This window comes from Aulonocara sp. 'chitande type north' Nkhata Bay, linkage group LG3, assembly GCF_057382095.1.
Source record: "Aulonocara sp. 'chitande type north' Nkhata Bay isolate Kocher_YH1m ecotype deep benthic linkage group LG3, A_spYH_male_GT1.1, whole genome shotgun sequence".
NCBI lineage: Eukaryota > Metazoa > Chordata > Actinopteri > Cichliformes > Cichlidae > Aulonocara > Aulonocara sp. 'chitande type north' Nkhata Bay.
The window spans coordinates 35138654-35210742 of record NC_141346.1 but is presented as its reverse complement, the minus strand read 5'-3'; the positions used below and the strand labels follow the sequence as shown (position 1 = coordinate 35210742).

The 72089-nt window shown below is 39.2% G+C and overlaps 8 protein-coding genes across 9 annotated transcripts in view; all 8 read left to right on the top strand.

Moving 5' to 3' along the window:
• Positions 1 to 2344, top strand: part of LOC147335338 (GTPase IMAP family member 8-like) — a 5248-nt gene extending 2904 nt beyond the window's left edge. For both annotated transcript variants that reach the window (XM_086278234.1, XM_086278225.1), the window contains exon 3: positions 1086 to 2344. In XM_086278234.1, the coding sequence (XP_086134360.1) occupies positions 1086 to 1783 (698 nt within the window). In that variant the 3' untranslated portion in view covers positions 1784 to 2344. The remainder of the gene's footprint in view (positions 1 to 1085) is intronic.
• Positions 2345 to 16058: 13714 nt separating this feature from the next.
• On the top strand, positions 16059 to 18120 carry LOC147335337 (GTPase IMAP family member 7-like). The gene is made up of 2 exons (XM_086286052.1): positions 16059 to 16065; positions 16614 to 18120. Exons 1-2 carry the CDS (start codon positions 16059 to 16061, stop codon positions 17558 to 17560), a joined length of 954 nt encoding a protein of 317 aa, XP_086142178.1. The 3' UTR covers positions 17561 to 18120.
• Positions 18121 to 27711: 9591 nt separating this feature from the next.
• Positions 27712 to 28880, top strand: LOC147335336 (GTPase IMAP family member 7-like). The gene has a single exon (XM_086287487.1). The coding sequence runs from the start codon at positions 27841 to 27843 to the stop codon at positions 28612 to 28614; it is 774 nt and encodes a 257-aa protein (XP_086143613.1). The 5' UTR covers positions 27712 to 27840; the 3' UTR covers positions 28615 to 28880.
• Positions 28881 to 33861: 4981 nt separating this feature from the next.
• LOC147335335 (GTPase IMAP family member 7-like) lies at positions 33862 to 36226 on the top strand. Its single transcript, XM_086287486.1, has 2 exons — positions 33862 to 33949; positions 34381 to 36226. The coding sequence occupies exons 1-2, from the start codon at positions 33943 to 33945 to the stop codon at positions 35325 to 35327; spliced, it is 954 nt and encodes a 317-aa protein (XP_086143612.1). The 5' UTR covers positions 33862 to 33942; the 3' UTR covers positions 35328 to 36226.
• Positions 36227 to 36741: 515 nt separating this feature from the next.
• LOC147335334 (GTPase IMAP family member 7-like) lies at positions 36742 to 39718 on the top strand. Its single transcript, XM_086287485.1, has 2 exons — positions 36742 to 36852; positions 38014 to 39718. The coding sequence occupies exons 1-2, from the start codon at positions 36846 to 36848 to the stop codon at positions 39327 to 39329; spliced, it is 1323 nt and encodes a 440-aa protein (XP_086143611.1). The 5' UTR covers positions 36742 to 36845; the 3' UTR covers positions 39330 to 39718.
• A 4441-nt stretch (positions 39719 to 44159) lies between these two features.
• On the top strand, positions 44160 to 47147 carry LOC147335333 (GTPase IMAP family member 7-like). The gene is made up of 2 exons (XM_086287484.1): positions 44160 to 44250; positions 44966 to 47147. The coding sequence occupies exons 1-2, from the start codon at positions 44244 to 44246 to the stop codon at positions 45910 to 45912; spliced, it is 954 nt and encodes a 317-aa protein (XP_086143610.1). The 5' UTR covers positions 44160 to 44243; the 3' UTR covers positions 45913 to 47147.
• A 9821-nt stretch (positions 47148 to 56968) lies between these two features.
• On the top strand, positions 56969 to 60992 carry LOC147335332 (GTPase IMAP family member 9-like). Its single transcript, XM_086278214.1, has 2 exons — positions 56969 to 57667; positions 59463 to 60992. Exons 1-2 carry the CDS (start codon positions 57661 to 57663, stop codon positions 60437 to 60439), a joined length of 984 nt encoding a protein of 327 aa, XP_086134340.1. The 5' UTR covers positions 56969 to 57660; the 3' UTR covers positions 60440 to 60992.
• A 2843-nt stretch (positions 60993 to 63835) lies between these two features.
• LOC147335331 (uncharacterized) lies at positions 63836 to 67569 on the top strand. Its single transcript, XM_086287483.1, has 2 exons — positions 63836 to 63973; positions 64973 to 67569. The coding sequence occupies exons 1-2, from the start codon at positions 63967 to 63969 to the stop codon at positions 66547 to 66549; spliced, it is 1584 nt and encodes a 527-aa protein (XP_086143609.1). The 5' UTR covers positions 63836 to 63966; the 3' UTR covers positions 66550 to 67569.
• The last annotated feature ends 4520 nt before the right edge of the window (positions 67570 to 72089 follow it).

Below are 72089 nucleotides of genomic sequence, written 5' to 3'. Positions count from 1 at the left end.
CTAAGTTTGGAATTTGACACCATGACGGTAAAAATTATTTCAGTAGTATCCAATCAAATCATGATGCCCTTAAACTGAAGGATTATTAAAAGCCATTATTAAAAGAAAAAAGAAACCCCAGCCTGTTCAGGAAACCTTCTATTCAGTGTGGAGAAAAAAAACAAAAACAAATCAAGCTATTATTGTTATCAAGATTGGGCTGTACAGGTGAACCCAAATGCAGGACAACATGACTTAAATAAAAGCAAGCTTTAATATAACAGTCCAAAATAGAGAGTCCAAATGTATTTTTAAAAAAGTCCAGAAAGAAGACGAAATAAACTAGATATGATATATATATATATATATATATATATATATATATATATATATAGAGAGAGAGAGAGAGAGAGAGAGAGCGATATATATATATAGATAGATAGATAGATAGATAGATAGATAGATAGATAGATAGATAGATAGATAGATAGATAGATAGATAGATAGATAGATAGATAGATAGATAGATAGATAGATAGATAGATAGATAACAGATATTATGAGAAACTAGAAATTAATTAGTCAAAAGATTTAACTCAGGACAGGACATGAGGGAGTTTACACAAACAGTTTGAGGAAACTGGGGAGGAGATGGGAGTATCTAAACAATGAGGGCAGACTGGGGATGAGACACAGGTGAAAACAAAAATGCCAAGTAAAAAAACTAACTCAAGGCTTGCAAAAATATTTCTTTTGTAACACAGAAGCTAACCAAAAGAAAAACACTAAGCAGAGAGGCAAAAATACTCGTGCATGGCAACTCAAATACAGGGAGAAAAATTTCAGGCAACTGTCAGGGAACCATGACTCCTGTAGACATGAAGAAAAACACACGATTTTGCGTGTATGTGTAGCAATGCTGTACTTCTAGTTTTTAGATTAGTTTTTTTTTTTTTAATCTTTATTCATACAGGAAATCCCATTGAGACCCAATGTCTCATTTGCATTGATTCTCCAAATGAGTATGACTGCTGTATGATTGATAAGATAATCCACTTATACAGAGCAAGACAAACAACTGACATTTAACCATTACTGTCTTATAGAGTCAGCAAGAAGGATTGTGGTCCTGGGAAAAACTGGAGCTAGAAAGAGAAGAATTGCCAACACCCTGTGTGGACAGCCTGTGTTTAAAGTAGATCATAGGGCCAAATTTGAATGTCAGTCAGAGTATATGAATATCAGTGGAAGAACCATATTATTTATTGACACTCCTGGATTTTTTGACACAGACAGGTCTGAGGAGGAGATGAAGTCTGAAATATTGAGGTGTATCACAGAATGTGCTCCTGGTCCTCATGTTTTTCTCATTGTGCTTAAAGTGGAGAAATACACAGAGCATGAAAAGGGTGTGATAGACAAAATGAACCACTATTTCTCAGATGAAGTATTTAGATTTGCCACAGTACTCTTTACTCATGGTGACCAGCTTCCTGAGGGAATGAAGATCGAAGAGTTTGTTAATGAAAGTAAAGCTCTGAGCGATCTGATCAAGAAGTGTGGGGGCCGCTGCCACGTCATTGATAACAAATACTGGAAGAACAACCAGGGAGATGAATACAGGAACAACCAGTATCAGGTGGCAGAATTACTCAAAACCATTGACAAGATTATTGAGGCAAACAGAGGAGGCTACTTCACCAACGACATGCTGCAAGAAGTGAAGAGAGATATTCAACAAGAGGAAGGTCGCATCAAACAGTCATCTCCAGACTTAACAGAAGTCAGGTGTCTGATTCTCTAACATTTGATTGGTTGCCGTGCAAAGTAAGGCAAGACAGGTCAACAAAGGCAAAACATAGTATGCTTGATAAAGCGTTTAAAGCTGTGGAAGTTACAACAGGAGCTCTGTGCGCATTTGTTAGTGGGTCAATAAAATTAATGAAAGCAGAATAAGTGTAGGTTTAGCAGTAGGAGCAGTTGCAGAAAAAGGATTAACGATAGATGCAGCAACAGTATCTGGCACAGTTTCTCCTGCATCTGCAGAGCCAGAATTTGAATAAAATAAGGAGTACCACACTTGATGAAGCTGATGCACAGTGAAGAAGCAAAGAAAGCAGACTACAATACTGCAGCACACTTTTTTAAAAATGTAAAAATGGGCTAGATTAAATATAAGATTTATGAGATCCTAGTAGGTTAACAGTCCACAAAAGTACACAATCAGCATATAATTGCTAGTTAATTTGGCACGACTACTGATACTCACCTTTGCAAATTGCCACCACAGATTCACTATTAAAATTATAGAACAGCAATAGTGAAAAGACTTTTTGTATCTATTTGTTCATCATGATTGGACTTAGTGCCCTATTTAAGAGTTTTTGTTTAATATTTATTGTAAATATGTAAATGAAGTAATGTATGCTTAATATATGTAAACATGTGATTCCCTCTCTGAATTTGTCATTAAAAGTCTTTATGTTGCAGTTTAGATTTCAATCTTTACCCATGAATAGGTCCATTACTCCAGCTTGTAAAATCTCTGGGTATGACAATAATAGATCTATAACTTTCAAATAACCCTTGGTTCTGCTTTGCAATGTTGTTTTTTTTGTTTTTTTACAAAAAATGTTGAATAAAAAATAGCAAACTTTTTCACATGCCAACATTTAACCAAGGGTCCTCATTTTATTCATAATTTTCATTTTTTAGCTGGATGGCCTCATGTTAATGATGAGCAGTAATTAACATTTTCAGTTACTTACATTTTGATTCATTAATTCAATTGAACCCGTTAAACCTCCTTAGCAATTTCAGCCAAACATGTTTAAGAGACCGTGGCATGTTACACAGTAACTTTCATTTTTACTTAATTTGGCTTCCACTGACTTCACTTCAGCTGAACCTGCTGATGAGGTTTAACAAGTTCAGTCAAAACAACCACAGCCATTTGCAAACCAGAACAGTAAGGGAAACTGCTGAAATGAGTGGATGATTTTAAGTTGTTCTTTTCTTTAAAAAAAGAAAAAACTGATTTGATCTTAAATTAATTTTATTATAAACCATCGTTAATGCTTTAAAGTGTTGCTCATGTTGCCAGATTGCTATCAAAGTTTCATTTATTAAGAAATGGAATGAGTGAGACAAAATGCAAAAACTAAAATGAAATATGAAGACTTTTGTATTCCGTAAATATAACTTTGAATAAATTATATGTAGTTCACAGAACAAGAGAATATATTAAGTCAGCAGTGTAAGGTTTCGGTGTGATGGCTTATATACAGTGGCGGTTTTTCATATGGGCGACATGGGCCATTGCCCAGGGCAGCATCGTGGTGCGGGTGGCATCATGGGCATGGGCATCGGCAAAAAAAGTTGCTTGCACCCATGCTGCCCCGACATCATGCCAGCGCATTTTGGGGATTTTTGCAAGGTGCGCCTGCTGCTTGCTGCTGGCCACACAGGGATAAGAGGAATGGGGTGGCAAGTGATTTTACGCTGCATGGCTGGAGCGGCAATTAATTACCAGCTTGCAAAATAAAACAAAATAAAAACAAACCAACAAACACAAAAAACACCAGACATTATGATATAGATTCAAAATTTGCACTGATGTGTTTTCTAAATTCTACTAAAAACATATACGTGAAAATAAGGACGAGGGCCCTCGGTGCGCCTGCTTGCTGCAGTCTCACACACAACCTGTCAAAAGGGGAGGGGGTGTGGGCTGCCTCCAAATACATTTAATTCATTATGTTTTAAATCCAAGCCCATTATGTATTAATTATGTTTTCCTGGGTTGTGCGAAATCCCCCAAAAAACCCTATTCAAACAGAGTCAGTGCTCTAAGGTGTATGTCTGTTAGTTTATGACCAACAATAAAGTACAGTAGTATAGGCCTATTTAACACTACATTCAGTTTACACAAGACAATTTTATTTCTTATATGAATGTTATTTATTTTAACCGTCATGAACAGGATGTTTATGGCTTCTGCTCCGTGGCTGCTGGCTGACCCCCACGTCTGGGGCTGTCTTCAGCTCTTTACAGGAAGGTGGCACAGTTGCCCCCCGATGGTCCTCCTTGGGCTCTTACACTCTGGGGGCCTCTGGATGCCTGGTGCCTGGATCTCGTCCATGCCTGCTTCATGCCCTGGGCGTTGGGGCTCCCCACACCCTCTAGCAGATCATTACATGGAAAAACCTTTTGAATACAAGTGCGCTCACGCAAACAGGTGTACACACGGATGTTCACTGACAGAAACTATATCTTTCTTGGCTGCTACCTCAAGGCATATTGTGCGCTGTCAGTCTTACGTGCTGCACAATAACATTCAATATTTAGTATTTATTGTTACTTATACTTATCTAGGTTATTGCTGTGGTGTTGTGTTTATTGAGTTACTCTGCTTTTTCTTATTTTCTTTTTTTTAACAGGTTGTTGGGTTTGTATTTTATTATTGTCATTTGTATTTAGAGACATATAATCATTTATGCTTAGAAATATATGGTTGATTGCATATTGAAAGAAAGTCTTGTCCTAGGAGGTCTGTAACAACTCTAAGTAGCCTGAAGAGGGGAGTGTGTTCACTCCTCTTCAGAGTGTTCTGGCATAGATCACACACCTCCTAGGGTCATGAGAGAGGTCGTATCTTCTCTTGCTGACATATGGTATAGCAAACACACATTTGTTTAAGTGAACTGCTGGACTCCCTGGCACCAGTAGGTGCGGGGAGTCTTCACAGGGTCACATCTTGACCCCACCCCACACACACACACATACACACATACACACATACATATACCTACATGACACACAGACAATGTATTCTTTGTTTAGATGTATATCTATGTAAGACGTCATATGTTAATGAACTTTCATGCATATTCATGTAACCTCAATAAAGAGCGGTGTTACGAGGGAGCAGGCGAGAGCGACTCGGGTGAGCGACTGGGGTGAGCGACAGGAACACGCTCGTCACAGTTCTCTCCCTCGTGCACGAGTAACACAAAGAACTTTGGTGACTTGCATCTTGCTTTTGCTGTTGTAGTAGAATTGTCTCGTTCCAGCTGTGGGTCTGTCTAGCATCACAGGTGATCCAGCTGATTTTTTTTAAGGTGTCTTCTCTCACTGTCCCTCTGTTTTTTCTTTCCCTCCCTTTTTTCTTTCTTTCGTTCTTTCTTTGTTTCTCGATGTCCTATACCCTGTCATGTCTGCCTTGTCTGTAAGAACTTAAAATAAAATAAAATAAAATAAATAATAATAATAATAACAAAGGTCAATCAAATGGACCAATATGGCAAGGTTGTGATGATCTATTTAGTAAAGTAAATCTGGTAGGCATAGTTCTTGGCCTTCAGAGAAAAATTCTGATTGCTAAATAACCAAACAGGACGGCTAATAAATAACTAAATAAATAAATAATCGACATGGGATTTATGCACGAAGTCTGTCAAGGCAGACTGAATGGACTCAGGCTCAGACTCAAGCTCTTGAGAATAAAAGTTCAAAAGTTTATTTACAATCACCAAAGTGCAAAATATATAAAATGTGCAGGGCAGGGGGTGAAGGGCTCTGAGGGAAAGAAGGGAAGGAAATCCACACACACCATGCTCCTCTTCTGCCACTCATTCTCACTCCACACCACTCAGCCAAACTTGGGAATCCATGAAAGGTTACAGGGACAGGTCCAGGGAATCTATGTACAGAGACAAGTAGTTAGAACAAGCTACAGATTTATGGGGAAAAAAGACAAGGAGACAAGAAATTTTCCGAGGCTACACAAACTCAGGTTGTACAATGATCCAGCGATGAGATGCTCTGAGTCACCAGAAAACCAGGTCAATAAGCGGAAGGCGCGGATAATCAGTCCAGGTGTGTGGGTGAGGAGCAGGAGCCCAGTGCTGAGCTTTGCTCAGGCATACAGGAGAGAAAAAAAAACAACAACAAATATGTGGCCAAGAGTGAGCCAGTCGGAGAGACACAGGGACCATGACAGATTAATTGTTTAATAACTACAGTTATGCATTAATGGCAAAGTATTACATGCACATGTGCCAGTAAACTGTCAAGAGGGAATGAATGCATCAGTTTTATCCCATTTTTCAAACTAAACTTAACTGAAAAACTGTTTTTAACTAGAAAGAGAAACAGAAACATTTTACCACTCCCTTTTTCAAACTCTACATTTTTCTGTTTTTCAAAGTACAGAGGTTTTACTGAGCTGTTCAACACTATGTCAAATTCAATGTGTCATAGTGATCAAATCATTTTTTATACATAGTTCTGACATATATGAGGCTTTTTGGTTTTCAGCCCTATTACCGTTTATAAAATAAACAAAATAGTGGATGATGACCAGCTCTAATATATAATATGTGAACAGTTATACAGCGACATGTTGTGGGTTTACATGGATTTCCAGTAAAATTAATTTTCTGAGTGTACTGCAGCCTGCAGCATGAGGTGTTGCTCATAGTTTTGTGTAGTTACAGTGTCAGTTAACAAGTTCAACCAGTGTTAAATTAAAGCACAGCCAAAGTGCAGCAAGTGAGCAAAAACATGCAGCACAAGGTCCTGGTTACAGCTGTGATTTCTATGAGTGCTTGTGTATAAATACACAAACAATACACACATGCTTTCAATTGTGTAATTTAAGTGATCTAGGTAGCTCTGTTTTGGAAGTTCAGTTAACGCTAGAAATGTGCTTTTGAGTTTGTACGTGTTTTGTCTCTAGGGGCCACCGCATATATTTATATATAAACATATATAAATAAAACCACTTTTTTTACATTAGTAATTCCCTTTGTGCATAATTTTATATTATTGTTAATAATAAATTGATTAAAGCACAAAACAACCTGAAGAGCCGGTTCGGCACCGAACGAGCCGGTTCTCTAAAAGGAGCCGGAAATCCCATCACTACTGGGAAGTGCCAGTGAGGCTCTCCTTCGTATCCTCAAGGTGAGAACAGCTGTTAGCAATACCAGCCACTGTAACTTGTTCTCCATTTACTTGTATTATCATTATTAATATTATTATTTTGCTTTTCATGCTTAATAAGATCGGGTCAAAGCTCAATTCAGCAGGGATTAAATTACTCCTTATTCAGGATTTCTTAATTGTTATTCAAAACCTACTCCAGAGAGGCAGCGCAGAGCAAAAGCACATTGCAGTTAGGATACAAGTAGAAGCAGTAAAATCATATATTTATAAAGGCCTTCAAGAACTAGAATATGTAACAAAGTTAAAAGAAATAGTTTTAAAAATCAAATGAGAAAAAAGCACAAATATACATGATAAAAATGCTGCAAACTAGAGAAAATTCATGCTCAGAATTAATACATTTCCAAAATTTCATATTTATGTAAGTCAGATATTTTATATTTATTTCTTCTATTCCAACAGTAAATCAGTTGGAGCATTCTAAACTCTTGATATTGCTGTTTGTGTCTTAAGCTGTTTGGATGCACAGCAACCCTTTCATTTAACATCTTGAAGAATTTGTCCTTTTTTTGTGCTTTTCTAGCCGGGTGAAGATGCTATGCTATACCTGGAGAAGCGGCCTCTGTCCTCCCCAGTGCTGCTTTTTGATGGGACAACCAGCATTGTTGCTGTAGGAAATATACCAGTGACCACTCTCCCCTTGGAGGATTTCTGGGAAGGAATGTTGGTGTTGATGGCATATTACTACACCTTGCACTTAACACACCCGAAATGTGTTGCAACGGTCCTCTCTGTCATACAAACCGAGGTAATCACTGATGCCATCCATGATCAAGATGCCACTAGTGCATATAAGAAAGCAATAGCTGAGTGGAAGTCATTCTTTGAAAAATAGGTGAATACCAAGCAGGATTTTATAAGGTCATTTGCAGTTTGTTTAGTTTTGTAGTACGTTTGTACAATTTGTTCCTAATTTGCCTAGCAATGTCCTGAGAAACGGCTCTACTTATAATGCTTTACAAATGAAAGTTGTTGTTTTTCTTTACTTAATGACACTTTACCTGAGGCATGTAAAGTTTTAAGTCAGTAAGGCCGTTATTTACAACATTGTGAGACTATGTGACTGTCACAAAAGTTTAAGGCCAAAAATGTAATTTTTTTTCTCTGTTTAGGCCTTTTAAAAGGTTGATTTAGACTTTTAGGGTTTGTGCAGCAGCCCTATATTGTTTACAAAAAGGGTTTTGTTCTCATGAGAGGAATAAATATATATTAGGAGGAGGCCCCGGGGCAGACCCAGGACACGCTGGAGAGATTATATCTCTCGGCTGGCCTGGGAACGCCTTGGTGTTCCTCCGGATAAGCTGGAGGAGGTGGCTGGGGAGAGGGAGGTCTGGGCATCTCTGCTTGGGCTGCTGCCCCCGCGACCCGGCCTCGGATAAAGCGGATGAAGATGGATGGATGGATGGATGGATGGATGGATGGATGGATGGAGATATATATATATATATAAGTTATTTTTTGCTTGGATTTAATATCGATTGGGCTATATTTTAAGATAAGCCAACCTGAATCAAGAAACAAATTAATTATACTTCAATAATACTGAGTAGTTTTTCATAGTATTAGAACTATTTTTCTCATTGCAGTGCATTCATTTGCTGCAAGTAAGAACTTCAAAACATAAAAAAGACTGTAATTTAGCATATTTAACTTAGGAGAAGTTCAATTCATCAACTCTTCCGAAGCTGCTGCTGTCACTTCTGTTCATTCAGAAATCAGCTCAGTCGTTATCGCTACCTTATCTGAAGTACTTAACAAGCTAAGCACCCCCTCTCCATCTTCTGCTCAAAGACAAGGTCACAAGCTTTTCGAGCCGCCAAGCCCTACCTCAAATCTCAAATCCAGCATTCCTGCCATTCCTTCCGAATTCTCTGAGCTCATCCACTCCACACCACGGAGCGACGTTTGCTCTCCGTGCGCTCGTCTTTGTTCTCTTCTCCTTCTCTCTCCCCAAACCGGCCGCGGCAGACGGCCGCCCCTCCCTGAGCCTGGTTCTGCCGGAGGTTTCTTCCTGTTAAAAGGGAGATTTTCCTTCCCATTGTTGCCAAAGTGCTTGCTCATAGGGGGTCATATGATTGTTGGGTTTTCCTCTAGACATCATTGCAGGGTCTCAAGGCATCTGCCACTGTGGCTTGGTGCTGTATAAATAAGTCAAATCAAGAATCAAATTATTCCGTTGACGTCTTCAACCTTCGTATCGCACACTACTGCTTCTAGGGGATGCCTTCTTTGGGGATCTGCCAGGCCCGGGAGCCATCGCCAGTCGCCTTCGAGGCCTTCCCCAATCCGCAGCTCAATTCATGTCCAAGCATTCACCTTTACCTACTAAAACGCTGTCAAACCTAAAATGAGGACGTGGGCCCAGCTAGTGAAGTTCAGCTTGTGCTTGTTTTCATTGTGCATGAGACAGCATGACCCTCTCACCAATCTCAGTCAAATGTAGTGTCTAGTCCACACTTGGACCACAGATATGACTTTTGATTGTGACACTTGGAGGGGGTGTAAAATTGACTTAGTTAATAGAGCTTATATGTGTTTTTCAGCCCTAAATATATGAAATATATTTTTAAATGTGAACAAAAAACTATTTTCCTATTCTATGTACTTACATACTCATATCAAACATACTACATTTATTTTAAAAAAGCAGCTGATTTCAAAGACACTGGATTTCATGCACTGATTGATTGTGTAATCTGCAGTTATGCATTAATGATGAAGCATTACATGTGCATGTACCAGTAAACTGTCAAGAGGGAATGAATGCATCAGTTTCTCCCATTTTTCAAACTTAACTTAATTAAAACTCCCTTCTTTGTTTAAAACTTGTTTCACTAGGATGAGAAACAGAAACATTTTACCAGTCCCTTATTCAAACTCTGAATTGTCCTGTTTTTAAAGCACTGAGGGGATTTACTGAGCAGTTCAACACTATGTCAGAATCAGAATACTTTAATAATCCCTAAAGAAATTATGTCTCAGTTCATTGTGCAGTCACAGTCATCAAAGTATCTGCTTCAAACTATTTTTTTTTCAACAATTGCTTTTATTTATAAACGATTTTGCTATTATATGTGGCTTTTGATTTTCAGTTCTGTTACCAATCATAAAATAAACAAAATAGTGGACTAAGATTAATGTGATAACCAGCTCTGATATATCAAATGTGAACAGTTATACACCATCGTGTTGTGGTTTCGCATGGATTTGCAGCAAAAAATATCTGTGAGTGTACTGCACCCTGCAGCATGAGGTGTTGCTCATTGTTTTGTGTAGTTACAGTGTCAGTTTAAAAGTCCAACCGGTGACAAATGAAAGCACAGCCAAAGTGCAGCAAGAGAGCAGGTGGAAAAACACGCAGCAAGGACATCGTGAGGTCCCGGTGACGAGTGTGATTTCTTTTGACAACATGGACGGTCAGTCGAGTTTACTTTATATCAAATACAATGAAACGAAACGAATATGAGTCTAAAGGAAATGTTTTGTTTGGACAAACTCTGAATTATTAGCTTCTGATAAACTGAAAAAGCTGAATGAATCATTTCATTGCTACAAATATTAGCGAGGGTCAGACTTGCTATTGGGAAGGCTGGAATGTTTGCAGTTGTCCAAGGGTCTTTTTGTCTGCTGTGAACAGTCAGTGTGATATGATGTAGAAACCATGCATATGTACTCTCTCTTCCTCTGTGCAGTCTCCATGATGCACAAGAGCACATTACAAAGACCCATGCATCTCTGGGCATCCAGCCTCTCTTTCTCTCTCGATGGTAACACACATTATAACTGTATCTGTACTTCTGTGCTCAGGTGCTCTCCTCCTTTCTACACTTTTATTTTAAGTGTAATTACCTTCTTCATTAGGTAGAATTAATCTGCAAAATCAACCATCGGGTGTTTTAGAGTGGCCAGTCTGGCAAAGATGTGATAGAAAATTAGCAAACCATCAAATTCAAGTCAGCTTAAAGAACTCAGACATGCACTGGAACCTCTGGATCTTAAAGTACTCAAACAACAGCAGAGGCAACAAAACTTAGTGCATCTCTTTAGTTTTTGGTGTTGGTGTCATTTCAACATAATGTGGCTTCTGTAGCAGCAATTTCACGTCCTGTGCAGTGAAGTTCAAAGCTAATATGTCTAAAGAACGGAGAAAACAGAGGGTGACTTTGACTTTGAAAGGCTCTCTTGTAGTGACCTTGGTTTTGAATATGAAAATGAATGTAACTACTGATCAAAGTCAGAAAAGGAAGCACTGAAAACAGGAACATGCTTTACATAACATAATGCAAAACAAGCTAAAAAGAGAACGAGAGGGGAAAAAGAAAAGGATTCATTCATCCAGTTTCTTCGGCTTATACAAATCAGGGGTGAGGCTGGAACCTATCCCAGCTGTCATAGGGCAACAGACGGGACAGGTCACCAAACTCTCATAGGGGTAAAAACAAATCAGCTATTTAACTACAAAGACATAATTTATTCATCAAGTTAATGATGCCAGCCGTAATTGAATCTGATTACAGTGTGTACATTTCAGTACATTTCAGTGTGATCTGTAGTGAGCGTAGGGAGCAGGTGAAAGACAGCCTGTTTAAGTGAGAGAAGAGGTGTATAGAATTATAAAATAACTGTGTGTCAATGTGACTGAACTGACTCACGTGCAGACATAGGAAAAAAGTGGAATGAATGTTTATTTAGAATCAGAATCAGAATCAGAATCAGAATACTTTATTGATCCCTGGGGGAAATTATTTTTTGTTACAGTGCTCCATTTTAAACCAACATTAAGACAAGACAGACAATACGCTAACTAAGAATAGTACAATATATACATATATATACATACATACATACATAAGTCACTTATAAATAAATATTTGGAAAAGAAACATGTGTAGTTGTAGCAGCAAACAGTGTGTTAAGTGGATGCGTTGTACAGGGAGATGGCCACAGGCAGGAATGATTTCCTGTGTCGTTCAGTGGTGCTTTTCGGTAATCTCAGTCTCTCACTGAACGTGCTCCTGTGACTGACCAACATGTCATGGAGTGGGTGGGAGGTGTTATCCAACATTGTCTTTATCTTGGACAGCATCCGCCTCTCCGACACCACCTTGAGGGAGTCCAGCTCCATCCCCACAACATTGCTGGCCTTACGGATTAGTTTATTAAGTCTGTTGGCATCTGCGACCCTCAGCCTGCTCCCCCAGCATGCAACAGCATAGAGGATCGCACTGGCCACAACAGACTCATAGAAAATCCTCAGCATTTTCTGGCAGATGTTGAAGGACCTCAGTCGCCTCAAAAAATAGAGACGACTCTGGCCCTTCCTGTAAAGTGCTGTGGTGTTTTTAGCCCAGTCCAGTTTATTGTCAATGTGTACTCCAAGGTATTTATAGTCCTCCACAATGTCAACACTGACCCCCTGGATTGAAACAGGGGTCAAGTGTTTCCTGGTCTTCCTGAAGTCCACGATCAGTTCCTTGGTCTTTGCCACGTTGAGCTGCAGATGATTCTGCTCACACCACGTGACAAAGGAGTCGACCACAGCCCGGTACTCTGTCTCATCATCCCTGCTGATGCATCCAACCACCGCAGAGTCATCAGAAAACTTCTGAAGATGGCAGGTCTCTGTGCAGTGGCTGAAGTCTGTGGTGTAGAGGGTGAAGAGGAAGGGGGAGAGGACAGTCCCCTGTGGTGCCCCTGTGTTGCTAATCACCTTGTCAGACACACACTGTGGGAGACGTACATATTGTGGTCTTCCTGTCAGGTAATCAACAATCCAGGACACCAGAGAAGCATCCACCTGCATCGCTGCTAACTTATCACCCAGGAGGGTCGGCCTGATGGTGTTGAAAGCACTGGAAAAGTCAAAAAACATGACCCTCACGGTGCTCGCCGGCTGGTCCAGATGGGTGTAGACACGATTGAGCAGGTAGATGATGGCGTCCTCTGTTCCGAGACGAGGCTGATAAGCGAACTGAAGGGGATCCAGATGTGGTCTTACTATGGGTCGCAGCTGGTCCAGGATGAGCCTTTCCAGGGTCTTCATGATGTGGGAGGTCAGTGCCACGGGCCTGTAATCCTGGGGGCCACTGGGACGAGGCGTCTTTGGTACAGGGACGAGGCATGATGTCTTCCACATCACCGGGACCCTCTGCAGACTCAGACTCAGCATAAACAGTTTATGAAAGACTCCACACAGCTGGGGGCACAGGCCTTGAGGACAAGGGGACTCACTCCGTCTGGTCCAGCAGACTTGCCTGAGTGAAGTCTCCTCATTTGCATCTCAACCTGGTATTGAGTGAAGGTGATGGGTGGGGGAGGGGTGTCAGGAATCTCACAGGAGGCAACATGTGAAGAGAGAGGCTGGCACAGTGGTGTGGCTCTGGATTCCAGGCTGACTGCAGGTGAGGTTGTGGGGGTGGGAGCAGACACTGTGGTGTCGAATCTATTGAAAAACAGATTCAACTCGTCGGCTCTATTCTCACCTCCCTCAGCTCCCCTGCTGTTGGTTGGCCTGAATCCAGTGATGGTCTTCATGCCCCTCCACACCTCTCTCATGCTGTTCTGCTGGAGTTTCCACTCCAGCTTCCTCCTGTAATTGTCCTTAGCCTCTCTGACCTTGTCCTTTAGTAACACCTGGACCTTCCTCACCTCCTCTTTGTTGCCCCCTCTGAAAGCCCTCTTCTTGTTGTTGAGGAGGGCTTTGATGTCCTTAGTCACCCACGGCTTGTTATTTGGGTAACAATGAACAGTCTGAGCTGGAACAATGGAGTCGGTGCAGAAAGTTATGTAGTCTGTGATACACTCAGTAAGCCCATTGATGTCCTCGGCGTGAGGCTCACAGAGTGTTTCCCAGTCGGTCACCTCGAAACAGCCCTGTAGTTCTGCTAAGGCCTCCTCTGACCACCTCCTAACAGTCCTGGTGGTCACAGGTTCCCTCCTCACAATTGGCACATAGCGGGGGGTGAGGTGAATCAGGTTATGATCTGACCTACCAAGTGGGGGGAGGGAGGAGGAGCTGTATGCATCCTTGACGTTAGCATACAGTAAGTCTAAAGTTTTCTCTCCCCTGGTGGGACAGTCCACATATTGTTTGAATGTTGGTAGTGTATTGTCCAGTGATACATGGTTGCAGTCACCCGAGATCACAATAAAGGCACTCGGGTGCTGAGTCTGTAGCCGAGCTATGGCAGAGTGGATAGTGTCACATGCAGCTGTGGGGTTAGCAGAGGGGGGAACATAAACAGCCACCAAGATGACGTGAGAGAATTCCCTGGGTAAATAATACGGCCTGAGTCCAACAGCACACAGTTCAGTGTCCGGGCAACAAATCCTTTCTTTGATTGTTATGTTGGCAGGGTTACACCACCGGTTGTTAACTAGAACAGCAAGCCCACCTCCTTTACGCTTACCGCTAGCGATGCTGTCCCTGTCCGCCCGAACAGTGTGGAAGCCTTCCACGGAAGCATTCTCATCGGGAATGACCTGGTGCAGCCATGATTCGGTGAAACACATCAGGCTACACTCTCGGTATTCCCTCTGTATAATATTTAGAAGCACCAGGTGAGCTATATACAAATGTGCGAAAGTCAGGGGTTCCAGTGATCCATGAGATGGAGAGGAGAGGGACACTCCACTTCTGACATCCCACACCACACTCCCAAACACTCATGCTCAGGAATCCAGGGAGGAGAAACAAGGACGTTTCCAGGGAATCTATATACAATAAACAGATGAAGAGTTCAGAACTGGGAAATCACAGGGAAACACGAGAGAGGGTTAGAGCCGGGGCTACACTAAAGTGAGTCGTACAAAAACCCAGCGAGGAGAAGCTCTTTTTCATTAGCAGTGACCAGGTCGCACAAAGATGGGGACAAAATTAGAGAGGCGTGGCTGAAATGGTTTGGACATGTGCAGAAGGATCACATCATCACATACAGGGTCTTAAATTTACAGGTCCAATCATATCTTAAAGACCACATAGTACATAGTAATGTATCAACTCAGACTGCTCAGATTAGGCTTAAAACTTTCCTTTTTGCTAAAGGATATAGTGAGGGCTGGATCAGGTGACTCTAAATTTTCCCTTAGTTACGCTACAATAGGTCTAGGGATTCCCATGATGCACTGTTTCTTCTACAGTCACCCTTTTCACTTACTGTGTGTTTATACACCTCTCTGCATTTAATCTTTAGTTATTATTAATCTCTGGATCTCTTCCACAGTATGTGGTTTTTCCTGTCTTCCTCTTCTTACCCCAAACTGGTCGTGCCAGATGGTTTCTTCCTGTTAAAAGGGAGTTTTTCCTTCCCACTGTTGCCAAAGCAGTTAAGCAAAGGGGGGGTCATGTGATTATTTTCGCTTCTTTCTTTACCTTACAATATAAAGTGCCTTGAGGAAAATGTTGTTTTGATTTGGAGCTTTATAAAAAAAATTGAATTGAATTGAGGGATAATAGACAAAGAATGTTGACCATGGAGTTGTTAGGCAAGAGAAAAGAGGATAACCACAGATAAGATCTGTGGCTGTACAGTAGTGAAGGAGGACATGCAGAGAGTTGGTATAACAGAGGATGAAGCTAAGGTTAGGGCGATATGGCATCATATGATCCGCTTAGGTGACCCCTAAAGGGAACAGGTGCTTGAAGAAGATTTCAAATACGTAACACATCCTTTTTCTGTATTTATAATTAGATAATACTTTTAATTATAGTATTCTAGAACAGTAATACCATTTTTCTAAAGTCTTGACCTTCTCTTTTGCTAATCACAAATTTACTACAAGCATATTTAACTTTGCGTTACAACAAGGTGCTGGTCAAGATTTTTACATAAGAAATTAAAGAAAAATTGTGTTTTTTTTTATATTACTAAATTTTGATATGCACGATAGTTCTCTCATCCAAGTTTGTAAAAACAAAAAGAAACAAACTATGAGGTCATCATAGCTCATCACTTTAGTTTGCTGCTGAGAAGCAAGTCCAACAGGTGCAGGAACAAAACAAAAGGCGCAGTCACAACGTCCACAGGATCTGAGTAGTCGTGTGTCTCTGCGCTGATTTTGCTTTCAAAAACATGGATGGTAAGTTCCAGTTATAATCATGTATTGATAATTAACAAAAACATGGGAAACAGAAAGGAAGAAACTTCTCTCCAACCAGCTGAAAGTGATTGTTTTTCTCAGTCAAGGTTATCTACTCCACTCAATACCTAAAATAGTTGTGTAAACATTACCTAATATATTTAAGGCTGCAAATCTGAATATTATAGCAGAATAATACGGAGTATATGCTTGCTACACTTAATAATTCTAAATTATTTGGTTGGTTTCCACCATCTGAACAGCTAGATCTGAACTGTGCACAACAGTCAAAGAAATGAACATTCTTTCTACTGTACCACGATGCATTTTTAAGCCATTTACTGACTGGTTTGTGAACTTCATGCAGTTTTATTTACCGGTACATTTAAAAGAAAGCAGACACGTCCATCATTTGCAGCTATAGCTTGTATATGTTGTCATAAATGTTTTATTTGACTTTACTGTTTATTTTTGTTGCACTGTTTAGACAGAGTAATAGATAAATTAAATAGATAAATAACTGACACCAAATCATTACTGTTTTATAGAGACAGCAAGAAGGATTGTGGTCCTGGGAAAAACTGGAGCTGGAAAAAGCAGTATTGCCAACACCCTGTGTGGAGAGCCTGTGTTTGAAGTAGATCATACTGCCAAATCTGGAACACAGAGATGTCAGGCAAAGTTCATATCAGTCAGTGGAAGAATAGTGCTCTTTATTGACACTCCTGGATTTATTGACACAGACAGACCTGAGGAGGACATGAAGTCTGAAATATTGAAGTGTATCACAGAATGTGCTCCTGGTCCTCATGTTCTTCTCATTGTGCTTAAAGTGGAGAAATACACAGAGCATGAAAAGGCTGTAATAGACAAAATTAATCAATATTTCTCAGATGAAGCGCTTAGATTTACTATAATAATCTTTACTCATGGTGACCAGCTTCCTGAGGGAACGAAGATTGAAGAGTTTGTTAATGAAAGTGAAGCTCTGGGCGATCTGATCAAGAAGTGTGGGGGCTGCTGCCACGTCATTGATAACAAATACTGGAAGAACAACCAGGGAGATGAATACAGGAACAACCAGTACCAGGTGGCAGAATTACTCAAAACCATTGACGAGATTATTGAGGCAAACAAAGGAGGCTACTTCACCAATGACATGCTGCAAGAAGTGAAGAGAGATATTCAACAAGAAGAAGGTCGCATCAAACAGTCATCTCCAGACTTAACAGAAGAGGAAACTGCAGCAAAGGCAAAACAATCTGTGTTTAAAAATCTGTTGTCAAAAGCTGCAGGAGTTACAACAGGAGCTCTACTGGGTGCATTCTTTGGTGGAGCGATAAAATTAATGAAAGAAGAAAGAAGTCTAGGTTTAGCAGTAGGAGTAGTATTAGGAACAGCAGCAGGAGTAGCTGCAGCAAAAGGAATGATGGCAGACACATCAACAGCATCTGACACAATTCCTGCTGGGTCTGCTGAGCCAGCAGCTGAATAGCATCAGTAACATTGGTTTGAAACAGATAATAGAGCTGACACACAAACTACAGCACTAAACCAATTTTTTTAAAGGTATAAAAGGAGTTAGAAATTAAATATCAGAATTTTTGCATCCTCTGTTAAGCTCTCAATAAAGTACCTTTAAAATCCACAGATGCACAGGCTCCACTTATATTGCTAGGAAACTACTCACATTCACTTTTACAAGCTGCCATCAGAGAGTCATTATTAAATCTATAGAATGGGAAGTTTTGGAATCTTTTTGTTCATCATGATTCGATTTCTGTATTTGCACAGCATAAAGTTTCTTAAGAGTTTTTGTTGAATGCTTACTGTTAACATATAAATGAAGCAACGTATGCTTAATATAATGTGTGAATTTTCCCATTATGCTAATACAGTCTTTATGTTCCAGTTTATATTTCAAACTTTACCCATGAACATGTCCATTACTCCAGCTTAAAACATTTCTATAATAGATCTATAACTTTCAAATAAGTTTTGCTTCTGTTTTGTGATGGTTTCTTTGTTGCAAATGTTCACTAATAAAACAGCTAATTTTATCACATGTAATCAAGTGTCTTGAATTTTTCTTGACGATTTCATTTATTAGCTGAATAGCCTCATGTTAATGATGAGCAGTAAGTAACAGATTCAGTTACTTACATTTCAATTAAATAATTCATCTGTTATTTTCTTTAAAAAAAAAAACAGATATCAGCTTAAGTCAACTTTACTGTAACCTCAATTTAATGCTTTTAAGTGTTGCTCACGTTGCCAGACTACTATCAAAGTTTCACATATTGAAAAATGCAACAAAAAATGAGACTAAATAAATCAAAACAAAATGCAGACTGTGGTATTCTAGGAATATCGATCGAAACTTTAAAAGAGACGAGACGACGAGGCTCCATGGAGCCTCGTCGTCTCGTCTCTCTATATACTGGACTGTATGTAGCGGAGATGACAATAAAGTTTACTTTGACTTCAGCAGTAAGCAGGTGCACCGAGGGCTCTCGCGCTCACTTTTCGCGTATAGAATTTCGAAAAAACATCGGTGCAAATTATAAGTCTGTATCATGATGTCAGGTGTTTTCGTGTTTGTTGGTTTGTTTTTATTTTGTTTTATTTTCCGAGTTGGTTATTAGATGCTGCTCCAGCCGGTCAGAGAATTCCCCGCCGCCCCCCTCTCCTCCCCCCTCCCTGCACGGCAAGGAGCAGGCGCACCTCGCAAACGGAGGGCGCCTTTACTCCCAGCAAATGGGCGATAGAAACCGATTGGTGCCTATGCCATTCCCAATATGCGCTGTGACGCTGATGCCCGTGATGTCGCCCCCCACCACGATGCTGCTCCGGGCAACCACCCGTGTCGCCCGTATCTAAAACCGCTACTGACACAGGGCATGGGACTGTCAAATTAAAACGAGAAATAACACGAACATCAAACCAGGTACACATGACACTACACAGGGAACACAAGGGAGGCATTCAGACAAAACCTAAAGGCTGGGAAATCACAGCGGTCCTGAAGAATAAGTAAAGAACATGAAAACATGACAAAAGACAAAACTATGAAAGCCCCACAAAATCCAGAACACTGAATAAACAAAACTTAAACACGGAGTCACCCGACTCCAGAGCATGACAGAAATAAGTATGTTTGTTGGGTATGTAATACATTACAAGTAAAAGTAATCTAGAAACAATTAGGATTTACAATAAATCTATTTTGTAAAAACATACAAAATAGATTTATTGCATGACAATGTTCATGCAAAATTTTGCTGAGACAGGGCCATCCTTTATATATAATATGTCCACTATGTCCAAGACACGCATTCTGAAGTTGCAGTAACATCAGAGGGAGCTTTTTTATTTCAAACCAAAATTTAAAAATGGGAAAATTGTGGGAAAGCATTAAACAGAAATTATTCACATGTACATGTATATACATATTACCCACCCAGTTTAATAGTTTTTGATGATTAAGGACCGTTGAATGTGCTTAACATGCGTTTTGTTTACTACTGATTTCTTGTGTAAATTAGACACGGTGGTCTGGCATGTCTATACTTTGCTGTGATACTGGGTTGATACATTTTTGATCTGAAATCTGATAATTGATCAGAGATGTCAGGAAGCAGATGAGTTAATCTGATTTTTTTCATCTATTCATTTTTTCTTCCAGTGACAAAGACAAGGAGGATTGTCCTGCTGGGAAAAACTGGAACTGGGAAAAGCAGTCTGGCTAATACCATATTTGGCGAGACCAGATTGAAGATTAATCATTTTAATGACTCAAACGCATGTTTGTCTCAGAGCGAGACCAAGACTGTTGATGGAAGAAGCCTAACTTTAATCGACACTCCTGGTTTCTTTGACCCAAGCAGGTCTGAGAAGTTGGAGCATGAGATGTTGAGCTGTATTACAGAGTGTGCTCCGGGTCCTCATGCTTTTCTCATTGTGCTCAAAGCAGAGAAATTCACAGAGCACGAGAAGGCTGTCATCACACAATTATGTGAATATTTCTCTGAAGATGTTCTTAAATACGCTGCAGTGTTTTTTTTATTATGTGACTCTCCTTGTGCTTCTTTATGGGTCCATGTGTATATTGTTTAATTCATTGATAACAATTCCAATCAAAAGACAATCGTCTGTGTATAAATGATGCACAGTTTGTCATGTGAGGTTTTCCCTCAATATGCCAAACAGCTCTATGTATTAAACTAAGTAATATGTTTGTCATGGGATCATTTCCTTATGACAGAGCTTCCCAAAGTGTGGGGCCCGCCCCCGGGGGGGGGGGGGGGGGGGGGGGGGGGGGGGGTTGAAAAGGGGAAAAAAACCAAAACGCTTGGACACTGCTAGCACGGGGCGCCCACACAAACGCAGTGCAGGAGATGAAGCATCGCTGAATATGAATGAATGTTTCCAAACCAACTTCATTCTAAGCCAAAGACTAGAAAATATGGTGAAGCATATCTTCCCTTTCCTATCTCCCCTGCAGAATTGCTTTTCCCTGCGTCGGGACCACATGCTGGGTTCTTCAAATCACGGACAAACAGTATCCCACATTCTTGATTTTTAGTTCACAAACACTTTTTGTAATGACTAACTATTCCTGACATTTTGGAGATGTTAGCTCTGTATACAGTAAAGTTACAGTGGGATACAAATAATATCAGGCTGATCCTGCCACGATTTGTTCCACTGGTTCAAATCGTGGACAAACAGTATCCCACAGTTTTTTATGTTTTTGAACCCATTTTGCACAGAGAGGCATTTTTTGAAACATGTATTGATATCAATGTTGAATATTATTACACAGGAAAAAAAAACAACTACAGGTAAAATAATTACACCGTGATGACTGTGCCTTTCTAAATGGAGGGACATTTTTCTTGTCAAACAAAGGGGGGCCTAGCAAAAAAAGTTTGGGAACCACTGCCTTATGACAATGACAGCATTTTATTTCAATGTATCAGTTTGCTGCCTCACTTTCACTCACTAAAGCACAGCTGTTGTTGATTGGAGCATAAAAGTAATAAAACATAATTTTATGTAAACTTATTCACTTTCCATTCCATTTTCTTAGACACAGACAGACTTTGTCATTCAAGGTAACACGGTGTAGCGTACATAAGAATGAGACTTGTTCCATTGGCTCCAAGTGTGCAAAAGTATAAGCTGACTGTTAAAATCGCAAATGCTGTCAGGAGCCAATGCAGCCACAGCTGGAAAATCAAAGGAGCCTATAGGCCAATAACAAGCTCCAAACAGTGAAGAGAAAAAATACAAAAAGAGTAAAAATCATTAAAAAGACATGAGAAAATCTGTCACGGGAAGAGATCAATCTTCAGATTATTGTCATTGACAATAAATACTGGAAGAATCCATTTAAATAAACAAAGATCCACAGCCAGATAATAAAACAGCTTAGTCATTATATATTGTCCTTTAAAGATAAAAAATACTGCCATTAATCTGTGTGAAATGACAGTGTAAACCCTCACATCATTATGCTGCCTATATGTATTCATCATATTTAAAACTTGTGAAGCCACCACTAACATCCTATTAGTGAGTTGCAAATACATTTTGTAGTAGTAAATGGGTTGCTACACAAAACATTTCTTACACTCAGAACACTTTATACAGCTTTCCTCATTCCCAAGCACTTTCTCCCAATGCAAATGCGCTTCTCTATCAACTTGGGGTCAGCGTTGTGTCCTACAATACTTTAGCATGCAGACTACAGCAGCAAGGCATTGAAACACCATCTTTCAGATTAGTAGATGATTAACCGAATCTACCTGAGCTACAGCCACCAATAACTAACTTGTAACTATTGTTATTTGACCACACCTGAGACTCAGCGCTGTGGCTGTTTCATTTTGTATTTGTACAGTTGCCAAATAGTTTGACCTTACCCAGAAACAAGTTACTCCACCCGAAATGTGGTATTAACATTCAACTGTCACCTCCCCACTGTGGCCTAGAGTGTCTTGTCATTTTGACTGTGTTATGTTTCATTTGGATTGCCTGGGGATAGAAGCTCCTCTCTCAGTTCTTGCCCGGATGATGCAGAATCTGCCTGATTGCAGAACTTGGAACAGTTTGTTGCCAGGATGGGATGGGTCCTTCACCCACATAGCAAGCAGGTTTGGCCCGGATCTGGTGTCAAGCCGGCACTGCTGGCTGACTTCTGGCATGATAAGATGCATGTCATCCAGATATGGGCCAGGCCCGGCATAGATGGCACTGTGTATGTGATGGCATGCCACATCTTGCTCGATTGTGGTTTGGTTTATGTGGCCCAGCCCCATATAAAGCAGACCTGGCCGGGAGCCGTAATCAAGCTGGCACTTCTGACTGACTGGTGTCATGGCAGGGTGTATGTCAACCAGATGTGGGCCAGGTCTGGCAATGATGGCACTGTTTATGTTCCTATTTTCCTGGTTTAGTTAGAAGACCCAAATGCCATGTTGCAATACTATACTGCTATGGTAGCCAATGTTTCAAATGCAGGTTTGACAGGTTTGTGAGTTTACACTTTATCCAAACCCTAGTGAGGGTTTATTCATGGCCCCATGTGTGGGCCACCTTTGGCAAACCAGATCTGGGCCACCAAAGGGCTGTCATTCTTTACAGTATGTGGGCCATGTGTTACCACATTGTGTGGGCCAGATCGGGACCATACCAATTTTGCTATGTGCAGGGCTCTAGAGTGCGACCAATTTGGTCGCAAATGCGACCAAATTTTTCAGTGGTGCGATTAAAAAAAAAGATTTAGTTGCACCTGTGCGACCAACTGTTCGGGTAGCAAAAAAAAAAACAAAATCTGCAACCTTCCCTGTGGTCAACAACAGACACACATTTTGCCCCTATCGTGGACTAAACCAATCAGAGATAGTAAGGGGCGGGACCTCTCTGATTGGCCGTGGTCCAGTTGAAAGTGCAGGTGGAAGTGGGAGGTGAGTAGCTTGAATAAAGCGATATCGATTCATTAAATCCTGAATCGACTTTTAAATATAACTGTGTTTTGCCAGAAACGCCAGATTCTCAGATTAAAGCTCACAAAACCAGTTCAACAACAACCAAACAGCAAATGAGAGCAGGTACACGGACTCCACACAAAGACGTAAACACAGAGCGGACCGACGCATCAGGATCAGCTTTGTCTTTCTCGGCTTTCTCACCCGACGGTCCGTAGACGGACACGCTGTCGGAGCTTAGCGAATCCGATGCGTCCGGTCCGCGCTGTGTTTACGTCTTTTTGTGCTGATTCTGAGCTGCAGGTTTTGTCTCTCTCCAACCAAAATTCACCTAGCTGAATTTTGCTGTTTTGCTTCCACAACTATTAAAATCACACTTCAAGCACAGCTAGCTCTCTCTCTATCTCTCTGTGCTTCAAGAACAGTTTCCCGTCTCCAATCTCTGTTTTCTGTATTATTCATTCGCTTATTACCCACCAGTCTACCGTTGTTTACGGCGCTGTGGCTGCTGTCTTTTTCTTTTCTTTTCCTTTTTTTCACTTAAATGACCTCGGACAAGAAAGCCTATTTTTTCTGTTGTTCAATACTGAAGAAATTTAAACTTTATATGCAGAACATTGGAAGCACTGAAAACAGGAACATGCTTTACATAACATAATGCAAAACAATCCAAATCAGGGGTGAGGCTGGAGCCTATCCCAGCTGTCATAGGGCAACAGACTATGTGATCTGTAGTGAGCATAGGGAGCAGGTGAAAGGAAACCTATGTAATGGAGAGAAGAGATGTATATAGTAGAATCAAAAAATAGCTGTGTGAATGATAGGGAGACAGATATAATGGTAAAGTTTTCAAGGACTAACGCGGGTGATAGACTTAAAGATGATAAGATTTATATTAGCAGTGACCAAGATGGAGACATAGTTAGAGAGGCATGTGCAGAGGAAGGATCACATCATCACATACAAGGTCTTGAACAATAGGGCCCCATCTCATCTTAAAGACCACACAGTACTGTATTAGCAGTACCATTAGAGCACTTTGCTCTCACACTGCAGCCTTACTTGTTGTTCCTAGAGTATTTAAAAGTGAAATGGGAGGCAGAGCCTTTAGTTTTCAGGCCCCTCTTCTGTGGAACCAGCTTCCACTTTGGAATCAGGAGACAGGAATCCTCTCTACTTTTAAGACTAGGCTTAAAAATTTCCTTTTTGCTAAAGCATATAGTTAGAGCTGGATAATGTGAGCCTGAATCCTCCCTTAGTTATGCTTTAATAGGTCTAGGCTGCTGGGGGCTTCCCATAATGCACTGTTTCTTGTTCACTTACCCTTTTCACTCACTATGTGTTTATACAACTCTCTGCATTTAATCCTGAGTTAGTATTAATCTCTGTCTCTCTTCCACAATGTGTCCTTGTCCCATCTTCATTACCTCATCCTCCCCAACTGGAAGGACAAGTCACACCATAGTGATCAAACAACTTTAGGTCATGAAGCAGTCTTTTAAAATTGTAGCCTGAGGCCAGGATGAAAGCATGTCTCAGGATCAGTGGTTATCTTGGCTATTTGTTGCTTCACTTCTTCTTCAGCTTGTGCTTGTTATTGTTATGCATGAGACAGCATGACCGTCTCACTAATTTCCCTCAAATGTAGCTTCTAGTTCATATTTAGCCCGCAGATCGAGATTGATTGTGACACTTGGAGTGGGTGTAAAAATAAAGCTTAAATGTGTTTTGAGCCATGAAAATTTTATATTTTTTCAGAAAAAATTAATAGTGCTACATTTATTTTAAAAAAGCAGCTGATTTCAAAGACATTGGATTCCATGCATTGATTGATTGTTTAATCTGCAGTTATGCATTAATGAAGCATTACATGTGCATGTGCCACTGTCAAGAGGGAATAAATGCATCAGTTTCTCCCATTTTTCAAACTTAACTTAATTAAAAAATACCTTCCTTGTTTAAAACTTCTTTAACTAGGATGAGAAACAGAAACATTTTACCAGTCCCTTATTCAAACTCTGAATTGTCCTGTTTTTAAAGCACTGAGGGGATTTACTGAGCTGTTCAACACTATGTCAGAATCAGAATACTTTAATAATCCCTAAAGAAAGTATGTCTCAGTTCATTGTGCAGTCACAGTTATCAAAGTATCTGCTTCAAACAATTTTTTCATAAATATCTTTTATTTATAAATAGTTTTTATATTACATGTGGCTTTTGATTTTCAGCCCTGTTACTACTTATAAAATAAACAAAAAAAAATTGACACAGGTTAATGTGATGACCAGCTCTGATACATAAAATGTGAACAGTGCTGTGGGTTTGAATCGATTTGCAATCCCACAGCAAAAAAATATTCATGAGCATGAGCTGTTGCTCATTGTTTTGTGTAGTTAAGGTGTCAGTTAACAAGTCCAATTGGTGACAAACGAAAGCACAGCCAAAGTGCAGCAAGAGAGCAGGTGGAAAAACACACAGCAAGGACATTGTGAGTTCCCGGTGACAAGTGTGATTTCTTTTTGAGAACATGGACGGTCAGTCAAGCTTACTTCATATCAAATACAATTAAAGGGTACAAATATGCATTTAAAGGAAATGTTTTATTAGCTTCTGATTAATTGAAAAACCTGAATGAATCAATTCATTGTTACAAAAATCCCTTGAGAGGGGCAGACTTGGTATTGGGGACACCTGGATGTTTTCAGTAGTCTGAGGGTCTTTTTGTCTGCTGTGAGCAGTCAGTGTGATGTGATGTAGAAACCACATATGTGTACTCTCTCTTTCTCTGTTGAATCTCCATGATGCACAAGAGTGCATGACAAAGACTCATGTAACTCAATGCATGCAGCCTCTCTCAACAATCTGGTGTTTTGGAATGGGCAGTCTGACAAAGATGTGATAAGAAATTACCAAAGCTTCAAATTCCATATCTTTAGTATTTTGTGTTGGGGTCTTTTCAGCATAGTGTGGCTTCTGTAACAGCAATTTCAGTGCCTGTGCAGAGGAGTTCAAAGCTAATTTGCTCGAAAAATGAACAGAACAGAGGGTGACTTTGACTTTGGACATTGGAGTTGTGATCCTTTATGGTGATGAAGAAAAATACTGAGCTGGCATGTAAAAGGGCATTTATTCTTCCAGGACCTGAAACTGCGTAAAGCACCCCTCCGACAGCCAAACCCATCTGTTCTCTGATTGGATTGTTAAATTTGTGATTAACGTGACATTGACCAATCAGCTGAAAGGAAGAAAAATCGGATCAAAATTTGTATTTGTAAGTCCCATAGCCAGGGAAGCTGAGCGCAGAGTTTTACGCGTAGTTCTTTGCTTTGTATCTGTAAGCAGACCTTAACCAAAAAATTTATAACTCCTGTAAATATTTTTACAAACACAAATCTCTTTTACACACACACAAATTCTCATCTGTAGATGCACAAACATAACATTTTTACATATTTTGGTTTACACGGTTACAAAACTCGGTTCACAAATAAGCATTTGATTTACAAATACAAATGTCCTCATATGTGGATCTCAGTTTTCGCAGAAAAAAAAATCAGGTAAAAAAAATCTAGTAATTCTTTGTTTTTACATTCATCAGGTCCCAATCAGCCCAAATATCAAAGAGAAATTAAAAATGCATGCCATGAAGGAGTTTGGGTCTTAGGGGATTAAATTCTAAACAATAAAACTCTCCTAGTCACTTTAAAGTCACCCACAACCTTGTTCTGCATTACAACTCTGAACTTCTGCATAACACACCCAATTGCACCCTCAGGCAGGGGCGTAATTTCCAGGGAGGTTAGGGGGGTTATGACCTCCCCCCCCCAATAATCAGACCCAACCAATAAAATTATGAATTATCTTACATAAATAGGCTGTTGATGTTCTTTACTCATTTCTGTTATTACCCGCAAAATTAATTTAATCTGGGTAAATAAATCCCCTAATGTTCAGCACAAAGTTACGCCGATGCCCTCAGATCTTCTTCTTCTGTCCACTTCACTACTCGTGCTTCAGTATGTTTTACAGTTGCAGTTGCCCCCACGTCTGGAACTTTCTTCTAACAGTAATCTTCAATATTGACTTTGGTCTCTAACTTCAAATCCCATCTTAAAACACGTCTCTTTAAACTATCAACTCTCATTGATAATTTCAAAAAACGTTTCTTGTTTTGAAAGGTGCCTAAAATAAAATGTAGTATTTTTGGTATTGTTATTATTATTGTGGTAGTGGTACTAGTAGTCGTGTTAGTATTACTATTAGTAGTAGTTTGATTGATGAACAAACACATACAAAATTAATAAATTTCCCATCATCATCTCATCACTTATTGTAGTTAACAATTTAAGGCCAGTAGGTTGGGCATAAGTGGTGAATATCATGAACATACTTGCTCAAAATACCCATTTTAACTTTAGGACTGCAAATGTAATAGCAGGCAATTTCATAGAAAATTCATTTACTCCAGGAAACACATAAACAAAACCATAACCAGGTTATGGTTATTCAGCAGCAAACCAACAAGACATTTTGAAATTGATCTTTACTTTCCTTCATTTACACAGAGTATTTTTGTCTTCCAGCACTGACTTCAAAGAGGATTGTTCTACTCGGAAAAACTGGGGCTGGGAAAAGCAGCCTGGCCAACACCATACTGGGAGAGAATGTCTTCAACGTATGCCATTTACCCGTTTCTGAAATTAGTCTGCCCCGTTTAGTAATTAAGTCTGTAAATGGAAATAACATCAGTTTTATTGACACTCGTAGTATTTTTGACACAGGCATGTCTGAGCAATTACTCAGGGATGAGATAGTGAGGTGCATGACAGAGTGCGCTCCCGGACCTCATGCTTTTCTCATCGTCCTCAAAGTGGAGAAATTTACACAGCAGGAGCAAGATGTAATCAAAAGAATATGTCAAGATTTCTCTGAAGATGCTATGAAATACGCTGCCGTTGTCTTCACTCATGGCGACCAGCTCCCAGAGGGAACGAGAATCGAGGAATTCATCAGTCATAACAAAGAGCTCAGCAATCTGGTGGAGAAGTGTGGAGGCAGATGCCATGTTGTTGATAATAAATACTGGAAAGACAACAAAGAAGATGACTACAGGAGCAATCGGTTCCAAGTAGCAGAGATACTCAGGACAATAGACAAAATAAGTGAGGCAAACAATGGAAGCTGCTACACCAATAAGATGCTACAAAAGATAGAAAGTGAACTACAGAAAGAGGAAGAGCTCATTAGACAGTCATCAGCAAACATGTCGGTTGAACAGATTGCAATTGAAGCTAAAAAGGGTGTGATGAACAAGCTGCTGATTATATTTGCAGGTACAGCAACAGGCGTATTGGTTGGAGCCTTTCTTGGTGTGGCAAAGATGGTCACATCAACTTTTTTGAATCTGCAGGAGCACACAGATGCAACAGTGTCACTGGCTGCACAGAAAGGGTTAGAGGGAGGTTGGTTAGGATATGCTGCAGCTGAACAATCAGAAAGTGCATCGGAAGCCATTCAGAAAGCTGCTAAAGCTGTCCTGGAACACACTGTTAAATAATTGTTAGGATCATGACAACGACAGAGAGTGGAAAGGAAAGAGAGCAGAGAAAGGAGTGTTGTTTTCTTATGACTTGTATGATTACTTTATAAGTAGAGATAGTAGAGGAACTATTGAGATATTTATTCAAGGAAAAATAGTGCTGACCAAACATAACTTTTCCTTGAATAAATGCTAAAAATGCTACTTTTACTTGCAACAAACTAAGTGTTTGTTACTTGTAGATTTTAGCAAGTAGGGGTGAATGCTTTGATTTAAACTTGATTATGTCACATTATAATTCAAAGAATCACGTACATATTGTATGGAAATGTATATATCCTTTTTCCTTCTTCCTTTTTTTTAGTAGTGCTTACAGAAATAAAAACTATTGATGAAACTTTGTAGTTTCTTACAGTGAACAACATTAATTCTACCTGGGTCTGGTTATATTAGGGATTTGGTATATGATAATGTAAACCTGACAGGACCTGACAGGACCCGCTTGTTGTTTTGCTTTTTATTTTTATGTTTCACATACACACACACACTTGTGGCACTATCCAATGTTTGCTGCCCTGGCTCCGGTGCTCCTCCAGCAGCAGCAGCCGTTTGTCTTCGGCCCCAGCCGCTACTGAAATAGGGACGGCATGATTAGAAGATGTTCAGAAGGGGAGGCCGTGCCATTTTAGAAAATATACAAAATGCTGAAATGTTTGATTTAAAACATAAAACAAAAACCTTGAAGATATTAAAGGTAGCCTGATGAAAACTTTGAATATCTAGATTCATTGCTATTTCCATCTGCGAGTCCACACTGCATATACTGAAGTTGGGTTTTAAAAATGCTCGATGGTGACATGAGAAATGTTAACGTTGGCAACACTAATGTCTAGTTTATGTAGTAAAGTAAATGCATCACAGAAGAAAGGAAGTGCTGCTTTCTACATTTGTTCAAATAAATTACAACTGATTTGCATAAGGTTGATGCATAATCCAAGAAAAAAGGTCCATGAGATGCTTCACATCGTCTAAGCAAGACTTGAACTTCAAATGCTCTGCCTCCCATTCTACTTCAAAAGTAGAATGGGAGGCAGAGCCTTCAGTTTTCAGGCCCCTCTTCTGTGGAACCAGCTTCCAGTTTGGATTCGGGAGACAGACACTATCTCTACTTTTAAGATTAGGCTTAAAACTTTCCTTTTTTCTAAAGCATATAGTTAGGGCTGGACCAGGTGACCCTGAATCCTCCCTTTGTTATGCTGCAATAGATGTAGGCTGCCGGGGATTCCCATGATGCATTGAGTTTTTCCTTTCCAGTCACCTTTCTCACTCACTATGTATTAATAGACCTCTCTGCATTGAATCATATCTGTTATTAACCTCTGTTTCTCTTCCACAGCATGTCTTTATCCTGTCTTCCTTCTCTCACCCCAACCGGTCGCAGCAGATGGCCGCCCCTCCCTGAGCCTGGTTCTGCCGGAGGTTTCTTCCTGTTAAAAGGGAGTTTTTCCTTCCCACTGTCGCCAAAGTGCTTGCTCATAGGGGGTCATATGATTGTTGGGTTTTTCTCTGTATCTATGAAGCGCCTTGAGGCGACTTTTGTTGTGATTTGGCGCTATATAAATAAAATTGAATTGAATTGAATTGAAATGTTAAAGTTTACTTCCTGTCTATGCCATAATTGTATTTTCATTACCTGAGCTAATATGGATGTTGTAAAAGGACCCTGACTGAAAAAGAAGTACGTCTGGGTAAATTGTGCTGTAACTTCACATTTTGTGAAGTTTTATGTCTTTTCTTTGAGAAAAGAAAAACAGAGAAGTCATAAACTCCTTGATATGTTGATATTATGTAAATAAATCCAAAATGTTAACTGAGTCATCTGATTTATTCTGATTTATTCTAAACTGGAAAATTCTTTTCTGTCCACCATTTTTGTGATTAACAGTCTCACTTCCAAGTGACTGTTGTTATTTTATTTATCAAAGATACATGATTACAAATACATACAATTAACACATTTTCTATAAGGCATACAATAGTGATAGATTTTTTTTTTTAAATCACGCATACGTTCAAAACATAAGAATAACATTTTTCTAAAAATCATGTTCTTTGGTGCTTAAAATCACATCACATTTCACATTTTAAAAGCATAATATACAATTTTAGAGCACTTACACACTCTCAAATACAGTACGTCACGATTATCTAAGATCTGTCATCAAATGTCGACCGCTTCTTGTAAGTCACAGTCTTTTATGTGTCGCTGCTTTCCTGAGGTGTGCTGGATCAGATCCAAATGCAGAGTCTTAGTGGCGGTAAAAAAAGCTCTTTGTCAGCTTATCAAAAAATCTCTTACAGAGTGATGTTTGGGCCACAGCAACACTGATCACTGCTGGTACAAGGTGATGATAAACAGGTGCAGAAAAGCTGGTCAGGAGTTGTGTTTTTTTCTCTCTCCAAAATTTGCAAAGCCACCTTGGTTGATTTCTAAACCTCTGTGTGATTCACTCAGAAGGACTTAAAGTTGGCTCACTGGTCAGGTTAAAAACCGTCCCTCACAGTCTCACTGGCCAATGTTTAATGTTTAGCTCTCTTATATACAAGTGTCATAAGTTTCCTCATTGGTAAATGGTAGGGTCATCTCTATTTTAAATGGCTTCACTGATGTTCAGGGTGGAGTCCTTGGTCGGGGCTCAAATGGTCAATTCAGCGTTTTGTCATTTGGTCCAGACTGGTTTCTGTGCGAAGATGCACCTGTCTCTCTCAGAGTCTTGCTCTGGTAAAGCTGCCTCACATGGAGCTGGAGCATGCGTGACTCTCACCCTGATTGTGATTATTTTTTCTTTTTTTTTTAGATAAAATCAATAAAATGAGTTAAAGACTTCAAACGGGGCCAGCCTCCAGCTCCCCCAATAATCACTGTCACAAAAGCACCTGTTTAATTACACTAACCTTTTTGTTATCATTTAGCACAAACATGCAGACACACCTAAAAACTGCTGACATTTTTGTCTAAAAAGTAAGGTAAAAGTAAGTAAACTTTGGCCTTGCTCTATAATATAAAAATGCAAAAAGAAAATCACTTACACTGTTCCTCTCGTTTATATAAGGCTCCGAAGACAATTATTTCACCATTACTGCCATTTAACAGGTGCATCAGTCCAGAATCACTCTTATTGCTTTAAGCTAACAGTACTGCTGTATGATTGATAAGATCATCCACTTACCCATCAGAATGAGCAGAAACAGATTCTCCTGCATCTTTGTTCTGCTAGCTAAAACATTTCTAATGTGAAGTCAACAAAAAATTCCTAAAGTAATATATGTGTATGTGTGTGCATGTATAAAAAAGGTGAATGAGTGTAGTACTGTAGAATTTTTACTTGAATATCTGAAAGACTCACTTCATTTTAGCCAAACATTTCTGGATTTTTAGATATTACATTATGACTCTAATTATGATGGCAAATCATCTTATTTGCTAAATCTGACAAAATGACAAAGTGTCATCATAATTGGATTCCATTCATCCATCCATCCATTCACTTCCGCTTATCCTTTTCAGGGTCGCGGGGGGGGGGGGGGGGGGTGCTGGAGCCTATCCCAGCTGTCATAGGGCGAGAGGCGGGCTACACCCTGGACAGGTCGCCAGTCTGTCGCAGGGCCTCATAATTGGATTTTAGATTGTATTTCAGGTCAAATACAAATCATGTCAAACTTGACTTACATTTCCCAAATAGTCCCTCTTCTGTGTGATTTTTCTGTTGCAAGTGAAAATGAATTACCCAGCTCAACAAAGGCTCTCTTGTAGCTGCCTTGGTTTTGAATATGAAAATGAATGTAACTACTGATCAAAGTCAGAAAAGGAAGCACTGAAAACAGGAACATGCTTTACATAACATAATGCAAAACAAGCTAAAAAGAGAACGAGAGGGGAAAAAGAAAAGGATTCATTCATCCAGTTTCTTCCGCTTATACAAATCAGGGGTGAGGCTGAGCCTTGGTTTTGAATATGAAAATGAATGTAAATATTGATCAAAGTCAGAAAAATATGCAAAAGCAGCTGAAAAGAGAATGAAAGAAAAAAAAGAAAAGGATTCATCCATCCAGTTTATTCTGCTTATCGAAATCAGGGTTATAGTGAGGCTGGAGCCTGCCCAGCTGTCATAGGGCACAGGGACAGTTCACCAAACTCTCATGGGGTAAAAAAAAGTCAGCTATTTAACTAAAAAGACATTCATTAAGTTAGGTATAATTATTCATTATCCCAGCGGTAACTGAATCTATAGTGTGCACATTTCATTACATTTCAGTGTGAACTGTAGTGAGTGTAGGGAGCAACTATGTACAGTAGAATTATAGAATACCAGTGGGAATGAGAGGGAGACAGATGTAATGATGACGTAGCCCTGGTAGAGTTGCAGATGATAACGTTTAGAAATGATAACAAAATTAGAAAGGCTTGGCTAAATAATCCTAAATAATCACGTCCCATCTTATCTTAAAGACCATATAGTACCAAATCACCCCATTAGAGCACTTTGCTCTCAGGGTGCTCATACAATACTTAAAACATTCATTTTTGCGAAAGCATATAGTCAGGGCATGATCAGGTGACCTGAATCCTCCCGTAGATACACTACAATTGTCGGATGGCTGCGTCTGTGTCGCAGCATTTTGAGTTTATTTTGTATTTTTGATATATTGGAATAATGTTATAATAATAATAAAGTTATATAGTTATGCCTGTGCCCTCATTTCCTTTTTCTCCCTGTTAAAAGGGAGTTTTTTTCTTCTCACTGATGCCCAAACACTTGCTCAAAGAGTGAGCGTGTTGGTGTAACAGAGGAGGAAGCTAGGGTTAGGGTGAGATGGAAGCAGATGATCAACTGAGGCGAACCCTAAAGGAAACAGCTGCTTGAAGATTTCAAATACGTAACACACACCTTTTATGTATATATAGTAAAACTTTTCATTATAGTATTCTAGAACAGTATGAAACGTATAAACTCTCTTTTGCTTATGTCATATTTACTACAGACATATTTAACTTTGGGTTATAACAATATGCTCGCCAAGATTTTTATATAAAAATGAAAAGAAAAATTGTGTTTTTGTTATTAATTTATTTAAATAAATAACATTTAAATATGCACAATAGTTTTCTCATGCTGTTGCCAGGTGTGGGAAAAAAAGAGAAACACACTATGAGGTAAGCTCATCACTTTAGTTTGCTGCTGAGAAACAAGTCCAACAGGTACAGAAACAACCGAACGGCGCAGTCACAACGTCCACAGGATCTGAGTAATCGTGTGTTTCTGCGCTGATTTCGCTTTCAAAAACATGGACGGTAAGTCGCAATTATTATCATGTATTCTGTATTAATGATTAACAGAAATGTGGGATCACAAAGGAAGAAAGTTCTCTGAAAGTGATTGTTTTTCTCAGTCAACATGATCTACTCCACTGAATACCTAAAGTAGTTATGTAAATGTTATATAATATATTCAAGACTGTAATACACTGAGTGTATGCTTGATAGAGTTAATAATTCAAAATGATTTAGTTGTATCCACCATCTGAACAGCTAAGTCTAAACTTTGATCAACAATCAGAGAAATTACATTTTTCTACTCTTCCATATTTACTTGTAAGCCAGTACTGACTGGCTTGTACACATCATGCAGTTTTACCTCCACTTCAATTTACTGTTTATTTCTTGCACTGCTTTTGACAAAGTAATAGATAAATAACTGACACTGAATCATTACTGTTTTATAGGGTCAAAAAGAAGGATTGTGCTCCTGGGAAAAACTGGAGCTGGAAAGAGCAGTATTGCCAACACCCTGTGTGGAGAGCCTGTGTTTAAAGTAAATCATACCCCCAAATCTGGAACAAGTGAATGTCAGTCAGAGTATATGAATATCGGTGGAAGAACCATATTATTTATTGACACTCCTGGATTTTTTGACACAGACAGGTCTGAGGAGGAGATGAAGTCTGAAATAACAAGGTGTATCACAGAATGTGCTCCTGGTCCTCATGTTTTTCTCATTGTGCTTAAAGTGGAGAAATACACAGATCATGAAAAGGGTGTGGTAGACAAAATGAACCAATATTTCTCAGATGAAGCATTTAGATTTACTACAATAATCTTTACTCATGGTGACCAGCTTCCTGAGGGAATGAAGATCGAAGAGTTTGTTAATGAAAGTGAAGCTCTGAGCGATCTGATCAAGAAGTGTGGCGGCCGCTGCCACGTCATTGATAACAAATACTGGAAGAACAACCAGGGAGATGAATACAGGACCAACCAGTATCAGGTGGCAGAATTACTCAAAACCATTGACAAGATTATTGAGGCAAACAAAGGAGGCTACTTCACCAATGAGATGCTGCAAGAAGTGAAGAGAGATATACAACAAGAGGAAGGTCGCATCAAACAGTCATCTCCAGATAGTAAAGAAGAGGAAACTGCAACAAAGGCGAAACAATCTGTGTTTAAAAATCTGTTGTCAAAAGCTGCAAGAGTTACAACAGGGGATCTGTTAGGTGCATTCCTGGGTGGGACGATACAATTAGGGAAAGAAGACAGCACTGTAGGTTTAGTAGGAGTAGGAGTAGGAGTAGCATTGGGAATAGCAGCTGCAGCGAAAGTAGCTAAAAACAATGCACCAACATCATCTAGCACAGTTCCTGCTGTATCTGCAGAGCCAGCAGCCAAATAAAACCAGGAGTACCACGTTTCACAGACATGAAACTGGTGCACGGTGATGAAGCAAAGAAAGGAGACTACAACACTAAAACACACTTTGTTTATTTTTTTTAATGTAAAAACAGGTTATAAATTAAATATCTAAAACATCTGTTAAGCTTTCAAAAAAGTACCTTTACAATCCACAGATGTACAGAATCAGCATATACTGGGCACAGCTACTCACATTCACCTTTATAAGTTGCCATCATAGAGTCATTGTTAAAATTATAGAATGAGACATTTTGGAATCCTTTTGTTCATCATGATTGGATTTCTGTATTTGCATTATACAAAATGTCTTACTTAAGAGTTTTTGTTGAATACTTACTGTTAACATATAAATGAAGTAGCTTATGCTTAATGATATGTAAGAATGTGATTTTTCCCCCTCGTCATATGCTATAAAACCCTTTATGTTGCAGTTTATATTTCAGAATTTACCCATGAATATGTCCATTACTCCAGCTTAAACAAAATCTCTGGGTATTACAATAACAGATCTATAACTTTCAAATATTGTTGCTTCTTTTTTCGATGTTTTCTTTGCTACAAGTCTTCACTAATAAAGCAGCTAATTGTTTCACATGTAACCAAGTTTCTTCAACTTCTTGACAATTTTCATTTACTAGCCTCATGTTAATTCAGCTGAACTTGTTAAACCTCCTCAGCAGGTTTAGCCAAACATGTTTAAGAGGCAGTGACATCTTAAACAGCGACTTTCATTTTTACTTAATTTGGCTTCCGCTGACTTTACTTGAGTTGAACCAGCTGATGAAGTTTAACAGGATCAGCCAAATCTACCACATTTTTAAACCAGAACAGTAATGGAAGCTGCTGGGATGAGTGGACAGACCACTGACAGATTTGATCTTCGACAAACTTTATTGTAATGTCAGTTTTAATGTTTTTAAGTGTTGCTCATGTTTCCAGACTGTATAAAAGTTACTGACTGACAAATGCAGCAACAAATGAGACTAAATAAATCAAAAGAAAATGCAGACGTTTGTATTTTGTTAACATAAATCCAAACTTTGAATAAGTTATATGTAGTTCACAGAACAAAGAATCTATGGAGTTAGTAGTGTAAGGTAAGGATTTAAAGGCCAATATAAGAAGTATTCATATATTCAAGCAGAAATAAATTCCACTTTTCTGAAGAATAGAAATAAAAATATTTTTTTAAAAATCTGTAAGGTCAATGAAATACAGCTTAACTTTTTCTTTCTTCTTGTATCATGTTTTTGGGTCATGTAGTTATTTATTATCTTTATCTCTGTGTTGCAGCACTGTGGATTATTATATGTAAACGTACACTGTGCGCAGTGTTTTGTTCACTTATTCTGGCTAAAACCCAGAGAACAAGTTAGACAGGTAGCAGAAGCGAAGCATAAGGTAAGTCCGCAGTACGAGAACAAAAGCAAACGACTCACTGCAGAGACACGTCGGGAACCAGACTACATTTTTGACAGATTTCTATTTTCTGGAGAGCATGGAGGGTAAGTAACTATTAAATAGACATTACTCCAACGTATGAGTGTTTGTCACTCTAGTAATCAAAATCCTAAACTGTGACCTATATTTTTAATTAACTGAGTTAATCTCAAGAACTATTTTGCTATGAAAAATGTTTAACAGTATTGCTGCTCTAAGCTTTATCAATCTTATAAATACAAGCAAGATTTCTGGGTATCAAGGCTTGTTTGCTGACACATGGCTTGCAGTGTAGTACTGCAGTAAGATTTCTTTTAAAATCTCAAACATGCTTTAAATTTACTTTGTACTTGCATCTGTTTGGTTGAAGTCTCTATATGCAGCGTAATCACAAGGACCAATAAATGACACTGATGAATGATTAGCTAAAAGATTTCAGACACTCTTATGCTGTAGATGTCAGTGATATTTTCCTTCAAATCAACCAGAATGATACTAGGTTTGAATCACATTTCTTTGTGTGTAATTTAAAGCAAAAAACAAACAAAGAAACAATACAAATCACCCCTTTTAATTTATTAACTGATAAGAATGTTTGTTGGTAAAGCGAGTCCAGAAAGAGTTGGGATTTATAACTAATCTGTTTTGTCAAAACATATATGTGACATTGTTCATGCAAAATTTTGCATGTAATTTTTGTATGTACCCTATCCTTTAAGGAGATAGGGTACATACAGACACCTATATCCCCCATGTCTGTTTAACACTTTGACTCTCCAAAGCGTGATAAAGACAAGCATGCAGAAGTTGCAGTAACACCAGAGGGAGCTTTTTTATTTCAAGCCAACATGAAAATAATTGTGGGAAAGTGTTAAACAAAATTAATTAACATATTTACATGTATATACATATTAAGCTTAATAGTTTGTGACTGTTAAGGACACTTGAATGTACTTATGCAATTATGGTTTTTTGTTCATTACGGACTTCTTAGCTTAATATATCATCGCCCCCTGCTGGTCGCGAAAAATTTTTCATACATCTCCATTTCACGTTTTGGAGAGGCATGGTGTGAAATAGACACGGTGGTCCGGCGTGTCTATTACACGTTTTGCTGTGATACTGGGTTGATACATTTTTGATCTGAAATTTGAAAATTGATCAGAGATGAAAATCAGATGTAATGAGTTAATCGGATTTTTTCATCTATTCATTTTTTCTTCCAGTGACAAAGACAAGGAGAATTGTCCTGCTGGGAAAAACTGGAACTGGGAAAAGCAGTCTGGCTAATACCATATTTGGCGAGACCAGATTGAAGATTAATCATTTTAATGACTCAAACGCATGTTTGTCTCAGAGCGAGACCAAGACTGTTGATGGAAGAAGCCTAACTTTAATCGACACTCCTGGTTTCTTTGACCCAAGCAGGTCTGAGAAGTTGGAGCATGAGATGTTGAGCTGTATTACAGAGTGTGCTCCAGGTCCTCATGCTTTTCTCATTGTGCTCAAAGCAGAGAAATTCACAGAGCACGAAAAGGCTGTCATCGCACAATTATGTGAACATTTCTCTGAAGATGTTCTTAAATACGCTGCAGTGGTTTTTACTCATGGTGACCAGCTCCCTGAAGGAATGAAGATCAAGGATTTTGTTAATGAAAGTGAAGCTCTGAGTGATCTGGTGAGGAAATGTGGGAGTCGGTGCCACGTCATTGACAATAAATACTGGAAGAACAACCAGGAAGATGAATATAGAAGCAACAAGTTCCAGGTGGCAGAGCTGCTCAATAGCATAGAAGATATAGTGACAGAAAACAATGGAGGATACTACACTAATGAAAAGCTCCAAACACTGGAGACAGAAATACAAAAAGAAGAAAATCGGGTTAGAAAGTCATCAGAAAATCTGTCACAGGAAGAGATTAGAAAGCAGGCTAAAGTTAACATCATTAAGAGACACATGGAAAATGCACAAAAATCATGGCTTAAATATTTTGTGGGTTTTGCTGTCATCACAGGATTATTTGCAATTGTCTCAGCTTTGTTGATCAAATCAAAGTTTGGAAAGGGATCTGTTCCACCTGTTCCTGTTCCATCTGTTCCTGTTCCACCTGTTCCTGTTCCATCTGGTCCGTCTGTTCCTGTTCCATCTGTCCCTGTTCCATCTGTTCCATCTGGTCCGTCTGTTCCTGTTCCATCTGTCCCTGTTCCATCTGTTCCATCTGTTCCTGTTCCATCTGTTCCTGTTCCATCTGTTCCTGTTCCATCTGGTCCGTCTGTTCCTGTTCCATCTGTTCCTGTTCCATCTGTTCCATCTGTTCCCGTTCAATCTGTTCCTGTTCCGTCTGTTCCATCTGTCCCTGTTCCATCTGGTCCATCTGTTCCTGTTCCATCTGTTCCATCTGTTCCTGTTCCATCTGAATCAGTCCCCATTCCAGTCCCAGAACCTTTTGAAAAGGAAGTTGTGGGGGGGTTTGAGGCCATTTGGAATAGACTTCATGCTTTGTATGAGATAATATACAATCCATGGAATCCATTTGAATAAACACAGATCCACAGCCATATAATAAAACAGCCTAATCATTATACATATAAAGCTTACATAAAAATATTGTCATTAATCTGTGTGGGTAAACCATTGTATTAAAATAGTTTAATAATTTGGCCCATTTGGAATCTTTATGGAAAGCATAAAGATTTTATTCTGTTTTGCAAGTTCCTGAATGTGTTGAGTAAATACAATGTAGTGGTCATATATTAAAACATGTATGCTAAAATATAAACATGTGTTCCTGGCAATTGCAACTTGATTATGAAATTGTTTGATCTTCTCAGGTTTGTGATGTTTTAAAGCTTTTATATGCAGAGGTACCAGCAGCTTCAGAGGACCTTTACATAATCATTTACATGTACTGTGCATCAATAAAACAACTTTTTAATTATGTGACTCAGGTTTTTTTTTTCATTTGTATATTTTATGATTCATTGATAACAATTCCAACCAAACACCCATCCTGTTATCAAAAGGTATTGTCCGTGTATTCGTAAATACACAAGTCTGCCTGTAAAGTTTACCCTTAAACCTCTTTGCCAAACAGCTCTAAGTACAACACCAAGTAATATGTTTGTCTTGGGATTGTTTGCTTATGACAATGACAAAATTTTATTTCACATGTATTAAATTGCTTTTTACTATTACTCACTAAAACACAGCTGTTGTTGATGGGTGCATAAAATCCATCAAAATATAACATATTAAGTACATTTTGCTATTGAGTATTTACTATAAAGTAAAAAATAAGTAATTTAAGATAATACATAAAATTTCTTTCCATTCCATTCTGTTAGACAGACAGACTGTATTGTCGTTTAAATTGAGACCTGCAGTGCACATAAGACTTTTCTTCTATTGGCTCCAATAGTGTGAATGCATGAGCTGACCATTTTAAACTTGAGGAGAACCCAATCACCTCACTATTAAGTGACCGTGTAAACCGTGGCGGTGGTAAATAGATTGGTACAGGAAACATTTCTTATACTCAGAACATGTTATACAGTTTTCCTCATTCCCACTTACTTTCTTTCAATGCCAGTGTGCTTTTCTATGTAACATTCACAACGGGGTTCAGTATCTCTCCTGACGATACTTCAATATGCAGACTGCAGCAGCCAAACATCGAAGCAACAACTTTCAGATTAGTGGAGGATTAGCAGATCTACCTTCTGAGCTACAGCCACCAATAAATAACTTGTGACTATTGGTATTTGACCACACCTGAAACTCAGCGTTGTGGCTGTTTCATTTTGTATTTGTACAGATGCCAAATAGTTTGACCTTACCCAGAAACAAGTTACTCCACCCAAAAAACGTGGTATTAACATTCAACTGTCACCTTCCCACTGTGGCCCAGAGTGTCTTGTCATTTTGACTGTGTTATGTTTCATATTCTTGAAGCTGTGAGCAGGAGTTCTAATGCTACATGGTGATCTAATCATACTATTTCTTCTATAACTACTTTTGAGCATAAAAATCATGCAATATATATAAGATTTTCAGTCACAAAACCATATAACTGTCATATCTGTGACACAGAGTAACGATGAAAACCATGTTCCACTGGATGTTTTATGAGTTTTCTGACAATTTATTGGAGAAAACATGAAAATGGTTTTTGTTTTTGAAGAATCAGGATTCATAATAGGTGGCTGGTAAAACATGTAATTTTTTATTTTTTATTTTTTTTAAATTTCAGATCATTTTTAAAATGTTTGTCTAAAATAGCCATATTTTAACAGAAATGGTGTGAAATGGATAAACAACATTTGTATCTTTGTGTTTAACTTGTGCTTGTGTTTGTTATGCATGAGACAGCATGTCCCTATTAAAATGTAGCTTCTGGCTCATATTCAGACCATATGTGGCTGATTTTGATTGAATTATTTCGAATTCTATGTATTTGTATATGCATATTAAATATGCTACAGTTATTACAAGACATTGGAATTTAATCAATCAATCAATCAAGGCTTTATTCGCCACGTGCAGGTTGCCCTGCAGTGAAATAGGACACCCCCCACCCCCCACCCTTACATACACAACACAGACATCACATGGGGATACAGGTCGGAGATCGGTAGCGTTACAGAAAAAAGACACTGAAATATACACTACAATGGGAAAGTACAAGAGGAAAAAAAGAGACCTCTACTCATGCTGGGCTCCTGGGAGGACAGCATGAGAACAGGAAACAACAGAACTCTTCTGCACAAAAAAAGCACATAAATGTCCACAGCACAACATTATGGAACACGTGACAAGCCACAGGGTCGGGTGGGGGGTGAGGAGTAATCCGAAGCAAACACAGCAGCCACCCTGCCCAACGCTACCATTCCAGCGCGGGCTCAGACCCACCGTGTTCCCAAGAGGGAACAAGCATCGGAGGCATTTGGAAAGGAAGGGGGGATGAGTGTGTGCATATCAGTGTATATGTATGTGTGTGCGTGTCCAGAGTTCAGCTGAGACAGTGTCCTTCGCCCTGCTAGGCTAAGTAAACAGTCTTCCAGCCGACCCAGGTGGCCTTGCATGGAATGGGAAGAAACAGACTAAACACAGTGGTTATCAGGGTGTTTTTGTTCGGCTCCAGCCTTGAGACCGCAGCTGGCGCCAAGAGGGTTTCCGCATGAAGTGATGGTGCTTTTTACTTTAGTGCGAACAACTCTAAACACTGTGTCATCGTTTAATAACTGCAGCTATGCATTAATGGAATTACGTGTACATGTGCCAGTAACCTGTCAAGAGGGAATGAATGCATCACTCTTCCATTTTTCAAACTGAACTTAATTAAAAATACCTTCTTTGTTTGAAACTTGTTTAACTAGCATTGGAAACCGAAACATTTTACCACTCCCTTATTCAAACACTGAATTGTTCTATTTTTAAAAGCACAGAAGCTTTACTGTGCTGTTCAACACTGGGGCATAGTTATAAAAGCATCTGCTTAAAACCTTTTTTTTAAAGTTTTGATATTATATGTGGCTTCTTGGTTTTCAGCCTTATTACCATTTATTAAATAAACAAAATATTGGGCAAGGGTTAACATGATGACCTGCTCTAACTGTACTTCTTGTACAACTGTTTTTTTTTTCATCTTTTTACCCTCGTCCACTGCTTAACTTAGGTTACTGCTTAGCTTTGTAGCAATGAGCTTGTTTTAAAAACCAACAAGAATGAGACCATGGTTACAGCTCCTTCTTTTAATTACATCCTAAAATCATTCATGCCCTCCTTTTTGTTCAACTGATAAGTCCACCATTTGAAATCTTGGTGTAATATTTTATTCTTCTCTGGGCTTCGACGCACATGTAAAATCTTCGTTTCATTCCTGTTAAATTTATTTAAGGAACATTTCTAAATTCCAAAATATCCTCAGCTGAACTGCAAAAACGTATTCATGCATTGGTGTCATTGGGTTTAGATTATTGTAATGCCCTGTTTGCCAGCTTGGACAAATCTCTTTTATGCCTCCAAGCAGTACAAAATGCTGGCCAGACTATTAATATGTTCTGGCAAGCAAACTCACAGAACTACTGTTTTATATTCTACACATTGGCTCTCAGTAGAGTTTAATGATTTAATTAACTTCTGATTAATTGAAAAAACTGAATGAAAAACTGGATGTCTTGCCATCAGGATCACTGGGATATTTCTGAAGTGCTCTGAGGCTCATTTTGGTCTGCTGTGAACTGTCAGTGTGATGTGATATAGAAACCGCATATGTGTAGTTTCCCTTTCTCTGTGCAGTCTCCATGACGCACACAGCGAATGACAAAGATCCATGTAACTCATGGCATGCAGCCTCTCTTTCTCTTGATGGTAACACACATTATGACTACAATTGTACTTTTGTACAGTTTTTGTGTAGTTATGTGGTTAGAGGTTCTCTCCTCCTTTCTACACTTTATTTTAATTACATATGAATTTAATAAATGTATATATTCTTTAATCTGATAGTAATAAAACTGTTGTGAATTGTTTTGGCCACATGTAAGTCTGAATGTGAGATTTTGACAGCTCTAAGCAGCAGGTACAAATCATCTGCAAAATCAGCAATGTGGTGTTTTGGAGTTGCTAATATGACAAAGATGTGATCAATAAAATGGCCAAGCTATCGTACTTGCTTAATGAAATCAGACATGACCTGGAAACCCCAACAACAAACTTTCTTCCATCTCTTTACTTTCTGGTATTGGGGTCTTTTCAACATTTTGTGGCTTCTGTAGCAGCAGTTTCACAGTGTGTGCAGTTAATAACCTCTGCTTTATCTGAATTCAAAAGCAGAAAATTAGAGGTCATCCAGGTCTTTACATCTTGAAGACACCTGGATGCCTTCTCTCCTAACAAGACCAGAGGTCCTTTAGAAAGTTTCCAATCATCCATGAAGTCCATGTAGTTTTTTTGGACTACATGGGCTTCTGATTTTGCAGATGGAAATTTAAGAACATGCAGCTAAAGATGTCCCTGGCCCTGATCCAGTTTGTGGGGGGTTTATTAGATTTTGGCAAATCTAATATAAATTTCAGTGACCTCTGATTGACGTAACATGGTGTCATTACTGCCGACGTAAATTGTAATTTTTTTCTGAATGAAATTATAATTATAAATTCAAAAAATATTATAATCCTTGCCAGCTGCAGCTCATTGTCATCAACAGCAGCAGCCTCCCTACTTAACTGTGTGAAATGTACTAAAACAATAAAAATGTCATGGTCTTTTATATTTAGATGTGTTCTGTTGCTGGCTCACATGCTATTGGACAGTCTTAATAATCCCCACAATGCAATAAGCACTGCCAAGGTACAAGCCAAACAGGTGCAGAACAAAACGAAAGGTGCAGTCACAAAGTCTTTGGGTTGTGAGTAATCGTGTGTCTCTGCCCTGGTTTTGTTTTCTTTCAAAAAGATGGACGGTAAGTTATTATCATTTATTCTGTATTAATAGTCAGCACAGGACACTTAACTCCATCCAAGAATAAAAATGTTTGTTTTCATTGTCAAGATTAAATGTTTTAAAGTAAAAAATATTATGTTAATAGTATAGTATGTAAAAATAGTAATTAAAAAATATTTTTTACAGCAGCTTTATAAACAGGATAAGTTTGTTGCTTCTATTGCATCTAAATTCTATTTATCCTTTTGTATATATTATTTTATTACATTCTATTGCATATAGTATTTTATTTAATTTTATTCTATTCTGTACAGTTGTGTACAGTATCTTATTCTTATTGTATTCCAGTGTTCTCTAATTTTTGCTATATAACTTTGCACTGTCCACTTTCTGCTGTGACAAACAAATTTCCCACCTATGGGACTAATAAAGGTTATCTTATCTTATCTTAAATCAGGATCTAGCTGAACAACCAGGTCTAAACTGCACAATGGTCTGTGGAATTAAACTCTTTCTTTTCCATATTTACTTGTAAGCCAAAGCTGACTGATTTGTAAAGAATATGCGATTTTACTATTTTACTTACACTTAAAAAAAGCAGACTGGACATTCATTTTTTAATTGTAGTGTCATTAAGGTTTAAGTGATATTTTACTGCTTCTATACTATTTCTTGCACCTTTTTAGACAGAGCAATAGATAAATAACTGACACTGAATCATTACTGTTTTATAGAGTCAGCAAGAAGGATTGTGGTCCTGGGAAAAACTGGAGCTGGAAAGAGCAGTATTGCCAACACCCTGTGTGGAGAGCCTGTGTTTGAAGTAAATCATACTGCCAAATCTGGAACACAGAAATGTCAGGCAAAGTTCATGTCAGTCAGTGGAAGAATAGTGCTCTTTATTGACACTCCTGGATTTTTTGACACAAACAGATCTGAGGAGGAGATGAAGTCTGAAATATTGAGGTGTATCACAGAATGTGCTCCTGGTCCTCATGTGTTTCTCATTGTGCTTAAAGTGGATAAATACACAGAGCAAGAAAAGGGTGTGATAGACAAAATGAATCAATATTTCTCAGATGAAGCGCTTAGATTTACTACAATAATCTTTACTCATGGTGACCAGCTTCCTGAGGGAATGAAGATCGAAGAGTTTGTGAATGAAAGTGAAGCTCTGGGCGATCTGATCAAGAAATGCCGGGGCCGCTGCCACGTCATTGATAACAAATACTGGAAGAACAACCAGGGAGATGAATACAGGAACAACCAGTACCAGGTGGCAGAATTACTCAAAACCATTGACAAGATTATTGAGGCAAACAAAGGAGGCTACTTCACCAACGACATGCTGCAAGAAGTGAAGAGAGATATTCAACAAGAGGAAGGTCGCATCAAACAGTCATCTCCAGACTTAACAGAAGAGGAAACTGCAACAAAGGCAAAACAATCTGTGTTTAAAAATCTGTTGTCAAAAGCTGCAGGAGTAACAACAGGAGCTCTACTGGGTGCATTCTTTGGTGGAGCGATAAAATTAATGAAAGCAGAAAGAAGTCTAGGTTTAGCAGTAGGAGTAGTATTAGGAACAGCAGCAGGAGTAGCTGCAGCAAAAGGAATGATGGCAGACGCAGCAACAGCATCTGACACAATTCCTGCTGGGTCTGCAGAGCCAGCAGCTGAATAGCATCAAGGTTTGAAACAGGTGATAGAGCTTACATACAAACTATAGCATTAAACCACATTTTTTGAATGTATAAAAGGGTTAGAAATTAAATCTCTGATTTTTTCCATCCTCTGTTAAGCTCTCAATAAAGTACCTTTAAAATCCACAGATGTACAGGATCAGCATATATTGCTAGATAACTGGGCACAACTACTCACATTCACCTTTACAAGTTGCCATCAGAGCGTCATTATTAAATTTATAGAATGGGAAGTTTTGGAATCTTTTTGTTCATCGTGATTCAATTTCTGTATTTGCACAGCACAAAGTTTCTTAAGAGTTTTTGTTGAAGACTTAGTGTTAACATATAAATGAATATATATATTAATTAATATATATAAATTAATATATGTAAGCATGTGAGTTTTTACCTGTCCATATGCTATTAAAAGCCTTTATGTTGTAGTTGATATTTCAAACTTTACTCATGACTGTGTCAATTACTCCAGGTAAAAACAAAAATCTCTGGATATAATATTAATAGATCTATAACTTTCAAATAACTTTTGCTTTTGTTTTGTGATGTTTTCTTTGTTACAAATGATGTTCAATTATAAAACACCTAATTTTTTCACATGTAACCAAGTGTCTTCACTTGACAATATTCATCTTTTGGCTGGATGACTTCATGTTAATGATGAGCAGTAAATAACTTTTACTTTCAGTTACTTTCATTTTGATTAAATAATTCAGCAAAACTTGTTGAACCTCCTCAGCAGGTTCAGCCAAACATGTTTAAGAGGCAGTGCCAATTTAAACAGTAACTTTCATTTTTACTTAAATTGGCTTCCACTGACTTCACTTCAGCTGAACCTGCTGATGAAGTTTAACAAGTTCAATTAGAACTGCCACAGCCATTTTCAAATCAGAACAGTAATGGAAACTGCTGGGATGAGTGGACAGACCACTTTAAGTTGTTCTATTCTTTAAAAAAAAAGATTTGATCTTAAATAAACTTTATTATAACATCAGTGTTAATGCTTTTAAGTGTTGCTCATGTTGCCAGACTCCTATCAAAGTTTCACTTATTCAAAACAACGAAACAAGTTAGACATTGTCAGGTTCTTTTATGAGAGAAGATGAACTCAAGAAATAACTTTCTCTTTTCTTTATTCAAGCAGTCAAAGGTTCAAGTTAAAAAAAAAGGCTGCCGTGTCTTTTTGCTACCTCTTAGATCAAGATGGACAAAGAGCACCACACCCAGGAAATAAATGCTTTTTATTATATGTAATAAACATGACACTAAGGTGATTGGGCAAAAGTTGGAGGGAAGTTCTCCTTATTTCACTGAGATCCAGTACTTCGGCTCATGTTTCTCCTGCCATTCTCTGGCCACTTCTTGTGTGTAGATGCTAGCCTTGTAGTCAAGACCACCCAAACTGAGACCAAGACAAGACCAAGACCAGAGGACAGACGCACGCTCCACTTGACTGTCGCGTCTCTCACCCTCTGTTTTTCACATAATGATATTATCCTATATCCTCGCATGTGATTGGCCACAATATGGAGGGATTGGAGCATAGCTGAGCCACTGTGTGAGAGCTGAGCACTGAAAGGAAATTAAGTGAGGGTTGAAATGACTGAAAGATTAATAGGCTCTGTTTTGAGTTTTGTTCAAAAAAAAAAAAAAAAAAAAAAAAGACGAACAACTTCATATAGGGAAAAAATAAATATCACATGTGCAGGACACCTTAAACTAGTTTTTTTAATTAAGCAGCAAGGCAGAACAAAGTCGGGGATGTATCAAGACACAGGGACTAAACCCCAATTCAACCAAACCCAGAACTGATCCGGAATTAAAACAGGACTACAACAGTAACCAAGACAGAACCAGAATCAGAACTAGATGATAGTAGCACTAAAACATCCTGTTAGGTGTGGCTGTGCGCAGACAGGAATAGGACCCAAGGTGCAGACTCCGGAAACAGAACTTAAACCAAAACAGCTTTAATGCTGAACTCAAACATAACATAACTGGGGAAAAGGTCAAAAATAAACTAACACGGGCGGATTGACAAAACACACAGCAAAATAAACGGTAGATCGCGACACGGACACAGAGAAACACAGGGCTTAAATACACAGAAGGAGCAATCAGGGAATGAATAGCAGGAGGGAAACACAGCTGGGGCAAATCAGAACTGACGAGACAAAAGGAAGCGTAAAATGAACACACTGAGATAAGACAGAGACCTTCAAAGTAAAACAGGAAACACATAACACAGACTCACATGCAGGCACTACAGAGGGAACAGAGACGTGGGACCAGGGCAGACACAAACACTGACTGAACACGGGGATATAGGAACTAAGGATACACAGAGACGCGAACTAGACAAGGGGATACAGGTGATAGGGGAGACAGAGCAACTAAAGACAGAGACATAAACCATAAGACAGAACTCAAAGAAACCAAAGACTAAAAAGTATAAATGATATAATAAACTCAAATACCCTGGGTCAACGACCCAGGCATCTAACAGTACCCTCCCCCCCCTTAAGGGCTGGCTTCCAGACAGCCCAAACCAAAACAAAAAAAACCCCAAAAACAACCCAACCAGGGCGGGCGGCGGGGGAAACAGGATGGACGGCTCGAAACAAAACCAAACAAGGAGCCAGAAACAAAAAAAAGAACAAACAATGGAGCCCGGAAAGCAACAGAACAAAAAACAGGCTCACGACAGGCGCAGGCGGCCAGGAAAAACAGTTCACAAAAAGTTCAGGGGGCCGACCCGGAGGCTGACAGCACAACAGTCCAAACCCGGGCAGTTCAGGGGGGCGGCCCAGAGGCTGACGGCCCAAGAGCCCAGAAAACAGTTCAGGGGGCCGGGCAGGCAGGAGACACCGGCGGCAATGGAGTAGGTCAGGAGGCCGACCGGGCGGGAGGCACCGGCGGCGGAGCAGGTCAGGGGGCCGTCCATGACGGCAACGACGTCCAGTCATCGGCCGGACAGGACGTGCAGGCTGTGCAGGACGAGCAGGACGAGAAGGACGAGCAGGACGAGAAGGACGAGCAGGACGAGAAGGACGAGCAGGACGAGCAGGACCAGACAGCATGGAGACCTCAGGAGCAGACGAAGCTGAACACTCGGAGGCCGGACCAGGCGAAGCTGAACACTCGGAGGCCGGACCAGGCGGAGCTGAACACTCGGAGGCCGGACCAGGCGGAGCTGAACACTCGGAGGCCGGACCAGGCGGAGCTGAACACTCGGAGGCCGGACCAGGCGGAGCTGAACACTCGGAGGCCGGACCAGGCGGAGCTGCAGACTCGGGGGCCGGACCAGGCGGAGCTGCAGACTCGGGGGCCGGACCAGGTGGTGGAGCCGGTGGTGGCTGAACGGCCTCGCCAGAACCATCAGCAGACACTGGGACGTGCTGGCTGGGTCCTCCCGGACCCCCAGCTGACGAGGCAAGAGGCTGAACGGGCCCCTCGGACCCTCCAGCCGAGACAGGTGGCTGAACGGGCCCCTCGGATCCTCCAGCAGGAAGAGACGGCTGAAGCGGCCCCTCGGATCCTCCAGCAGGAAGAGACGGCTGAAGCGGTTCCTCGGACCCTCCAGCGGAGACAGGTAGCTGAACGGGCCCCTCGGACCCTCCAGCGGAAACAGGTGGCTGAACGGGCCCCTCGGACCCTCCAGCGGAAACAGGTGGCTGAACGGGCCCCTCGGACCCTCCAGCAGAACCAGTTTGCAGAACAGATGAAGTGGGAGTGATGTCAGAGTGTCCAGAGTCAGAATGCTCAACAGTTCTGTTGTGGCGACGGCCAGAACTCCGTTTCCTTCGGGATGAGGAAACAGGAACCGGTGGAGAAAAAGAGACCTCCTCCTCATCCTCTGACCACATAGCTGCCAGGAAAAAGGCAGGTGAACGAGAACCCAGCTGGTGTGGGGAGGGAGAGGAAGTCCGTGGCAATGTTGAGGCAGAAGGAGAGTGTGTGTTGTCCTGGAGTAACGGTGGGGAAGATGTAGAGAGAGAGAGAGCAAGCTCACCAGCCTTGACTTGCTCTCTCCAGGCAGTAATGGTGTCGTCCAACTTAGTGTCCTTAGCAAACTGGCTAAGCCGGGGGTTAAAGCGAATGATGGCCTCCACCGCACTCAGCCCCACTGCCATGGTCCTTAAATCAGGGGACTGGGCAATGCGGTCAAGCAGGCTCACCATCCGCTCCATCTCAGTGTTGTACTCCGAGGAAAAAAGAGTCTGCAGGGTCCATGTTCTGGTCGCGATCTTCTGTTAGGTGTGGCTGTGTGCAGACAGGAATAGGACCCAAGGTGCAGACTCCAGAGACAGAACTTAAACCAAAACAGCTTTAATGCTGAACTCAAACATAACATAACTGGGAAAAAGGTCAAAAATAAACTAACACCGGCAGATTGACAAAACACACAGCAAAATAAACGGTAGATCGCAACACGGACACAGAGAAACACAGGGCTTAAATACACAGAAGGAGCAATCAGGGAATGAATAGCAGGAGGGAAACACAGCTGGGGCAAATCAGAACTGACGAGACAAAAGGAAGCGTAAAATGAACACACTGAGATAAGACAGAGACCTTCAAAGTAAAACAGGAAACACATAACACAGACTCACATGCAGGCACTACAGAGGGAACAGAGACGTGGGACCAGGGCAGACACAAACACTGACTGAACACGGGGATATAGGAACTAAGGATACACAGAGACGCGAACTAGACAAGGGGATACAGGTGATAGGGGAGACAGAACAACTAAAGAAGACAGAGACATAAACCATAAGACAGAACTCAAAGAAACCAAAGACTAAAAAGTATAAATAATATAATAAACTCAAATACCCTGGGTCAACGACCCAGGCATCCTAACACATCCTGACAACAAAATTGTAAAACCATATCCCAGATTGCAATTCCAGTTTCCAACAATGGCTACTACTGCAGCTACTTAGTTTTAATATTACTCTTATTTCTCTTTCTGGGTCGCAAAATAAACTTTTAACATATTTTCAGGCGAGAATGTAGCTGTGTAAACTTCAAATAACTTAAATATGTTGTTTTGCCTTTTTCAGTGTTCTATTTGTTCGTGAGTAAATTGGTTTGGCTGAGATTAAAGTTTTTATCTTAGATTAGATTAGATTAGATTAAATAAAACTTTATTAATCCCTCGGGAGGGTTCCTCCGAGGTTTTCACACAGCTGAATAAACGTTAAACAGAAAACTGATTAAACAGAAGTGTGAGATGGTCGAGAATCTACACCAGCGTTCAGTTATATTTTAGACAGCAAGGAACAGACGGCAGAGGTGACGTAATTCTGAAGGCTAGACCGTTTCAATTTCACAGTCGCTCATTTTCGGTCTACCCGGCTTTCAGACGACCCGGCCCACTTAGGTCGCGAAGGTGGACGCAGCCTCTGAATTTGGACACCCCCGGCCTGTTTCCGGCCGGACAATAATAACAGTGACATTTAACTTATTTTATCAAGTAAACACTGTAAAATTCAAATGTTTTGTATGTATATATATATACCCACCCCCCAACAGCCCTTTTGAATGTCTCCCTAATTCTGAGGTCTCAAGGTTGGCAAGTATGTGCCAGGCTTTGGCCCACATCAGTCTAAAATTGTATGTAACCATGAATAACGTGTTGCCATGTCCACCAGGAGAGACTGGACAGTATAGATGTAAAACAAATATGCCAGCAGTTTATCTCAGTTAATGAGAGAAGAAGGCATGTGTGTGGCTCCTTCACATACTGGACATTGAGTTGTTGTGTGGGGCACCAGTAGTCCATGTCTGTTGCTGTAACAGTAGTTCATGTTTAGAGTAAAACATCCCAGCTCACTGACTTGACAGGGGCAATAGTGCCTAAAATGCTGCTGAGAGATCTTTTTCTTTGTGGTAATCTTAGATGAGTAGTTTTATGGACCAAAACCAGCAGGTCATTCAGTCAGTAGCGGTTTTTGATACGGGTGACACGGGCGGTTGCCCGGGGTGGCATCGTGGTGGGGGGCGGCATCACGGGTATCGGCAAAAAAATAAATAAATAATTGCTCGTACTCATGCTGCCCGACATCAGCCAGCGCATATTGGGAATGGTACAGGCACCGATCGGTTTTCTATCGCCCATTTGCTGGGGCGCCCTCCGTTTGCGAGGTGCGCCTGCTGCTTGCAGCACAGGGAGGAGAGGGCGGGGCGGTGGGGGATTCTCTGGCTGGCTGGAGCAGCGTCTAATAACCAACTCGCAAAATAAAACAAAATAAAAACAAAACATCAGACACAGCGAGACCAAGACAAGACCAAGACAAAAGTCCGTCAAGACCAAGACGAGACCAAGACCACGTAAAAATGGTCTCGAGACATCCAACTCTAGTAGATGCCACCTCACCTATCACCATGGCAACCACCTCCTTTTTCCAGTCAGTCCTGCATAGAGAGATAGGGAGAAAGAAAGGAAGAGAAAAGGAGGAGGAAAGGAAAGAGCTCTAGATCCAGAGATTTACAATTTTGTTTTTCTCTAAGAGAACCAGACTCACAACGATATAACTTGTGAGGCCCACACTAGCAAGACAAGCCTCCTCAAATTCTTCCTAGAGGGGCCTTCGCGCTCTAAAATGTGTAATGGCGTCTACTTCTAAAACTATTGTACTATAATTAACTATGTGAAATAAAGGATAAAACAAATGTGTGATGCTGATTATGAGGTAATTGTGAGCTATGTAATATATATAAGGTAAATATAAGGTATTTTTGTATTGAAGATTACTAAATTCTGACAACAGGTTGAAGAATCAAAACATGAGGCAAGTGGCAGTACAAGAACAAAAGCAAACGACTCACTGCAGAGACACATCGTAAACCACACTATATTTTTGTCAGATTTCTATTTGTCTCAGTATGGAAGACATTACTCAAAAGTATGAGTCATTTTATTAATCAAATGCTAATAATTGAATTTATTTCAATGCTATTTCCCTATGAAGAAAAGTGTTTATTGATACTGGTGTTTCAACCCTAATTAATCTTATTAATACAAGCAATATTTGTGGTTATCAGCATTTGAATGAAACTGCATTTGAATAAAACAACAAATCCACACTTTTAAGCTTAAATTTCAAAACTTAAATTTTAACTACTGATTTTATCTACTGTTCTGATTTTATCTACTGTTTTTTTTTATCAATTTTAAATCATGTTTTTTATTTGTTTTTGTTTTTAATGGCTCTGTAAAGCACTTTGAATCACATTGTTGTTGAATTGTGCTATATAAATAAACTTGCCTTGCCTTATCAAGACTTGTTTGGTAACACATGGCTTGCAATGTAGTACTGCATTAAGGTCGTTTGTAGCATAATTACAAGGACTGATGAATGATTAGCTAAAAGATTCAACACATTGTTCTGTGGTTAATTCAGTGATATTTTCTTTCACTTTCTGAGGAAGAGTTTTTCATATGTATACAGACTAATGATAAGCACAATGAAACTAGGTAAGCAGTATATGCCTTTGTGTGTAATTCAAAGCGAAATAGAACAAGAAAAAACAACTCTCTTTGGACTTTTACTTATAAACCAGAAATTAGAATCTTTTAAGTTTTATTAATAATCAGATAATAACTACATGAAAATTAAGCTTAATTCTGAACTACTTATTCAACAGCTTAAAATTGAAAATGCTTATCACTTTGATTGTTTATTTCTTGTTGTTGTGTCTGGGTTTTTTTGTTGTTTCATATATATATATATATATATATATATACACACACACACACACACACACACAGGGTGGGCCATTTATATGGATATGGACATTAATATGTGTGAGGGGGCAAACTCCTCAAGATGGGTGGTGACCATGGTGGCCATTTAGAAGTCGGCCATCTTGGATACAACTTTTGTTTTTTCTATAGGAAGAGGGCCATGTGACACATCAAACGTATTGGTAATGTCACAAGAAAAACAATGGTGTACTCAACATGTGTCTTATATGGTGTTATTTCTGTACTTCAGACGCCACACACGTCACACACAGTTTCAAACATTGCTTATATGGCAAAGTTCCTCTTTTCTGTGTCTTATCTATTAATATGCCTGTGCACTAAAACCTCCTGTTTTTCAGTCTGGCTGAGCACTTAGTTTGTGAGTCAAAAGTGGCCTCGCTCTACAAGCCTTCATGATTAAAGTACATAAAACAAACTAATGAGCACATACACATTAAAAATATCTCTCTATTTCTTAACAGGTACATACACAGACATATCTTCATATAATGATTGTAGGATAAGATTAGTGGTTGATGTGGCAATTTCTTACTGTTTCTGTGTAGAAGTACCATGTTGGGTGCTTAATACTTCAATCTTTTGTATTTGCATATGTATATATTTACAATACTAACACACTTCACTAAGCAACTACTCCCCACCCCGAAGAAAAAAGAAAACTTAGTCCAGTACAAAAATCAGTAATTAATTTGTACTATTCAGTTCTGCTCAGTAGGTCATTATCAGAGATGTCGGGAAGCAGATGGTGAGTTAATCAGATTTATTCATTTTTCTCTTCCAGCAACAAACAAACACGAGCAGGAATGCCCTATTAGGAAAAACTGGAAGTGGCAAAAGCGGTGGCTAATGCCATATTTGGAGAGGCCAAATCAAAAATTTATTTGATTTCATTGAGTGATCCAACCCATGCAAATCCTTTCCATGATTATTTTAGGTTCGTTTAAAGAGTTGTTGTTGTTTTTTCGAGTGTTCAACAAACTCAGAGTCTGGTTAACATAATTTAATGGATTTAGAACATCACTCCATCCATCCTTTAACGTTTGTCCTTATAGGTGTCGCGGGGCAGCAGGAATCTATTCAAGCTGTCATCGGGCGAGAGGTGGCGCACACCCTGGACAGGTTGCCAGTCTATTTACAGACAACATTTCACTCTCACATTTACATCTATGGGTAATTTAGAATCATTAACCTAACCCCACATATTGTGTGTACCCAGAGAGGCACACAGTGCGAACTTGCAAACTCCACACAGAAAGATCCTGACCAGTTGATGGATTTGCAGGAGCTTCTTGCTTTTGTGGCAACAGTGCTAACACCCATCGAGCTGTCACTCCAGACATAAAGTACTATGACAGCTACAAGGTTTGATACTGAATTTTCTTAATGTTTTTGTCCTTGATAGGTTAAGCCACAATAAATAGCAATAGCATATACATGGTGTGTTTAAGCTTTTCGTCCTCTTATAACTCCAGTGATTTTCCTGCGGTTTGCAATCTTGTGTGATCTTGTGAATTTAGCAAGGCAGGTAACCAATAGAGATGGACCGATCCGATATTACGTATCGGTATCGGTCCGATACTGACCTAAATTACTGGATCGGATATCGGAGAAAAATAAAAAATGTAATCCGATCCATTAAATATCACGAAAGCACCTCACAAAACTTGCAACACGCCTAACTCACCTCAGAACGTTAGCACGTCGGAGCAGTCTGGATAGCATGTGGAGCTTCGCTAGCAACCCCGCATTTCATCTCCGACAAAGTTATCCCCGAGAGAAGTAAAGCGAGTGTGTAAGTCCATCTCTGAATGTTTGTAAAGCATTCCTGCGTTAAGCTTAACAAACGACTGCCTCTTCTTGCTGTTACTTCAATCATGAAACTGCTTAACGATCAGCTGATCGGCTTTTCTGTCGGGAGTACGTCTGTCTTGTTTGCTTTTGGCCCACTTTGCACCAGAAAGAGGAAACCAGCGGCTGAACAACAGCAGCACGTTTAAGCTCTATAAGCTGTTGTTAGAATGTATTTAATATTACTTTCTACTCAAGGATCTTTTTCTACGTAGCTGACGGCTGGTAACTGTGCAGGGGCGGATCTAGCAAAGTTTAGCCAGGGGGGCCGATAGGGCATTAACAGGGAAAAGGGGGCACAAAGACATACTTTTCTTTCTTATTCTCATTTAAAATGTCTAGCTTTTAATAAATAATTATCTGACAGCCAAAGTTTTAATTTGATGCAAAATGAATAGAAGTCCATTACTGTATATAGTAACTATTAAGTCTAATATATACACCCTAGTAAGCTATAGTACATTTTCCTTTGGGAAGGTACCATCTGTGCAGTCTGCAATTTTGTTGAAGAAAGATGTTGAATCTATTTAATATTTCTTGAAAAATAATTGATTTCTGTGCATTTTTTTTTCACACTGCATCAAATTAAGGTTGATTACGTCGATTAAGCATCATGAGGTGGAGGGTGGGGGGTGGTTCCCTATTTTTTATTTATTTATTTTTGTTGTTGCTGGGAGTTGGAACCCTATTAGTTAGGTTGCTTAATATATATGCTAAGTACTCTTTAAAATACCAGAATAGGGAGGATGGTGTAGGTTTAAGTTTATTAGATTGATCAGTATTGCTGAACTATGAAATATTTTTTTTGGATACAGGTATAACAGAATAGCTTTAGTGTAGTTGTTGTTTTAAACTTGAGTATGAACTTATACAAAATGCAGCAAGATATTTAAAAAACAGTTTTGTTGATTAAAAAACACTATATCGGATTCATATCGGTATCGGCAGATATCCAAATTTATGATATCGGTATCGGTATCGGACATAAAAAAGTGGTATCGTGCCATCTCTAGTAACCAACGACTCTCACTAGATTGTATCACGTCATCTCAACAAGAATAAATGTAGCAATTTTTAAGTTGTTGAATTTCATGCAGATTGTACATGATTTAATTACGTTAACCATAGAAATATAAAATATTTTTCTTCAAAATTACATGTTAGTCTTGTAAATGTAAAAACCCCCCAATTTCACTCTTTTGAGGCCATGATTAGTAGTTTCACCAAAATTTAGCTTCTAGCTCATATTCAGACCACAGGTTTGGTTTCTGATTGTAAGACTTGGAGTGGGTGTAAAAATTGACTTAGTTATTAGAGCTTCTACATGTTTTCAGCCCTAAATATTTTATATTTTTATGAATTTATCAAAAAAAGAAATTAGATGTGATGCACTGATTGATTGTTTAATAATGGCAGTTATGTATTAATGGCGAAGCTTTACAGTAAACCTTCACAGGCATTACAGTAAACTGTCAAGAGGGAATGACTGCATCACTCTCGCATTTTTCAAACTGAACTTCATTAAAAATACCTTCTTTGTTTGAAACTTGTTTAACTAGAATGAGGAACAGAAACATTTCACCCCTCCCTTATTCAACCTCTGAATTGTTCTATTTTTCAAGGCACTGAGAGGATTTACTGACACTATGTCACAGTTCAGTGTGCAATCACAGTTATTGAAGTATCTCCATGAGACTATATTTTTTCCATTAATCGCCTTTTTTAAATATAGTTTTGGTGTTATATGCAGCTTTTGATTTCCAGCCCTATTACCACTTACACAAGAAACAAAACGGTCCACATTTCATATATCAGTACTCGTCATCACAGTTTAATGTGATGACCAGTTCTGATACATAAATTATCAACAGTTATACAGTGACATGTTGTGGGTTTGCATGGATTTACAGCAAAACATATCTTCTGGGTGTACTGCAGCCTGCAGCATGAGGTGTTGCTCATTGTTTTGTGTAGTTACAATGTCAGTTAACAAGTTCGACCGGTGACAAACGAAAGCAAAGAAAAAGTGCAGCAAGAGAGCAGGTGAAAAACACACGGCAAGGACATCGTGAGGTCCCGGTGACAACTGTGATTTCTTTTTAACAACATGGACGGTCAGTCAAGCTTACTTTATATCAAATACAATTAAAGGGAACACATATGTGTTTAAAGGAAATGTTTTGTTTTGACAAACACAATTTTTAGCTTCTGATTAATTGGAAAAAACTAAATGAATCAATTAATTGCTCCAAATATTAGAGAGGGGCAGCCTTGCCATCAGGATCACCAGGATATTTCTGAAGTGGTCTGAAGGTCGTTTTGGCCTGCTGTGAACAGTCGGTGTGATGTGATATAGAAACCACATATGTGTACTTTCTCATTTTCTGTTCAGCCTCCATGATGCACAAGGGTGCATGACAAATACCCAGTAACTTATGTCATGTAGCCTTTCTTTCTCTTTATGGTAACACACATTATGCTTATAATTGTACTAATTGTGCAGTTATGGTTACAGGTTCTCTCCTCGTTTCTACACTTTATTTTAATTATATATAATCTGATGGTAATAAAATTGTTGTGAATTATTTTGGTCACACTTAAGCCTGAATCTGACATTGTGGCAGGCCGAAACAGCAGGTATAATTCATCTTCAGAATCAGCAAACTGGTGATTTGGAGTAGCTAATCTGACAAAGCTGTGATAGGAAATTTACCAAACCGTCAAGTTTGTTTAATGGACTCAGACATGATCTGGAACCCCTGACCTTAAAGTACTCAAAATAGAAGAGGCAACAAAATTTCTTCCATCTCTTCAGTTTTTGATCTTGGGGTCTTTTCAGCATAGTGTGGCTTCTGTAACAGCAGTTTCACAGCCCGTAAAGTGGAGTTTGAAGCTAATATGGCTGAAGAACGGAGAAAACAAAGGGTGACTTGTGACCCTGATCTGTGTGTTTACATTAAAAAGCTTTAGAAAAATAAATGTCTTGTTATTACACTCAGATTAAATTGTTATCATTTCAGGAACACAGCAAACACAGTTTTCACCGTAACTTATTACTGCTTGTTACTATGGCAATAACTCATTACTGTTTAGTGATGGACGTACACAAATTCAGCTGCATGCACTTTGACCATATGTGACACAGACACAGACACTCTGCAAATCAACTGTTAACACCATCAATCGCAAAATACAGACATAATGTTTTGTCAGTCAGGCATTTCCAGTTCAATCCTCGAACTGATGTACTTGTCTGTACTTGAATGTTACTGGATGTGATGTCATACATCTGAGGTTCTCAGTTGTTGAAACCTGTTGCTATTGTAACAATTTTGTACTACATTTAACTTACACACGCATGACCTATGTTCATTAGTTTGTTCTTATTGCACCCTCCTGCTTCAGTATGTCTTACAGTTGCAGTTGACCCCACTCCTCATCAGTAATATTCAGTATTGATCTTGGTCTCTAATTTCAAATCCCATCTTAAAACACATCTCTTTAAACTAACAAACTGATCATTATCTGTCTGTCACACAAATTTCCCATTGTCTTATTTTAGATGATGCAAAGTGATTTGAAAAGTGCCTGAAATAAAATGCATTACTATTACTATTGGTTTTTATTATTATTATTATTAGTGGCAGCAGTAGAAGCATTAGTATTACTATTAGTAGTAATTTGATTTACACATACAAAATTAATACATTTCCCATCATCTCATCACTCACTTCAGATGAGCACACATCCTCTAAATATCCATTTAACAGGCAATTTCATAGAAAATACATTTACTTAAGCAAAAACATAAAATAAAACATAACCAGCAAATTCAGCAGCAAACCAACAAGACATTTTGAAATTGACTTCTACATCTCTTCATTTACACAGAGTATTTTTGTCTTCCAGCACTGACTTCAAAGAGGATTGTTCTACTCGGAAAAACTGGGGCTGGGAAAAGCAGCCTGGCCAACACCATACTGGGAGAGAATGTCTTCAACGTATGCCATTCACCCATTTCTGAAATTAGTCTGCCCCGTTTAGTAATTAGGTCTGTAAATGGAAATAACATCAGTTTTATTGACACTCGTAGTATTTTTGACACAGGCATGTCTGAGCAATTACTCAGGGATGAGATAGTGAGGTGCATGACAGAGTGCGCTCCCGGACCTCATGCTTTTCTCATCGTCCTCAAAGTGGAGAAATTTACACAGCAGGAGCAAGATGTAATCAAAAGAATATGTCAAGATTTCTCTGAAGATGCTATGAAATACGCTGCCGTTGTCTTCACTCATGGCGACCAGCTCCCAGAGGGAACGAGAATCGAGGAATTCATCAGTCATAACAAAGAGCTCAGCAATCTGGTGGAGAAGTGTGGAGGCAGATGCCATGTTGTTGATAATAAATACTGGAAAGACAACAAAGAAGATGACTACAGGAGCAATCGGTTCCAAGTAGCAGAGATACTCAGGACAATAGACAAGATAAGTGAGGCAAACAATGGAAGCTGCTACACCAATAAGATGCTACAAAAGATAGAAAGTGAACTACAGAAAGAGGAAGAGCTCATTAGACAGTCATCAGCAAACATGTCAGTTGAAGAGATTGCAATTGAAGCTAAAAAGGGTGTGATGAACAAGCTGCTGATTATATTTGCAGGTACAGCAACAGGCGTATTGGTTGGAGCCTTTCTTGGTGTGGCAAAGATGGTCACATCAGCTTTTTTGAATCTGCAGGAGCAGACAGATGCAACAGTATCACTGGCTGCTATACAGAAAGGGTTAGAGGGAGGTCGGTTAGGATATGCTGCAGCTGAACAATCAGAAAGTGCATCGGAAGCCTTTAAGAAAGCTGCTAAAGCTGTCCTGGAACACACTGTTAAATAATGGTTAGGATCATGACAACGACAGAGAGTGGACAGCAAAGAGAGCAGAGAAAGGAGTGTTGTTTTCTTATGACTTGTGTAATTACGTTATAAGTAGAGATAGTGGCAGTAGAGGAACTGTTTAGGTATTTAGTCAAGGAAAAGTAGCATTTGCTAAACACTTACACTACTTTGTTCCAGTTAAATATTAGCAAGTACAGGTACTTTTCAAGAATAATTTTCTTTATACAATTGGTTATAGATGCTGATGCATTTTGTTTTTACAATCTATCAAAGTACATCAATAAACACAGATGTAAAACAATATATTTGTAAAACATTATATTTGTTGGTATTCACTTCTTAATCATTTCTGTCAGCTGTAAGCAGAGTAATAAATTACTATGAATTTGAAAAAATATTTTAAGCAACTTATAAATAAACACACATTTTAAGACCTTCAGGAGTGAACTTGTGTAAATGCTTTGATTTAAACTTGATTATGTCATACTACAATTCAATGAAACAGGTACATATTAAACGGAAATGTATATATCTGAATTTATTTCTTTTCTTTTCTTTTCTTCCAGCAATAAAAAAAAAAAAACTATTGATGAATCTCTGTAGTTTCTTAGGGTGAACAATATTATATCGACCTGGGAGCTGGTTATAATATACCGTGATTTGGTATTTATAGTATTTGCTATGCTTTAGCCTTCAAAATGTATTACATTGTCTCTCCTAAAGATTGGTATGTTTTTTAAATAACTCCTTTTACAAGCTTTTAAGATGTCTCCACTCTGTTTGTTTATGAAAGACAGACGGTCCAACTTTCCATTATTATTATGAGAAACCCCAGTATACTAGAAAGACATGCATATGACAAGGACACAATTAATACCGGTTTTTCATTATAAAGCCTGTAAACACAAATTTCCTTCTTTCTTTCATTTCTTTCAAATCACAGTCACAGTATCATCTATTAAAAGACGCAGACACCACCCCCTTAATCCTTTCTTCTATCCCAAACCTGTGTGCCCATTATGTAAACACAACCACATTCAGCATGTCAGCACATAAGCCACAGACAAAAAGACAAGTCTTTGACAAAGTAAGTCAGATAAATCAAGTCAAGTCACTTTTATTTAAATAGTAAATATAGTTCTGGGAGGAGTTGTTTTAACAATGTAACCATGTCACTTAATCTTCTCTTTTTTTTCTGAGTACAAGTAGATACACGCACCAGAAATAAGCAGGGTGTGTGGGCTTTGTCTCTGAAATATGGTGAGAAGCGGAGATGTTATTTCTCCATGCTGAAAATAAAACAGTTAACGTGGTGCAAGCATCTAAGAAGGAGACACCCGCTAGGTGGGTTGTTTCGTCCTGGACCCACAGCATACTGATCAGAATATATCTTTCAGCTGGCTCTGTTTCATGGAAGAGCTAGAGGAGGTGGCTGGGGAGAAGCTTGGACTGCTGCCCCCACCACCCAAACCTAGATAAGATGCAGAGTATGTATGTATGGACAGACTGACTGTTTATATTTATACTACAGGGGCAGATCTTGTGTCTAAGTCAGTGACCTCTGTTCCTTATGTGTACTACATAAGTCCACTCCTATGCTGTACTATTTCACTATCATCTCTCTATCACACAAATAACTAATACATACAGCCTGAAATTTCAATTCAACAATATCAGAGAATTATAGATTCTTTTGTTTTTCAAAGTATCTATCATATCTACCAGATATGGTGTCCAACATTAGAGGTATATCATTCCTTTGGCCTCTGTATGATCCTGTTACACAAGATGTCATTTGTAATAGATCCAACGCAATATCGTAGTTTACTTAAGTAGATAAGAGACCAGGCCCCACCTCACATTGACCTTTGTCATATTATCATCACATTTCACTTTTGGCTTATGTGTCCAACGTTCATAAAGTCTTAAAGGAATAAAAGAATTTTACATTGAAGACTATACATTCTCGTGATTGTCATACTGTGATCAGACATAGCCTTCTTCTTCAACCCCAATGATTGGGAAAATCATGTAGGAATAAAAAGAAATGTCAGTGTAAATCATGATATGGTCCAGAGTGTCGATTCTGACACACAGAGGCCTACTAGTGGGTCCAAGGACAATTGTAGTACTCTGTCATTACCTTTCCACATGAGCCTCGTGCATCAGGAGTAGTCTTTCAGCCTCTGTTTGCAATGTTGTTTTACCTTATCTGTTCTGTACTCCAGAACTTTATTGTTAGAACAACCAACAATGTCCACACATCTCATTATTACAGTTTTTTTTTCTTTCTGTGTAAAGGGCTGTAAGACAAACCTTTAGTTTTGTTTTCAGTCTTATTCAGGAATGCGGTGTCATTTATGATAGGGATTATGGGAATTCTTTCAATCAGTGTATCTTTATTATCATGATTTATGGTTTTGAATGCTTCAGTGAACTTTAGAGGTATGAGTAGTGCAAGTAACTTTGAACTCTAAATATGATAAAAGTTGCACCTATAGCGCAGTTTCTGGGTATTTCACTTCTGCTTCAGAGTGAATTTGTCTTTTGTGAACCTAATACTTGCACACCACCCCTTAACTGGCCATTAGAGTGTTTGCATGTGTATGAGTATCTGTATTATATACTTTCTCCGGGTTACAATGAAACAGGATATATAATATGGAATACAAAAATAATAATGCCATTGTCAACACCAGGAGATCCCGATTGTGTAGTATAAGAAGATGCGACTAATACCCTTGAAAAAAGCTTAAAGATGCAATTATTCTAAATAGATAAATACACTACCAGCAAAAGGTTGGACACACCTTCTCATTTAATGCTTTTTCTTAATTTTTCAAGTTAACAACAACTCAGATTAGCCCAGATAAATGCCACACAGAGTTCTAGTAGTAGACACATCTCTACATGACTCATCTCTGATGAGTCCAAATTTGAGATCTTTGGTTCCATCTGCTATGTCTTTGTGCGACACAGAAAAGGTGAAAGGATGGTCTCTACATGGATGGTTCCCACCGTTAAGCATGAAGGAGTAGGTGTGATGGTGTGGGGGTGCTTTGATAGTGACACTGTTGTGGATTTATTCAAAATGGTAGGCACACTGAGCCAAATTCTACAATTTAAATAATTGTGATAATAAAGAATAACCATTAAATGAAAAGATGTGTCCAAACTCTTGACTGGTAGTGTAAATATCCAGTGGCCATTGGATCTGGATAGCAGTGGCTGGGATGTACCCTGGTGTTTCAGTAAAATTTTAATAGTGGGACCATAACACCCTTACAGGCCAATCTTGTTAAACATTGCCTCTTGTCTCACATTCACAGGTTATTGCAGTTTAGCCACTGTCAGCCAATAAAGAAGTCGACCAGTATAAGTATGGAAGCAAAAGTAGAGGCAACCAATAGCATACATATGGGACATTACTTATCATAGGACATTACAACAGATAACTAAGGGACATTAAGCACTTAGACTTGAGGGTCTATCCACCTCTTGCATTTCTCTCTCTTTTTAGGCAACATGGATGGTAAGTTAAGTTTTTTCTATTATCTCTGATTATATTATCCATGTACTTTTGCAGCTACTTTATTCGTCACACATATCCATGAATCAAAATGAACAAAATTTCAAATTTCTTTTACAGAACTACTTTTTGTAAGATACTGCAATACAAATTTTATTTGCAGCACTGTGACTAAAATTGTGTTAATAATTCAAGAAAATAAAAACAATTCTATCAACCGTGTTAATGTATTCTATGTTAAGGATGCATTCCTTTTATTGTTACTTCCAGTTGTCTAGTATTTTAACATTATGCCGTGTCCTAGGCTCAGGTTATTTAATAACTATCCATAACGATGACTCACTATCTCTTGATAGTAAGGAAAGCTGAAACTATATGCATTGAGAAGTGGCTGTGGCAATATAATCCCAAGATATTTCAATCTCCATGCTTCAATCTGGCATTTTTTTGTCTTTTAAAATATATTTATTTGGGTTTTTTTTGTTGCTGTTTTGCTGCACACACATGTAATAGACCACTTGATTTCCTTTGCTCACTTTATTTGCTGTATTTTTAAACTGCCATTTTTCTTATGTCTAAATGATGTGTGATTAAATACTTTCCATACCCTTGAAGGTGGCAGACATACACTTGTAGTAAATATAGTTTATATTTTATGTGTAGATAGCATTTGTCCTTTTAGATGATAATCCAGGTGGCAATTTGAGCAGGTAATTTGTAAGATCTAATGTCCTAAATTTCTAGTTCTAATTTCTATGAACTTCAAATTTTATCTAAAAACTTGACAGAGACATAGATAACGTATTTAGACAGCAAGTGAGCAGAGTGTAATATGAGTACTGACTGAGACTGTCATGCTTATCCAAAGCATTTTTGCCTCTGAGGAATAGAGTTGAAAAAGCATTTGTTGATGCCAGTTGCAACATTAGAGATGAAGCAAGAAACAAAATGTAAAAAAAAAAAAAAAAAAAAAAGTTACTCTGAAACCTTTTTTTTTTGTAGTGCCACCAACACGGAGGATTGTCCTCCTCGGGAAAACGGGAGCTGGAAAAAGCAGCGTTGCAAACACTTTATTTGGAGAAACCGCATTCAAAATGGGCCATTCCCCTGACTCAGAGACGAGCTTTTGTAAAGCAAAGTCCAAACTCATTAACGGAAGATCCATAACTTTGGTTGACACGCCCGGCTTCTTCGACACAGGCAGATCAGAAGAGGACATGAAGCCCAACATACTGCAATGTATTGTTGAGTGCGCTCCTGGTCCTCATGCTTTTCTCATTGTGCTTAAAGTGGAGAAATTCACAGATCATGAAAAGTCTGTCATCGAAAACATGTTCCAGTATTTCTCCGAGGAGGTTTTACGATATGCTGTAATTCTTTTCACTCACGGTGACCAACTGCTGGAGGAAATGAAAATTGAAGAGTTCGTCAGTCAGAGCAAATGCCTGGCTGATCTCATTCAGAAGTGTGGAGGCCGATGCCACGTTATAGATAATAAATACTGGAATAATGAGGCAAAGAATGAATACAGGAGCAACAAGTTCCAAGTGGAACAGCTTCTCAAAACCATTGATGATATAGTGATGGAAAACAAAGGTGGATATTACACTAATGAGATACTGCAAGGATTAGATACAGATATACACAAAGAGGCAGAGCGCATTAGACAAGAATCAGGGTCTTCAGAAGAAGCCATGGAGAGAGCTAAAATTGTCGTCTATAAACAGCGTGTGGCTAAATTTGCACACATCGCAGGTAAGGGCCTGCTAATTGCAGCTTTGCTTGGTGGATTGGAGTGTGTTGCACTTGTACCTCTAGCTATAAAAGGAGTCGGTGCAATTAAACAAGCAGTAAGGAAAAAAAGAAAAGGGACCGTGTCGAAGGAAAAAACAAGTACTGTGGGAAAGGCAGGAGGAAAAGCACAAACACAGTCAGTATCCACACCTAATAAAGGAACTCCAACAAAAGAAACAGCAGTGGAAAAAAGAGCAGCTGGAGGAAGAACGGCAGCTAATTTTTTCTCAAAACTATTTACAATTTTTAGGAAGACAAATGAAAAGGAAGTGAGCGCATCAATAACAGATGAAGCGGCTACACTGGAAGAAGAAGTCGTAGAAGAAGAAGTAGAAGATGGAACAGAGGAACTATTTGAAGAAGAAACTGGGACTGCAGAAGTTTCACCAACTATAGAAACAGATGTGCCAGCAGAAGAAGAAGAAGAAGAAAGTGAGCAAGTAAAAGTGGAAATGACACAAGCCATAACCATATCAGTAATGGGAGAAAAACCAGAAGTGGCAGTGACGGCAGAAGAAGAAGCAGGAGGACAAGCAGTAACAACAGCAGTCGAAGAAGAAACCGATGGGGCGGTGCTGTCAGCAGCAGAGGAGGCGGCTGAGGAGGTAGCATTGTCTGAGGAAGCTCTTTCAGTAACAGTAGAGGGCATGGCTGAAGCATCAATTGAAGGAGTGGAAATGGAAGTAGTAGAAGGAGCTGCTGGAGTAGTTGCAGAGGCAATAGATGGAGTAGTAAAAGTGATGGATGTAGCTGTTAAGGTAGCTGAAAGCTGTTGCATACAGTGAATCAACCTGTACCAACAAAATTTCTGCTTTCAGTGATTCATAAAAGTAACTCAATTATTTCTATTCAAAATTATTGTGACAGTGGCAACAATGGTGTAATCACTCACATCCCTATGATGTTTGGTATAAGTTATAATATAAATCTATTTGAGGCTGGCTCTTAATCCTAAAAAAGAAGTTAAGACATTATTGCTACCATGTCTGCCTTTATTTTTCTATTTTTGAAAGGGACAGTGTTTCAAATTCAGAGATTGAAATGTTTTTCTTTTTTTTAAGTTAAATATAAAACTAATGATGATATTAATTCTATCTATTAAGAAAATAGTTTTTTTTTTGCTGTAGTGGATTAAAATTCTGTTCTTGTTTTGTTGCCATGGTGAATCACGGTTTATTATTGCGTTTATTTGCATACTCTTCCTTGACTAGGCCGTAGAGCTTTAATGCATTCTAGCTGCAATGACTGTGGACAAAAAAGCAGAACAACAGACGCAATAATATTCAAAATCCAAATCTTTATGGCTAGAGGACAAACATTTATAGGTCTGTTGGTGTAACAAACATTACTGGGAGGAGGGAGGTTATTAAAAAGAATAGAAGCTCATTAGAAATTGACTACACACACACAGAAAAAAAATCACAAGCAATAAAAAGTTGAACCTGGGAGGACTTGTTAACTATAAGTTGTTTTACTAATTTGTGCCTTCTTGTCTCCTCGTCCTCCTTCCTATGACCAAAAAATCATAAGTTGTGAAATTGATATGTAGGACAGAGGATAGAGGAAGCATGCCAGAGGAGCAAGTTGTGTATGCACAGGTGTGTGTTTTATTGAAGTGTTTTGTTTTTTACTTCAGCATATAACAGAGGTGTGGCACAGAGCTGGAATGTACCAGTCATGGTGGGAGGACTCAGCAGCCAGACCTTTTTACCTAGAAGTCATTTCATTATTTAAGATCAAACTTTGTACCCTTCACTAATGTGTAATTTCTTGTTTCTTTGTGCTTTGTTGTGAATTTAACTGAAAACTGAGTTAAATATTTGTTTAAAAAATACATATATATTAAAAGTTGATCAACAACCTGTCATTCATTTCTTATCTCATCCATTTTTTTTAATTCATCATTTTGGGGGGGGGGGGGATTATTAGAAGCATCATGTTTTACTTGAACCTGTAGCATGTGGGCTAAAGACTACCACAGTAATTAGTATGTCACTGCTGCCAGCTGCTGCTTAGAGGGTGCACGACAGATAACCTGTTACTCTGGTGAAGGATCTGCCTTTAAGTGACCCTAAGTCTCCTGTTCCCCTTCCTCCAACAAAGCTCATCACTTTAGGTGTTACTGAAAATTTACTCTGATGTGAAGACCACATCAGAGCTGCTACAGCAGCTGGTGATGACTCAAACAGGGGTCCAGCTAAGATCCATACAGACACAAAAGGAGCTCAATGAGCAGAGTCTTGTAATTACAGTATGTCACCACTAGATGCCAGCAGATTACATGTTTTTCCCAGACATAATTATGTTAAAACTTCATGTGCCAAGATGACATCCAGTTCAGTAAGAAAGCAACTTTTCTACTATTACCCCCTTATATTAAAACTAGGAGTAGCACTCACTGGTCTCTTTATCAGGGACACACAGCAGTGTGACTGTGACATAGAGATCAGACTGTTTGGTTGAATTACCTCTCTGCCTTGTACTTTGCCCGGTCGCTTCATCGTCCCGTCATCCCCTTAAAATCCTTCTCTCTCTGAAAGTCCTTTTATTTGAAAAAGGCTACTGTACAAATATTTACACTCATTTTATCCCAACATAAGTCAGATTGTTTCTTTTCTTCATATCGTTGCTTCTTTGAAGGGGAACCCTTCTTAGACAATAAAACGTACTGTAGGCATGAGTCTGAAGGTGCAGCCACAAATAAAAATTCCTTCCAGGTTTGAGAGAACACATCAGTTTGCCTGAGGATGTAAATTACACACTAGTCAATGTATATTCATGAGCACAACACTGTACTTGTTGTACTCAATAGTGATGTGCGATACCACTGATTTCCTTTCCGATCCGATACCAAGTAATATTCAGGGTGGCATCGACGATACTGATCCGATACCGATACTTTGTACAAAAACTTTTATTTATTGTATCTCAAATTATAGCGTCATAACGATTACAGGACATCAGATTACTTGTTCTTATCACTTAATAATGCAGAGTTCATCATATAGAAATAAAAAAAACTGAAGTTGTGCTATTTGAACACGTTGCCTGCCTGCAGCACTAAAGGACTCCGTGAGAGACGTCTGTCTCGCCCTAGCAGCACCTGTCCCTCTCCTCCTCTTCAGTTCGCCTCAATATACGCTCGTCATATTCTGTGATATGATTTACTCTGAGGTGTTTGACAAGGTTAGTGATGTTGCCACAACCATACATGCCAACCCTCTCGATTTTTCCGGGAGAATACCGAATTTCAGTGCCCCTCCCGAAAATCTCCCGGAGCCACCATTCTCCCGAATTTCTCCCGATTTTCCACCCGGACAACAAAATTGAAAAACCATATCGCAGAATTCATAGCGCGGCCCAGCCTATTCCAGTTTCCAACAATGGCTGCAGCTACTTAGTTTTAATATTGCTCTTATTACTCTTTCTGGGTCGCAAAAAACCTTTAACATATTTTCAGGTGAGAATGTAGCTGTGTAAACTTCAAATATCTGAGCCGATCGACACATCGTCTTCAAACTCCCGCAGTCTTTCACTACTCAGGTTAAACATGTATAAGTCACTTTGATAACTTAAAAGTGTTGTTTGGCTTTTTCAGTGTTTTATTTGTTCGTGAGTAAATCGGTTTGGCTGAGATTAAAGTTATTCGATTAGATTAAATTAAATGTAACTTTATTAATCCCTCAGGATGGTTCCTCCGGGGTTTTCACACAGCTGAATAAACGTCAAACAGAAAACTAATTAAACAAAGTGTGAGACGGTCGAGAGTTTACGCCAGCGCCCGGTTATATTTTAGATAGCAAGGAGCAGACGGCAGAGTTTCACTCCACCAAGGGAGCTCGTGACGTACTACCTGGCTTTCTTTAGACCGCGAAAGCCGGGTCCTCAGGTGGAAGCAGCCTCTGAATTTGGACACCCCCGCTATTTACGGGCCGGCCAATAATAACGGTGACATTTAACGTATTTTATCCGATAAATAGACACTGTAAAATGTATTCATCACCCCCCCCCCCCAACAGCCCTTTTGAATGTCTCCCTAATTCTGATGTCTCAAGGTTGGCAAGTGTAACAGTGTTTATGTGGTATTATTCCACTTGCCACAAATATCAGTGTAATGGGGAAACAGCGCCCCCCTCGTGGTGTGGCTGGTTAGGTGAGGCTGGCTGCAGTAATCGCTGCCAGTCTGCCGTAGCCATACGAGAGGTGAGTTGTATTGTTCCGCACACGATATAGCTAAGTAGTACAGACACATAAAACATGTTTGATTAGCTGATGAGCACTGAGTGTAATAAGTGCTTAGTGGACACATGTCTAACATCAGTTTTATGTACTTTTCATTTGTTTATTAATGTGTGAAACTGTATGCTAAAGCGGAATGCTAATGGGATGTTCTGCCGTAGTGTGCTGTGCGGAGTGGTGTGTGGCGAGCCATTTGCACTGATACAACACCGTTGTTTCCATTCAGGTACATCACTTGTTGTTGCTGTTATTTTATTGTATATTAAAAATTGTAATATTGCTGCAGTAATCGCTGCCAGTCTGCCGTAGCCATACGAGAGTGTGCTGTGCGGAGTGGTGTGTGGCGAGCCATTTGCACTGATACAACACCGTTGTTTCCATTCAGGAAATAAAGTGGCAACGATCGATAAGAGACTCCTTGTCTTTTTAAAAACACGACACAACGCAGAGTCGAGGAGTCTGTTTGGGCCGAACTGTTGCAGCGGGATGAAGCAGAAACCGGTTACACAAGTATGGCCACAATACCTCACTTTTTTGCCACATGTATCGCAAACCATGTCTCAGCTGTTTGTGGAGGTAAAATACATCCGCACAATTACGCTCAGCCATTGTTGTGAGTGCGCGCGCCAAGGGGCTGCGAGACATTTATACAGCCGTATTTTGCACATGACTATGAAAGGCGGAAGAGGAAGTAGTTCCTTTGAATGTAGACAATCCGAATGTTATAGTTTATTTTCACTGTGTTCCTGTTAATGATAAACTACAAATTTACCCTAAATTACTAAAATATCGATATTTTAATGTGAGAATCAATTCTAGAACATAAATGATTGGTATCGGAGGAATCGATATTTCAGGATCGATCCGCACATCACTAGTACTCAATACAATAACCTCAAAAAACTACTGATATCTATCTTTTATATTTAAAGACTAAAATAATTGATGTCTTTATTTCTTTATGTGCACATTTCTGTATATTCAAATGTGCCAGATAAAAGCATCTTGGCCTTCCACAGAGGCTATTAGGTCTTTCTCGTAGATAGTCACAGCCATGTGTGCACATATAAGGTCATAACTTAACCCACTAGAAAGCAAGAAAATCTTGCATCATGTAGGCTAACGTCTGTAGTGTATTGCTTCATTGCTGGAGGGTCTTTGGTTAACTACACTTTTTGGGAGATTGAGGATTTAGCAGTGGCAATAACACAAGAATCATTTCAACAAGAGGAGAAACACCAAAATTACCAGCTTCCCAGCTGTCCCCATCCTGTTTCCGTACATTAGTGTATGTATTTTTTTTTAACATTTACATTAAAATAAAATAAAAATAATAAATAAAATACATTAAATGTGCAAAGAAAAAATGTTTTTGTTGACTGTTTATTTTTATATTTGTAATTATTTTAATTTTGTAATTAATTTATTTAAAGTGGCTTTAACAAGCTTCCGTAACAAACCTGTCAAATAATGATTGGTGTAAAACGTGCAGAAGTTGAAACCCCGCCCCACTTTTCACTGCTCTTTCCCTTCAATTAGTTAAAAACTCCGCTGTGCACCTGTGGACTTCATCCAAATGGCAGAGAAGTGGCAGCAGCAGTGTGCCGTTGAGTTGGACCTGTATCAGTTTTACTGCTCGGTATGTTTGGCAGGGGCGGATCTAGAGAAATTTTCTTAGGGTGTGTTGTGTCCACACATACTATTGCATTTGTTCTGTAGATGCATTTACCAGAAGCGCTAGAGGGCGCTAGTGAGTATGTTGTTCTGGTTGTGGTTTTGAAGAAGAAAAAGAAAAATAAAGAAAGGAGTTATCTCCGGTAACCCTCTGTTCCTACCTGCATGTGTGTGTAATGCCTGCTGAACTAACACCACACAACAAGTGGCGACGAGAGTAGTGGTGATTAAGTTATGGCTCTGCTCTCTTTGCAACCCCCGGCTGTGTTCCTGGATTGTCCGGGCGAACCGAAAATTCCATTTGCTGCGTGGAAAAAGTTGTTCGATAACTACTTGCTGGCGATCGGGGGTAATGACTTTGCTACGGAGAGGAAGAGGGCCCTGCTCATTCACTGTTGGGAACGGAGGGGCA

Coding starts and splice junctions, on each gene's coding strand:
- LOC147335336 (XM_086287487.1), top strand. CDS start 27,841: ATGTCTGAGCAATTACTCAGGGATGAGATAGTGAGGTGCATGACAGAG.